Source organism: Zalophus californianus, chromosome 2 (genome assembly GCF_009762305.2).
Source record: "Zalophus californianus isolate mZalCal1 chromosome 2, mZalCal1.pri.v2, whole genome shotgun sequence".
Lineage (NCBI taxonomy): Eukaryota > Metazoa > Chordata > Mammalia > Carnivora > Otariidae > Zalophus > Zalophus californianus.
The window spans coordinates 176,797,333-176,869,421 of NC_045596.1; the positions used below are offsets into that span (position 1 = coordinate 176,797,333).

Below are 72,089 nucleotides of genomic sequence, written 5' to 3' on the forward strand. Positions count from 1 at the left end.
GTTAAGGAAAAGATTTCTTCACTGTTGTCCACGGAACAACTGAACTCCAAGGAAGCCCTATTTCCACGGAGCTCTTTGTTCTTTAGGTGTGGCCCCTACATGGTAGGGTCTGAGGATGTGCAGGTGCTGTATGAGGACAGGGTGACGGGGCCAGTCATAGCTCTCAGAATATTCACAACTGAGTCATCCGAGTCACACAAGCCGAGCCTGAAACTGGGCAGTTAGGGGAGAGCACTGTATACACAGGTCCCCCAGACACATCATCTACGTATCTGACAGCTCACACAAGAACACATGCATCATTTGCCTTAAAGGAGGGATTTTTAAGAAGACACAAGAGTTCTAGGGGATATCAGAAATAGTTTGCATTAATTATACATGGGGAAGTAGAAAGAAAATTTAATCAGAATTATGTCCCCCCTCCATGCTCAAGTATGGTTCAAAGGCTAGAAACCTAAAGAGATGCACTTAGACTGATATTAAGTCTAAATACTGAAACTGATGAAACTGATATTACACTGTATGTTAACCAATTGGAATTTTTTTTAAAAGATTTTATTTATTTTAGAGAGAGAATGCACAAGCTGGGGGAGGGGCAGAGGGAAAGGGAGAGGGAGAGAATCTCAAGCAGACTCCCCACTGAGCACGAAGCCTGAGGCAGAGCTCAATCCCTCAACCAGCCCCCACCTCCCCGAGATCATGACCAGAGCCAAAATCAAGAGTCTGACACTCAACCGACTGAGCCACCCAGGCACCTCTAACTTAGAATTTAAACAAAAACTTAAAGAAAGAGTAGACGCAAAGCCCATCTATTCCAACAAATGAGATGAAACATGGATGGCGAGGAGGCAGTAGCCAAACCTTTTCCCTCCAGAGGCTATAGCAAACTAGTCCAGAGCCTTGTAGAGATGACAGATGCACCAGGCAGATATATGACCCTATACTTGGGAGCGAGAGAGGGAAGGGCTGATTCAAGCAGGCTCAGGTGTCACCTCCTTTTTTTTTTTAAAGATTTTATTTTATTATTTATTTGAGAGAGAGAGAATGAGAGATAGAGAGCACGAGAGGGAAGAGGGTCAGAGGGAGAAGCAGACTCCCCGCAGAGCAGGGAGCCTGATGTGGGACTCGATCCCGGGACTCCAGGATCATGACCTGAGCTGAAGGCAGTTGCTTAACCAACTGAGCCACCCAGGCGCCCTCAGGTGTCACCTCCTGAAAGCATAACATTTTCCTCCAGCTTCGTTAGCAAACTTTTTATTCCAGATGTGAAGGGTAATCACGTCCAGGCTTCCTCCAAGGGCAGAAAGCCAAAGCACACTGCAGTGTGACAAATGAAGCATCCCCATAAACATAAAGAACAGGGAACCAGCAGCTTTGCCACAGATTTGGAATGTGAGTGATGAGCAGGTGACAGAAGTGTAGGCTGGGGGCTAGAGATGGGGGGATAACCACGTTTTATTTCTTCATGTATTAAATTTAAGATGCTGGTGACACTCATGAAATACCCAGCAAGCTGGTAAAGAACTTCTGGAACTCAAACGAGGGGTCAGGGCAATAGATTTTAGGAACTTTTTGCAGGGAGGTGATAAAATCTTGTGCGTCTCAGGGAGACAGTAAAACAAGGTGAGGACCAAGGACACAAACTTAGGGAAATATACATTGGCTGATGCATTCTGGTTATACAATCCCCAAGTTTTTCCTCTTCTTTGCATAGAGATTACTCCTAGCCTTGAGAAATTCCTAATGCTTATCTTATTCTCTTCCCTTCTACCTTGAGCAGTAGTAAATTTTCCCCCCAAACCTGACAGTCAAATAGAGCCTTGGAATAAATGACTTTACTCAAAAAGGCCATAAAAAATGTTGTAGTAGAGTGCCATGTTAGAATGGATTAATAACCCTTCTCAAGTATAAAGAACTATGGTATCTGTGATAGCATAAGATTCTAATTGCATTGATCTGTATAATTTGAGCAAAAAAAAAATCACTTGTAAGAATGTTTTCATTTGCAAGCTGGAACTTTACTACATCTGATTTTCAAAAGCTCCTCTCCCATTACTTCTCCCCCAACATTGACAGAACACAAGGAAGTTGCCTGTATAAGGAAGGCAGGATTTAACACAAATGTTAGGACTTAAGGTTTATTATATTTTACCTGTCTTTCCTGAATTTCTTGAATCATCACTAAGTGACTGTTTGTGGTTCCCATATTTTTCTCACTATATACACAGAATGAACAAAAGTCATGGTCCTTGTTCCCTGAGGGGCCCCTTACACATTTTAAGCAAGCTAGAAGTACAGTGTAATCGCTCAAACACTCAACAGAGAAAGTGACTGGGTTTCAGCTGTCTGCACTGAAAACTGTTTCATAACATTCTACCTAGTGTGTGTGCAGTTTCAACACAGCTCAGCACTGAATAAGCACTAGACTGAGGTGGGAAGAACGCTAACCCAGGTGTTCTTGACATTATCTGATAAAGGGAACTCAAAAGGCTTGGTGTTGGCTGGTTGATGGATAAGCTTTATGACATTAATGAGGCAGGAGCAGGTTAGTTTGTTTTACACCCCCCTGCAAAAGATTAACCCAGTTTTCTCAGTGCTCACTAAGGAAGTCCTAAATAAGAACTTTTATCAAATGCGGACTCAAAAAAGCCCACAGTATCATTGATGGAAAGATTTTACAAACACACGGTAATAAGGGTAGAACTTGTCAACCCTCTGGACCAGAGGCCTTTGTATGGGGTGTGTTTAACCCTATGAGGGGTACCCTAAAACTTTTCATGGGTTTGAGCAAGGGTAATTTAAAGGAATCTTCTTCCACATTCTCTCCTCTCATACATACCCTTCCCTCAAACTGAGCAGTCTGAAAAACAACAAACACTGTATTCACAGTATTTCCTCCATTCAGAGACACACTGCTCCCCTTCCCAACTTACACCAGGCTGTACGGCCCTAAGGCATTAAGGTCTAAGGTGCACACAGTGTTAGTCCTTGGGGCTTCCTGACTTTCCCTATTCTGTATTTCTGTCGAGGGAGATTTAGAGACAGGGCATTTGGGGAATTATTACAATGTGTTCAAAATTCAGATATGTGGTAACAAGCGGGGTACAGTGGAAGTAAGGAGGGGTACAGTGGAAGTAAGGAGGATTTTTATTTAACAAACTGGTCACAGTCTATCTTCAGATTCCTGCCAAGGAAGAAACAGATCCTCCTAGATGGAAGCCCCACCAGCAAAGCAGGAAGTACCTGTAAGAAATGCTGAATGCTACAGATTTTCACATAAGTAATTTTTCCTGCTACTTAAAATACTCTTCTTTAGAACAATCACTGACTGGAAAGTAAAGTACCTTTGAGCAGTCAAAACAAGAATAGTTTGGTGATGCTGATCGTTAATTGTAACTTGAAATATTTTTAAGGACTAGAATTTTCAAGATGCACTGAATAAAAACTGCAAAGGAAACTTTTCATGATCGTATCATGAAATATTTAGTCCAAATACAGCCAAATCTCAATTTATTTAATCTCATGAGATGATTACCATTTCCTACCACCATTAACAGAAAATAAATTAGATTCTAGCTGCCACATCAGTTAGGTTTTAGCAGCCTGTAACATTTTATAGGAAAAGTCTGATCATATCTAATAAATTTAATGTTATATTTTGATTCCTAATTCTACCAAAAGCCAAACACCTACCTTCGTTCAATATACACACAAAGCTTTATTGAAAGACTATCTTGTCTTATCACCCTACTTGCTATAAGTTACTCTGAATAACTTTTAATGTTAGCTTACAGATAACTGTGATTGTTACAAGTTAAATAATGAGAAATAGTATATTTATCTTGTTTCTTAAAAAATTATGTTAAATCTATGTGATTTTTAAGCCTTGACTACTTTTAGTAATCTCTTACAAGAAGTGTTCGGTGATGTTCTTGATGATTTTTATATTCTTCAAAATTCATTAACACAGCATTTGAGTTTTCAAGTCAGACTTTTCCTGACAGAAAGGAAGTCTGGTTTGATTATTTGATTTAATGATGAGATGGTAGATCTTTGACTTGGTTTCATATATGGTGGACATTTACCTAAACCGATTAGATCTGCAGCCCCAAGGTTTTCATTCATGAATTACATATTTAATGAAACATTTATTATGATGAAAATATATTTAAAGCACTAATTCTATCAAAAGAATATATCTGAAAGGTGTTTTTAAAGTAACAGACTGGATTTCCCAACTGGGTTAAATATATTGAATTAAATAAAGCTTTTCTAAATTAAAGAGTAACAATTACAATTAACAATTATTTGATAGTCTTGGTAAAGCCCTCAGGGTTTATATCCCCAAATTTGAGAATGAATAATTCTTAGTAACAAACTCTTCTAAATGTTAGGCAGCTACCAATTTTCTGTTTTCAACAAAAAAATGAACAATAAACTAATCATGATGTCAGCTGAAGGATGATTAAATCCACAATGTGATTTTTGGCATGGAATTTTAAAAATTGAGTAACGTTGTTTTAATAAAGCTACTTCCATTCCCATCTCTTTATTTAGGGGCTGTTTTCAGCATTTACATAGACAGAAATGAAAGACAGACACAGAATTAATGGTGAACCCTCCTTCATTCTAGCAATGCCATTTATCCAAGGATATATAAACTAATCAGAAAAATAATCTCATTAAAAGAGGACTTTCAAAAACTTCACATTTAATAAGTATCAAATTTTTAAATATATTTATATTTTGACCAATTACATAAATTAATTTAAACTCAATACAGAAGAAATTTAGCACAGTTTTAATTAAGATCATAAGAAAATAAAATTTTAAATGTACTTATTTTTGTTGCAAAGATGTATATGACAGTGTGATCGATATGACTTTCAAGCATAAAAACATACAGAAAAATTCTAAGGCAACCAAATGCAGGAATATGAAAATTTGATTTAATGGAATTGACCCCTGTCCCTCAAACCAGCCTCCTATTCCCAAACATTCTAAGCTTCTCTGGGGAAGGCACTTGCTGGTGGTGGTGGTTAGAAAGTGATCGCCAGCTTGTATAAGTTTCATTACTTTTACTTTTGTCCTGTGTGACAGTACAGACTAAAACATACACTCGCCCCCCCCTCTTTATTACTGCAATAATATGGTCTCAGATTTTCACAATTCAAGTTTTTGGAGTCCCATTTAGGTATTATGGTAGGGTTTTGCTGTGTTACATTAGGATAAAATCTTGTGAGGAAATTGCAATGAAAATACAACTTCAAGAAAAAAGAAAGATTTAAAATTTTAAATATTTATGTATTTTTCTTTGTGTATTATCTATAGTGGTTGATGGTACTGAATTTCCACAATATCTCGACTCTACTGGGTATATCTGAAAGAGTAATGAACACTTTGTTTTAAAATGTCAATATTTATACTATGCTGGAAATTATACCCCTTTGCCAATTTATTTAAACTTAGGGTCAGCTTTAAATATACAGTGTTAATATTTTCCTTTTAAAACTAGTTTTTAAAAAAGTATTAGGGAGTACTTGTGCCTAAAAGTTTGAAAAATCACTGCTCCAGACAAAGGAAAAGTAAGCAATGACCTTTTCAAAGCCAAAGATAGTTGGAGCAGATTTTTTTTTTTTTTATCAGCAGTGCATAGTCTGAACTAGGAGAGCTTAACATTTGTTTGCTTTTCCTGGCACCTAGAGGGAAAGCCAAGTATAGACAGGGATTAACCATTACTGCTACTGAGTCAAAGTCTCTAAAAATGTATTTATGGTGCATAGTAACAGGGAACAGCCCAGCCTGTATCTATAACTCTGCCCACGAGGCAACTCCTTTCTCAGAGAGTAGTCAACACTTAAGCTCTCCACCCTTTGCAATTTCAGAAAAAGGTACTGATCTTATGCAACGCATTTTACCACCATTAATTATTTTTAACTGAGCATCCCTTATGTGTTAGGTTCTGGGGATACAATATGTAAGAACCTGCACTTGAAGAATTTACAATCTCGTTGGAGGAACAGAAAAAAACATGGAGATAAATATGAATCTGTGCAATTGAGTGAATAGAGGAATTTATTGCCAAAGGTCTGGGTAGTCGGGGAAGGAGAAGGCTGGAATCAAAGTAGGTCTTAAAAAAAACCAGAAGCGAGAGCACAAGATTGATAGGCTAATTTGATGGGGCCTGAAGCAGACTGGTGTAGGTGTGATGCAGGTATGATGGTGAGTAGAATCGTAATTAGACCAGAGCAGATGGCTGCCATAAAGTTGGAAGGTAGCTGGAGACCACACTGTGGAGGGGCCTAAATGCCAATGGAGAGCTGCGTTTTACCCTAGAAGCGGGAAGGTTTCTGAAGTCAATGTGCAACATTTTAGGAAGCTTTTTTTTAATGACAGTAGTACATAGGAAGATACAGCAAGAGAAAAGAGTCAGTTAAATTTTAGCAATAGTCTGGTTAGCCCGGATGAAAGCAGACTGGGGTAAGGATACAGTGACTGGAAAATATTCAAAGGACACAATGCTAAGTGGGGAGGGGAAACCACAAGTAATCCCAAGGTTTCAAGCCTATGTGACTAGAGAATCACGGACCCACTGATGATAAATACTAAAGGAAAGCAGGTTTATGTTCGAAGGAGCAGGGTCAGGAAGCAGGAATGGACACACGGAGGGAAAGGTCCAATCTCTGACTCTTCTACCATCACTGGCTATAGAGAGAAGCATACATTCTCTCCCTATTTGTTCTCTTTTTCCTCAAAAGGAGGAAAAAGCATTCATATTCTAAATTTGTTATTGCTCATATACTATGTGACTCCACAATGATTTTTCAGTATTCACCCTAAAGAAATCCGGACAAACTTTCCTTGATTAAGACTTAGAGGTTCAGAAGCAGATTTAGCTTAAAGTCTCAGAATCATCAGCCTTTTACTCAAGTATTAATAGGATCCATAAAAACAATTACCTCTACCTCTCAGCCCCTTGCCAGCCTCATTACAGCCCTCACCTTGAGAACACAGTGAAAAAATTTTAAAATAAAACATTTAATTTCCTCCACTGACCCCATCCCCAACAAGCCTTGGAAGCTTGTTCCCTTTGAAGTTAACAGTATTTCATACATTCCATTCGAAAGGAACATCGAATTATTTCCTGACATGTAATATTTATCAGGAAATATTGAAAATGTCTAGTTTAAACTGCAGCAAGAGGACGTTCATACTATCTAGGACAAACTACCTGTTCTTAGAATAGCAAATGAGCTGAGGTCTCTAAGGGGAGGTGGCACAGCAGAGGGGTAGTTGGACTGCCTGAGTGTGAAATTCCTGCTACTTAATCTTGGCCAAGGTAAGCTCTCTGTACCCCAACATCTCCATCTATAAAATGGGAAATGATCATGCCTACCCTACAAGATTCTTATAAACAATGGATTAAAGTGCTTTCACAGTGTTCTATGGTAGGTGCAATTCTCACTGTGCCTGACCATCCAGCTCTAGGTTATCATGTTACCACAGCTGATTTCTTATTTACTGATGGAACTCATACATTTCTATAGACCAAGGAGATGGGAATAGGCAATCTTTTTCTGCAAAGGCCCAGGCAGTAATATTTCCGGCCTTCCTGGCCAGACGGCCTCTATTCTAGCTACTTGACTCTGCTATTGCAAAACCAGAACAGCCGGAAAGAATATGGAAACAGATGAGCACGGTAGCCGTGTTCCAGTAAGACTCTACAGAAACAGAAATTTAATTTCATGTTATTTCAATTACAAAATAATATTATTCTTTTGGGGTTTTTTTTCAACTATTTAAAAAAAGGTAAAAACCATACTTCGTTCATAGGCCATACAGAAACATGCGGATGCTGGATTTGGCCCACGGGTGGTAGTTTGCCAACCCCTGCTCTAGACTTAGAAGTTTATGGGCTTTGGAAGCTTTGTGGGGAGCTCTGAAATACGGGTTTGTGGTGCAGAAGAAAGAGGGAACTTCTGAGTATAATAGAAAAAAAAAAACCATTTAATGCTGCCATTCATTGACTAACACTGGACTCAACTATGTGCAGAACACTTCTGGGATCCCACACTGTTGGAATCAAAAATGTAGACGTCACAGTCCCTGCTCTCAAGGAGTTTATACTTCTCCACAGCAGCTTAGAAACCGAGAGTCTGCCTTCAAAATACAACATACCCTATCAGCGTACCCAGCAAGTAGTTTCTTTGGTGACCATGCCTGCAGCCTACACCAAACAGCAGTTATCTTTACTGCTTCCTCTCAATAATTTCAACACCCACCCTTTCCCTCTGCCCCAAATTATTGTTTTGCATGACCATTTTGTGGGTAACAGTCATGGTGATGTACTAAAAAGAGCAAGTCAACTGGTCCTATCTTTATAAAAAATGTCCACTTAACCTAGTCTTCAACGATACATCTCCCTTTTAATAGGTAATGCATTAGAGGCTCCTATGGTTTTTCATTTCAGTCCAGGTAAAACTTGTCCCCAGGAGGCAGATTAAACAGGACTATCGTTAGGCAAAAAAGACAATTCAGAAAAAATTTTTTCACAGCATATGTTTTGAAATGTTTTATCCAAAAGAACATGAAACAAATAAAACAGACAAAATACAGTGGCTCTGGCATATATCTCGGTTCTAAAGACTGTGGATTTGAAGTAATACAGCAGAAACCAGTATGGCAATATGTCATAACAAGTGAAAATCAGAAAGCAAAGAAATTAACATAGCTAATGATTAAGGAAAAAACAAAGGGTTGTTTGTAAATAATAATTAATAATAAATATTAATATTATAACATATAGTATATATTAAACCAATGTTATTAATAATATTACTAATATTACAAGAATAAACTACTACTAATATTGATTTTCTGGAATACTAAATGGCATTCGCCTCTTAAGCATTTTCCTTGCAAGAATCGGCAAAACTGAATACCTCAACAGACAACAGAACATAACAAAAATCAAACAGCCGAAAGCAGTACTCCTGATGTTTAAGATCATCTCATCAGAACAGCAACATTCGTCTCAGCAAAATTCAAACACAAAGCCCATGTGATCGAAGGAATATCAAATTGGAGAGCAGGAGGGAGACTGAACAGAGCAATTACAAATGACTACGAAGAGGGTGGTGTCTGTACGATGGGAGGGCTAGCCCAAGGCTCCATCTCCTCCACAGAAACAACAAAACGATAAAGAAACACCTACAGAATGACAAAAATTGGGAGAGCTACGGTTCCCTGAAACAGGGCAAACTCTGGACAAAGCAGCAGCAAAAACCCCGCAGAGCTAAGAAACCAAGGGAAGCTGCGCAGGACGCATTTTAGCTCCCAGTCCAGAGCGGCTGGGTGCCGGGAGGGATTCCCACGGGGATTTCACCCCACCGTTAGGCGAGGGGACCCCCAGCAAGCCTCACCGCTGTGGACGCTTGCCTCCTTGGCTACTGAGGACCCCATAGTCTTGACCAACGCAGATTCCAGCTGCCGCATCTCCTCTCCTCGGGGCTGGTGGTGTGGCCGCAGTGAGCCCAGTCCCCAGGGGCCCCAGCTGCGGCTACGCCCCACTCCGAGCTCGGGATGCCACAGCGCCCCGCCATATACAGGACCAGAACTACTACTGCTCTGTGCCCCCTCCCCGGGGGGGGGGGGGGGCAACTTTCTACCACCATTACTGGGACACCTGTTGCTGCTCCGAGCCCTGCCCTCGAAGTTGCACGTCCCGCTTGCACGGCCATCCCTGAGGCCATGCCACCACTACTCTGAGACCTGCCCCCGCCAGTCCCAGCTCACGGCTCTGCCATCACTGTAGTCACCAAGCTCCCACTCTTCTGCAACCTTCCCCCTGGGTCCAGACATGTGGCTTTAGCGGGCGCCCCCCAGGAACGTGCGGCTGCTGCTGCTATCCTGAAACTGCCCCCAGACCCACCGTCCCCAGGCTGTGCCGCAACTGCAACACTACCCCTTGGGCCCAAGCCACCCCTGCACCCTGTCATCCCAGGGCCTGTGCTGCTGCAGCTCTCTCCCCACCACCCCACCTGAGTCACTGGGAGGAGCCCGAGACTCAAACCCTGGTTTCACAGATCAGCCCTACCTGCACGCTAGACACCCGCGCCCACGGACCCAGGCACTGTGGTAGTTCCACGCGCACGTGATCCCAGGAACCCACCCCACTACTGCTCTGAGGGCCAGTATGCAAGGCCAAGTGCCAGGAGGCAGCCCTCGGCTAGAAACTTCTCCCACAGGCAAAGGAGGAGAACTGAGGGATCCCAGCAGCCTCTGCCTCTTGAGGATCCCAAAAGCCCTCGCCACCACTGCCACCCGCAGGACCTCTGCAGGAAGAACAGCGGGAGCTTGGCCCCTCCAATGATGGGGTATCTCTTAAGTGACACCAAGCCATTTACTGCAGATAACGGATGATTATCACAGATTCAAGAAAAGGTTTGGACCAAAAAATATAAAAATTACTGGAGAGGCTGTGACTACCAATGAAGAAGCTGCTGCTACAATTTTGGCAGAGTTGAGTAAGTTGATTAAAGAGAAAGGATACTCGGGGCACATGGATGGCTCAGTCAGTTAAGCATCCAACTCTTGATTTTGACTTAGGTCATGAGATTGAGCCCGCATCGGGTTCCATACTGGGTGTGGAAACTTCTTAAGATTTTCTCTCCCTCTCCCCTTCCCCCATTCCAGAAAAAGAGAAAGGATGCCGCCCAAATCAAGTTTTCAACTGCAATGAAATCAGGCTTTTCTGGAAGAAGATGCCCTATAGAATGTACCTTCTTAAAAGTGCAAGAGGGGTACCAGGGCATAAAACATAGAAGGACAGGTTAATTCTACTATGTGGCAACCCTTATGCAAGGTATATGATACACCCAGGCAGAGGGTACAGAGCAAAGAACCCATGCGCTCCCAAAACGAAAACAAAAATTATCTGCCCGTGTTCTGGCAACATAATCAAAAAGCATGGGTGAGAGCCATCTTTTTTCTGGAATGGTTCCACCAGTGCTTCATCCTGAAAGAGAAAAAATACTTGGAAGAGGAAGGAATAATAATACTATTAATAACAGTGCCAGTACCTGGCCATCCTGAATCTGTTTACAATGAAAATGAAAATGTTGAAGTTGCATTTTAACCTCCAAATACCTCATGGCTTCAGCCCCATGGCCAGGGTATCATTTGCTTTGTGAAAGCCACACACACCTGCCTCGTATTTGATTGCATTCAACCATCAATTGGTGCAGACTCTAATCTGGACATAATGCAGGGCTGGAAATCTCACTGCTGATGCAGTAACATTCATCAAAGCTGCAATGGATGAATTAAAACCAGAAACTGTATATGCCTCCTAAAACTTATCAAGTGAAGTTATGGATAATTTTAAAGACTTCCCAAGGGATTGATGGAGAAGTTATGAGAATCATTCACACAGCAACATAAGCTACTGGAGCGGAATTGCCAACATTCTTGAGGAAGTGAAGCACATATTGAAGGCCATCAAGAAGTGTTAACAAATGAGGAATTAGAAGAACTTCTGGAATCGTGTATAGAAGAGGAAGATGAAGAAGAAACTGAAGCACAATCAGCAATGTAGACATTCCCAAAATTTGCTGACATATACTGAACTACCCAAAGGACAAAATTATGGAATACAATCCTCAGATGGAACACAGCATTAAAGTCACCCATATGATCACCAAAGGATTACAGCCTCTACAGCAATACTTTGATGAGTTACAATCATTTCTGATTATAATGTTCTTCTAAAAGATTTCAGCAAAAAAAAACCCCTTCAACTATGGAGGATCCCCAACCATCGACATTGTCTGCTCCTGACATCCAACCACTGACACGGTCACGGCTCAATGATTCAGGATCACCCAAATCAGACGATCCTCCTTCTGACGTACTGTCGGAAAGCCAACAGTGGCTTAACACTACATCACAGTGCTTACGTCACTCACCTCACTTCAGCTCATCATCTAGGCATTGTATCATCTCACATCATCACAAGAAACATGAGCACAGTACAGTATTTTGAGAGAGACCCCATTCACGTAACTTTTATCATAATATACTGCTGTACTGATTCTACTTCATTATAAGTGATTTGTTAATCTCTTACTGTACCTAACTCACAAATTAAACTTCATCATAGGTAAGTGTGCATAAGAAAAAACATAGTATATACAGGGTTCAGGACTATCTGTGGTTTCAGGTATTCACTGGAGGTCTTAGAATGTATTCCCAATGGACAAAGGGGGCACTACTACACAAATGAATAAAATGAAAAATGCAACAGAGAACTTCAACAGCAGGCTCAATAAGGCAGAAGAAAAAAATCTGAGAACTTGAAGCCAGATTACCCAGAGGATAAAAAAATTAGAGTAAAAAAGAGTGGAGAGAGGACAGCACAGCTCAGCCCCGTGGAGGGATGGTGGCAGAACCTATGGGCTGGGTGGCAGGCTCAACCACAGGGAGGAAGGTAGCAAGGACCACCACCGCTGGGGAGAGAAGATGCTTGGGGTTCATGGTTTAGGCAACCTACACCTCCTCCTACAGTGGAGACGGCCCTGCCCACGGGGGACCGGCCATCTCAGCAGCCCTATACCCAGGTGGGCACCCCAGAGCACAGTGCTCTGCCACTTCCCAGACCACCATTGGCCGTATGTCCACCCTTCCAGGCCCCAGAGCTCAGGACAAGGGCCTGCTGGTCTGGGCTGCAGAACGGGGGTGGAGGGGAAGGGGCACAGAACCCTTTGGTGTACAGAAAGCTGCCTCACTGGGGGTTCTCTCGTTGGGGTCTCACTATCCCACTCCCACCTCCTTTGCCAAGAGCTGGGCACCAAGGGCTTTGGAGGACTGGGACCCTCTTCTCCGCCCTCAATCTTGGTGTGTGCAGGTCACCCTTCTCTTTGCAATCCATACCCAGCGACCACTGGATGCCCCTGCTCTGAGCCCACAGGCCTGAAGGGCTGGAACTTTCATGTTCTTATAGGGCCCTAAGACCTGGAAAAGGGGACCTGGATTTTATTCCTACCAAACAGTAGAATGTCTTTGGTTTCAGCCACTGAATTTAGCTTCACAATTCAGCAAGTAGGACTGTTAATGCCTGCTTCACCAGGTTTACATGGTGCCCCCCCACCACACCTTTTAAAAAATATCATTCATAGGGGCGCCTGGGTGGCTCAGGCGGTTAGGCAGCTGACTCTTCATTTTGGCTCAGGTCATGATCCCAGGGTCCTAGGATCAGGCCCTGCACTGGGCTCCACGCTCAGTGGGGAGTCTGCTTGAGATTCTCTCCCCGTTTCTCCCCCCAGTCGTACTTTCTCAAATAAATAAATCCTTAAAAACTATCATTCATATAAATACATTAATAAAAAAAAAAGAGTAAAGAAAGCTTACTTGAACTATGGGACATCAACTGAAACAATATTTGCTTTATGGGAGTCCCACAAAGAGAGAAAAAGAGAAAAGAGATAGAAAATTGATTTAAAGAAATAATGGCTCAAAATCTCCCAAATCTGGGGAGATATGGTCATCCAGGTACATGAAACTCAAAGATCCCCAAGTAGATTCAACCCAAAGAAATCTTTACTGAGACACATATAATAAAAAAAAAAATCTCAAAAATCAAAGAAAAAGAATTTTGAAGGCAGCAAAAGAAAAAAGTCTGATTTCTCAGCAGAAACCTTGCAGGCCAGGAGAGTATAGGATGATATATTCTAAGTGCTCAAAGAAAAAACTGTTAACTGTCAACCAAGAATACTTTACCTAGCAAAGTTGTCCTTCAGAAATGAAGGAGAGATACAGACTTTCCCAGACTAACAAAAACTGAGGGAATTTGTCACCACTAGACCTGCCTTACGAGAAATGCTAAAGAAATGCTTAACTTTTGAGTTCAGTTGTTGTCAGCTTGCTTACACAAGACTGTTGTTGTAACTACGAGATATACTATGAAAGCCTTGTGGTAATCACAAAGCAAAAGCCTATAATAGATACACAAATGATAAAATGAAAGCATACCACTACAAAAAACCATCAACGCACTAAGAAAGGAAGAAAGGAAAAAAGGAACTACAAAACAATCAAAAGCAATTAACAAAATGGAGATACTAAGTCCATATCTATCAATAATTACTCTAAAGGTAAATGGTTTAAATTCTCCAATTAAAAGAAACAGAGTGGCTAAATGGATATAAAAACAAGACCTAACTATATGCTGCCATTAAGAGACTCACTTAAGCTTTCAGGGCACTCATAAGCTCAAAGTAAAGGGATAGGAAAAGATATTCTACACAAATGGAAAACAAGAGAGAACAGAGTAGCTATACTTACGTTGGACAAAACAGACTTTACCTCAAAAGCTGCAACAATGAGGGCCACTTCATCAAGAGGATATAACAATTACTTATGTACCCAATACTGAGCACCTAAATATATTAAACAATTATTAACAGTTCTGAAGGCAAAACTAGAAAGCAATGCAATAATGGTAGAGGATTTCAATACCCCACTTTTAACAATGGACAGATCATCCAGACAGAAAATCAGTAAGGAAATAATAGACCAAATGAACCTAACAGACATATACAGTACATTTCAACCAACAGCAGCAGAATACATGTTCTTCTCAAGCACACACGTAACACTCTCCAGGATAGATATGTTAGGTCACAAAATAAGTCTCAAAAAATTTAAGAAGACTGAAATCATATCAACTATCTTTCTGACCACAATGGTATGAAACTACAAGTCAATGATAGGAGGAAAGCTGGAAAAGTTCACAAATATGTGGAAATAAAACACTTCTGAGGAACCAATGGATCAAAGAAGAAATCAAGAGAACTCAAAAAATATCTTGAAACAAATAGTACATATACAATGGATCATTATTCAGCCATAAGGAAAAAGGAAATCCTGTCATTTGCAGCAGTGTGAATGAACCTGGAGAGCTAAGTGAAATAAGGCTGATGGACAAAGACAAATACTGCATGGTATCACTTATATGAAAAATCTTAAAGAAAAAAAAAAGCTAATATCATAGAACCATAACAGAATGGTGATTGCCAAGGGCTGGGGATGGAAGACATGGGGTAATATAGGTCAAAAGGTACAAATTTTCAGTCATAAGAAGAGTAAGTTCTGAGGCTCTAAATGTACAGCAGTGCCTACTATGGTTATCATATACTTGAAAGTTGCTGAGAATAGACCTTAAGCATTCTCACCACCACAAAAAAAAAAGTTAACTATATGAAGTGATGTGATCTTGGTAATCGTTCTGTAATATACACCAAATCATCACATTTACACTTTAAATATATACACTGACATTTGTCAATTATTTCTCAATAGTTTTTAAAAAAATGAGAACAGTAAAACATCACCAAATAAAATATCTGACTGAGCCAAAAGGATACTGACAACTTGTAATGCTGAAAGCCTTAAAAAGAAATACAAGAGGAGTTTGCAGTTCTTGGGCTATTTTGCAAAAAGGAAAAATCGGCCCAGAAATTAGAAGTCTGACTTAAAAACAAACAAAACAAGAGGGAACATTTCCTTGCCCAAATCAGATTTCCCCACTGCAATTTCAGCTACTGATGAGCAATTACAGAAGCTGGCAACAGATAATTACGGTTTTGCTGTGGCATGAATTTGAATTCTAAGGTTAAGGTGACTACGTGGAAAAAGATCACCTAAAAAGTGTGCCAGTGGACCTCCTGGCATCCATATCTCAACAGTGATGTGCTGTTCTCTACTACTCTGCCCTGGCCCAACTCAGTAAGGATTTGAAGGAAATTCTCTGAAATTTTCAGCAATACTTTATGGTATATTATATGGTGCTATTTAGGATTCACAAAAATCTCAGCATATATCCATTTCACCCCCAAAGTTTACTGCATAAATGTAAAACATCTAGATTTCCTTGTTTTACTATAATCCATATCAGCTTGTCTAAGGGCATCACATTCCCTTGTGCCTTCCGTTATCTATTTGTTAGTCTTTATTCTTATTCTACAACTACCGCTCAAAGGCAAAATTCATTCTTTCTACACTGCAGAGAGAATTCTCAGACCAAGAAAAATGCCTCCTTTTATCCTATGCACCAGGGCTGGAAGCTTCTATAAAATTCATTTAGTTAATATATAAATCATTAAAATAAAGTAGCAGCACAACTACTAACAGAAAGTAAGAGAAGAAGCAAATTGTTCATGAAAGCTATAGAGGGAAATTCAATATTTTTACCTTTTAGGTAACAGTTTTGCTTTTTCAACTCCATAAACTCACTTACGTTCTTAGAATTAGTTAAGAATTAACTATTCAACATTGAGTGGTCACTATGTAAAATCAACTTGTAATAAAAACATAAGATATGTTAAAAAGCATTATTTGACTTTATTACCTACTCATAATGTTGAATACAAATGCAAAATTAAGTGGTGACCCTTATTTTTAGTCTATTTCAAAGCATGTTTCTTAGATTTAAGAATTAGGGCAGATTTATGTCACAAGAGGGAGGGGAACCAAAAAATGAAGTCCAAAAAACCCCACAGATATGTTTATGTGTTACAAAGTTTGAGCTACAGCCCTTATATTCCTTCAAATGGAATTTTCTTCTGACTTTCTATTAACCTCACCAGTAACTGAATGCTTAACAAGACCCTATAATCTACCACAAGTCTTCCAACTACAAATTGAAAAGAAATGTAGGCAGATATGTGTACCAAGTACTTTATGAAATTCACCATGCACAGCTGAACTTCACATACAGAATTCAAAAACCAAAAGGATAAGGCCTTCCAATCTTTCCTGCACTGTAAGAAATGACTTGATCTAATGATGTTAATGTAGAAACACATTATGTATTTTAATATCAATAAGATATGACATTCAAGGGGAGTGCCAATAAGCCTTTGCATTTTAAAACCAAAAGGGACATATCTTGGACACCTTAAATTATAAAAGTCAATTCTAAGCAGGAACTGTTACTGTGTAACAAATACTGCTCATATCAAAAGTGCTGGTGATAAAAAATTCAATATGCCCTCCCCACAGAATCTGTTCACACACATTTATATACAACTGTAGCTGTAGTAAGACTGTAAATGTTTAAGGTGCTTAAATTTTGCACCACAGGACTAATTCAATAAGTATTCATCTGCTACCTCTTTGTAGCAACTCCAGTTAGAGTGAATGATCCATGGGCAAAGGGCAAAAATGCTGTTATTTTCTAGAATGTGGCATTTGTGGAGCTGGAGTGCCCTCTATTGGTAACGAAGAAGACACACTCATCAGCTGTCCTGCATGCATTTTCTCATTAATTCGGAGTTCACATCCATCTTGAAGCATTCGAACTGCTATTCGGGCAATGTTCTTAGAGTCGTCAAGACCACTGTGAGGCCGCCCATCATAATCCATTCCTAGCTTTTCAAGCATTATTGTCAATTTGGTTTGGCTTCTAGGAACCTGGAAAATAAACAGCGTAGTAAATAATTCTTTAGTATTCTATAAGAAAATGAATGAACTATGAAAAATAAGAAAATGAAAATTAACGGTAATAGCTACAGTTAGGCAAAAGACAAATACTTAGTCAAATGAAGCAAATAAATAACTCAAACCTTCAGAGGTTTAAAAAAATTATCTTAAGTTACAGATGAAAATACATATAAATAGGTAGAATCCTCAAGACATCTAAAGAGTCTGCAGTTTTGTAATCTGACAAATCATTTACGAAAGGAAATGTATTGCTCTGGATGTCTAAGTTGAAGCTCTACTATTTCTTTTTTTAAGTAGGCTTCCTGCCCAGCGTGGAGCCTAACACAGGACTTGAACTCACAACCCTGAGTTCAAGACCTGAGCCAAGATCAAGAGTCGGACACTTGGGTGCCTGGGTGGCTCAGTTGGTTAAGCGACTGCCTTCGGCTCAGGTCATGATCCTGGAGTCCCGGGATCGAGTCCCGCATCAGGCTCACCGCTCGGCGGGGAGTCTGCTTCTCCCTCTGACCCGCCCCCCTCTCATGTGCTCTCTCTCTCTTTCTCGCTCTCTCAAATAAATAATAAAATCTAAAAAAAAAAAAAAACACTTAACCAACTGAGCCACCCAGGCACCCCAAAGCTCTACCATTTTAGCCCAAACATTCTTTTCCATGGTATCTTACATAATGTATTATTTTATTTGACAGACTCCTCAGACAGATACACCAAAAAAAAAAAAAGATCTAGCCTTTCTATGACTAAATTAAGATTCAGCATGAAAGAAATTATCATGTGGTATTTTTCAACCTATTTAAATACCTGCTCCAATTTAATAAATGTAAAAATCTCACTCCCCAGATTCCAATATGCCCCTCCACTTTGAGAACCACTATTCTATCTTCTGTGTATGTTAAGTTTTATATTCTGCAGTTTGTACAGCTATGTCACCTATACATCTTGGGGCCCCGCCTTCATCTGTAAAATAAGACTAATAGTTATACTCCTTACTCACTGGGTTCTCGAGAGAATCACAAAGCAAATGATATAAAAGCACCATGATAAACATCAATAATTATCCTATTAGGGCGCCTGGGTGGCTCAGTTGGTTAAGCGACTGCCTTCGGCTCAGGTCATGGTCCTGGAGTCCCGGGATCGAGTCCTGCATCAGGCTCCCTGCTCAGCAGGAGGTCTGCTTCTCCCTCTGACCCTCTTCCCTCTCGTGCTTTCTATCTCTCATTCTCTCTCTCAAATAAATAAATAAAATCTTGAAAAAAAATAATTATCCTATTGTAATATTGCAACGCATTCTGGTCCTTTCACTAAGTATCACCTAGAAAAACGTGCTTACAAAAATAACTTTTCCAACACAATGAACAACTTAGGTGAAATGGACTATTCCTAGACACACACAACCTACCAAGACTGAATCATGAAGAAAACAGAAAATATGAACAGACCTACAATAAGTAAAGAGGACTGAATTGGTAATCAAAAACCTCCCAACAAAGAGAAGGGCGGACAGGATGGCTTCAATGGTGAATTCTACAAAACACTTAAATAAGTCTTAACACCAACCCTTCTCAAACTCTTGCAAAAAACTGAAGAGGAAGGAACACTTCCTAAATCATTTCATGAGCTTAGCATTATCCTGATACCAAGGCCAAAGACACTATAAGAAAACTAGAGACCTTTATCCCTTATAAATACTGATGCAAAAATCCTCAACAATACTAGCAAACCAAATCCAGTGGCATACTAAATGGATTATATGCCACAACCAAGTGAAATTTATTCTTGGAAAGCAAGGATGGTTCAACATACAAAAAATAATCAATATAACAAACCACATTAACAGAATGAAGGGAAAAAAACACATGATCACCTCAAATGATGGAAAAAAGGCATTTGACAATAAACACCCTTTCATGATAAAAATACTGAACAAACTAGGAACAGAAGAAAACTACCTCAAAATAATAAAGTCCATATAAAAAAATTTAGAGTGAACATCATATTCAATGGTGAGAAGGCTGAAAGCTTTTCCTCTAAGATCGGGAACAAGATAGGGACGCTCACTTTCACCACTTGCATTCAAAATAATAACAGAAATTCTAACCAGAACAAGTAGGCATGAAAAAGAAATAAAAGGGATCTGAACTGGAAAGGAAGAAGTAAAGTGATCTTTGTTTGCAGGTGTCATGCAGAAAGTCCTGAAGATTCCACCAAAGAACTGCCAGAACTAATAAGCAAAGACAGCAAAGTCACAGGATACAAAATCAACACACAAAAATCAGGTGCATTTCTATACACTAACAATGAAGAATCCAAAAAGGAAATTAAGAAAACAATTCCATTTCAGTAGCAAAAAAAAAAAAAAAAAATTTAACCAGAGGTGAAAGACTTGTAACATCAAAAACTACAAAATGTTGCTGAAAGAAATTAAAGACAACATAAATGGGAAGATATCTGTGTTCATAAATTGAAAGATTTAATATTGTTCAGCTATCAATAATCATCCAACATGTGAATCACAGATCTGTACCTCTGAAACAAAAAATGCAATATATGTTAAGAAAAAAAAAAAAAAGAAGATAGCAGGAGGGGAAGAATGAAGGGGGGGAAATCGGAGGGGGAGATGAACCATGAGAGATGATGGACTCTGAAAAATAAACTGAGGGTTCTAGAGGGGAGGGGGGTGGGGGGATGTGTTAGCCTGGTGATGGGTATTAAAGAGGGACGTTCTGCATGGAGCACTGGGTATTATGCACAAACAATGAATCATGGAACACTACATTAAAAACTAATGATGTAAAAAAAAAAAAACTAATGATGTAATGTATGGTGATTAACATAAAAATAAAAAATTTTTAAAAAATAATCACCCAACATGATCTATAAATTCAAAGCAATCACTAATAAAACATTAGCTCAAAATGGATCAAAGACCTAAACCTAACAGTCAAAACTATAAAATTCTTAGAAGAAAACCTAAGGGAGAAATTTCATGACACTGGATTTGGCAATGGTTTCTTGGATACAACACCAAAAGAGACAACAAAAGAAAAACTAGATAAACTGGACTTCCTAAAAATTTAAAACTTTTGTATATCAAAGGGCACACTATCAACAGAGAAAAGCAGCCCAAAGAATGGAAGAAAATTTTGGAAATCATAGATCTGAAAAAGGGTTAATATCCAGAATATATAAAGAACTCCTGGGCGCCTGAATAGCTTGGTTGGTTAAGCGTCTGTCTTCAGCTCAGGTCATGATCCCCTGGCTCAGCAGGGAGTCTGCTTCTGCCTCTCCCTCTACACCTCCCTCCTGCTCTTGCTCTCTCCCCTTCAAATAAATAAAAGCTTTTTTTTTTAAAGACTATTTATTTATTTGACAGAGAGAGACACAGCGAGAGAGGGAACACAAGCAGGGGGAGTGGGAGAGGGAGAAGCAGGCTTCCCACAGAGCAGGGAGCCCGATGTGGGGCTCAATCCCAGAACCCTGGGATCATGACCTGAGCCGAAGGCCTAGGCTTAACGACTGAGCCACCCAGGCGCCCCAATAAATAAAACCTTAAAAAAAAAAAAAAGAATTCCTAAAACTCAACAGTAATTAAAAAAAAAAAAAGACTTGATTTCAAAATGGTCAAAGGACTTGAACAGACATATCTCCAAACACATACAACTGGCCAATAAGCACACAAAAAGGTGCTCAACATTACTAATCACTCTGGAAGTACAAATCAATAACACAATGAGATACCACTCCAAACCCATTAGATGGCCATTATTAAAAAAAAAAAAGGGCAAGAAAATGGAAAATAAGTGTTGGCAGGGACGCGGAGAAACTGGAGCCCTTGTGCATTGCTGGTGAGAATGTAAAATGGTGCCACTGCTGTGACATGAAGTTTCTCAAAAAATTAAACACAGAATTGCCATATGATCCAATTCCACTTCTGGGTATATACCCACAGAACTGAAAGCAGGGACTCAGTTATTTGCACATCCATATTCACTGGAGCAGTATTTACAACAGCCAAAAGGTGGAAGAACCCAAGTATCTACCAACAGATGAATGGATAAATGAAATTTAATATAAATATAATGAAATATTATTCCACCTTCAAAAGGAAGGAACTTCTAAAGCAATGGATTATTTAGCTTTACAAAGGAAGGAAATTCTGACACATGCTACCACATGTATGGATCTTGAAGACATCATGCTAAGTGAAATATGCCAGTAACAAAAGGACAAATCCTGTATGATTCCAGTTATATTAGATACCTAGAGTGGTACAATTCACAGGCAGAAAGCAGAATGGTGGATACCAGGGGCCGAAGGAACGGGGAATACAGAGTCACTCTTTAAAAGGTATATTTTCAGTTTTGAAAGATGAAAAAGCTCTGGAAATGAATGGTGGTGATGGTTCCACGACAGTATGAATGTTCTTACTGACAATAAACTGTGTACTTAATGGTTAAAATGGTAAAATTTGTTATGCATATTTTGCAAATGAATCAGAGATAACATGAAAAGTCCTGGATAGTGCCAGAAAAATGATTAACTATGTTAAACAAAGGCCAATTCACTCAATCATGTCTGAAACTTAATAGCTGTGTGAAAACCTGGATAAAGAACACATAAACCTCACACTTCCTCTGGCCTGGCAAGGAAAAGTTCTCAGCAAGATGACTGACTTGAAAAGTGAATGGTAGGAAAACAGTAGGCCAAAATTTGCTGAGTGGTTTGAAGAAGAGCTACAAAAACTAGCCTAGACATTTCATTACAAAAACCGATTGAAGAAATCTCTGTAAGACCCTGTAGAAAACATTTAATTTCCAGGGACAAGATTCTTGGATTTTGAAGAAAATTGAGTCTTTGGAAAAATCATATTGCAAAAAAAATCTTAAATGTTCACACTTTTGCTTGGGCTTGACAGTGAGAAAAGTTATTTGCAAGTCTCAAGACCTACTGAAAGCCATCTGGAAAAAAATGTAGAAAATTAGTATTTTTCTTCCCTTTGAACACAGAGTATGACCAGGTTAAAAAAAAAAACCAAAAAACCCTTTCTCAGAATCTTTGCTCAGCCACAGAACCTTACTCTGAAAAGAGCTCTGTAATGTACAGTCTGATCACACTCTAGGGATGAGATTTACTGATCTGCCTTTAGAATAGCTGCAGATTTCTGCAAAAGAGGGTCCAGTCATTCATAGAAAAGCAATGAACATTTTGCCATAGATTTCAACCTTATATATGCGTAAGTAAGCCTCTTCTTATTTAACAAGATGAAGAGCAAGGGCAGAAGTTGTCTATTTTCAGTGGAAAACAAAATCCATGAGAACTTATCTCAAATCCAACCCAGAACTGAGTATTTGTACAGGAAAAAAAAAAAAAGACAAAAACAAACATAGCTTTTGCCTTCCCAAAGTATATTTCATTCTCCACTTTTACTTCAAAAATGACATTTTAATGCATATACAGAATTACTAAAGAAATAAACATGTTTGTATAATTTTATAAATGCTGAACCTACATTGGAGTATGATCATACCATACATAAATGTTTATTTTCTAAAATCTAGTATAAAATTGTGTCTGTAACCTGTATTTTTATTCATATTGTTTCAGCCTACTTACAGAAAAATCAAACCCACTTTAAATTTAAGCCAGCTATTAAACAGAAAAGTATTATGCTTGCCCTATAAGTTTCTTAAACTTATGAAAAGGAAAGAGATAATTTCAAATTTAATGATCTATCTCCACTCCCAAAAAAGGTTGGGTAAAAAGTCATTTTTAGTTTTAAAAAGGAGAAAAGAATACTTTGTACATGCCAAAGACTATACATTGTTAGCATCCTATATAGTAAAAATTTGTGTCAAGATTTTTAGGCCTACTTGAATAAGGAAAACAAAACAAAAGAAGGAAACATTTTAAAAAGAAAAATGTTACATTTCCTCAACTTCCATTAATTGGCATCAGAGTTGATTAACTATCAGGAGCAGGGGAAAACCATATAGAAAAGAACAGCCTATCCTTTCTCAACAGGGAACCTGCTTCTCCCTCTGCCTGCCGCTCCCCCCTGCTTGTGTGCACGCTCTCTCTCTGGCGAATAAATAAATATAATCTCTAAAAAAGAAAAAAGAAAAGAGCAGCCTAATAAATTGGTCAACATGAACAGATCCACAAAAAAATACTATTCTCTACTTAAAAGAGCACTGGCAATGTTATTGCCTTATTATATCTACAACTTTCTGAACACTCTAATGTATTGTGAGCTGTGGATGTTTTGATGCAGACTTGAAAATTATTTTATGGCTTTATTAATTATTAATAATTATCCTTAGAATAAATAGAGTTAAAGGTTTGAGAAAGACGCCCTAATGTAAGAATGCATTGTCACCTGGGAGGTATAGCAAAAAAAAAAAGCAAACCTAAAGATGACTGAGCCCCTACAAATTTACATGAAACACAGAGGCTAGAGGCACATTTGAATTAATATCACAGGACATAATTAGCAAAATCCAGACAGTGGGAAAATGGAAAAATGGCTCCATTTCTTTCTTTCTTCCCTTTTTTTTTAAAGATTTTATTTATTTGTCAGAGAGAAAGAGCACAAGCAGGGGGTGTGGCAGGCAGAGGGAGAAGCAGGCGCCCCCTCAGCAAGGACCCCTTTGCAGGACTCGATCCCAGGACCTTGGGATCACGACCTAAGCTGAAGGCAGACGCCTAACCGACTGAGCCACCCAGGCATCCCAAAATGGTTCCATTTCTTAAAATAATAACAATAAATCGCTAGAGGAAAAAAAAGGACGTGGAAAAGGAATTTCGAGATTAAAAAACTTAAGAGACATGTCAACCAACTTTAAATGTGTGGACCTTATTCTGATCCTGATTCAAATCACAAAAGGTTAAAGGAAAAAAAAAGAGGTAAAGGGGATAAAGAGGTATAAACTCCCAGTTATAAAAAAAAGTCACAGGGATGAAAAGTACAGCACAGGGATACAGTCAATAACACTGTAATAACACTGTATGCTAGCAGATGGTTAACACATATCATGGTGAGCATGGCATAATGTACAGAACTGTCCAATCACTATGTTGTATGCCTGAAACTAGTAAATGTCAACTACACTTCAATTTTAGAAATTAACTAATTAAATTAAATTTAAAAAGAAAACTATGACCATTTGATGATATTAAGGGATTACTGTTGATTTTTTTCTAAGTGTGATGATGGTATGATAGTTATGTTTTTTAAAACAGTTCCTTATTTTTTGGAACCATATAATGACATGTTTACAGATCAAATAACATTTGAGATCTGCTTTAAAAGAGTAAGGAAAGGGGAAAGTGGGTTAGAGATACAGATGAAACAAGGTTGGCCATGAGCTTATACCTATTAAAACTGGGTCATGAGGGTTCATTATACCTGTCAACTTTTGTATATGTTTGTAATTTTCCATTAACAGAAATTTTTTTGAAAAATCACAAAATGAGTGAGAAGATAAATTCACAAAAAAGGAAAAAAATTTACCAAATATAATCAAAGGACTCGTATCCAAGATAAATATCTATCAACAATCACAAATTATAATCTACAATTACAAAAGGACAGACCACCCAATTTTTACAAATGGGAAGATTTAAACAGGGACTTCACAAAATAAATTCAAACGGAAAACAAGCTCAAGCTCCACCTCATGAGTAATTAGGCAAATGCAAATTAGAACCTTAATGAGATGGCAACCCACATCCACCAGATTTATAAACATTTAAAATGTCTGGCAATACCAGATGCTGGCAAAGACGGGGAGCAATTATAAATTCACCCACTCTTCTGGGGAGAGTGCAAATTGGTATACCGCCCTCAGAAAACTACTTTTGCATTACCTAATGTCAATGATGCACATAGCCTGTGAACCAGCAATTGTACTCGTAGGTTTATACCCTGGAGCGATGCGTGCACAAAGGCACCAGAAGACATGTGCAAGAATGTTTACAGCACCACCGCTCCTAAAAGCCCCCAAAATGGCCAGCCAAAATGGCCAGGACAGATACACTCCTATACATTCACACAATGAAATTCTCCACAGCAATAAAATAAACTAACTACAGCTACATAATACACAACCTCAATGAATCTCAAACATAATCTTAAGGAAAAAAACAAAATGAACAATACAGCCAGTACGATGCTAATTATACCATGTTCAAAAAGAGGCAAAAGTAAACTATATGGTATAAGGATACACACACAAATATTAAAGCTATAAGGAAAAACAAGAAAATGATTTCCATGAAAGTATGAACTTTGAGGGGGGCCCCTCTGGGAGAAAGGAAAGGAGCTAAGTGAGTGGAAGTTACAAGGGATTTCATTTAAAACAATCAAACTCCACTTTTCTGTATGTACATTTCTCAGCTTTAAAAAATGTTAAAAATACAAAAATGTTCTTTAAGGGAAAGCACCTTTTCTCACAGAACTACTTTAGGATTTGCTTCACCAAAATGAGGCTGTAAAGGAAGAAAGATGATGACACAAAGTCTAACACATGATAGAGAAGCAAGAAAAGAATCTCCTGGGATGATTTTAGAAGAAGCCTGACAAACAAATAGTTCAGATTAGAACAGGATTAAAGGCTATAGGAAGGTAGCCTCCAAGGAAAAAGGAAAAAGGAAAAGAAAGGAAAAGAAATGGAAAGAAAGAAAGAAAACGGACCACTGAGTGTTCTGAATACAGAGAATGATTTACAGTTTGAACAGAAAGTAACAGAATAAGAAAACAACTGAAGGCACTTGTAAAAATCTGGGGAGAAGTTGTGAACACTCTCCACTGCTACAAGAACGGAAGCACTGAATAATGATTTGATTATAAAGATAATGTAACTAATTAAGAAGACATGCAGAGGGGAAGGACATGCAGGTATGGTGGCTTTCTCATAGAGTTAAATCTTCATCTTCCACTACAGGAACTCCATACATATCTCATACTGAAAACTCAAGAAATAGGATAAACATGTCATTTAGAAGTATAATGGTAAATATTGGAAGAAACAGCTACAAAAAGTTGAAAGTGTTTGCCTCAGGAGAGTAAGGAGAATAAGAACCAGTACTGGTGAGGGCCACCGTGGATGAATGCCATTTTTCATAAGCCTTGTAGTACTACTCAAAAATTTACACTACACATATGTATTAACTTTGATAAAATTAAAATTCAGTGGGGGGTGCCTGGGTGGCTCAGTTGGTTGGGCAACTGCCTTCGGCTCAGGTCATGATCCTGGAGTCCCAGGATCGAGTCCCGCATCGGGCTCCCTGCTCAGCGGGGAGTCTGCTTCTTCCTCTGATCCTCCTCCCTCTCATGCTCTCTATCTCATTCTCTCTCTCAAATAAATAAATAAAATCTTTTAAAAAAATGAATAAAATTCAGCGGGGAACATTTGTTCCACAAACAATTCACATACTGAATACCTCCCCCAGTTTCAAACCTCTCCTGAAGATCATGTATTTACAGTTAATCTATTCAAATAATGGTAACAGATTGAAAGAAAAATAGCTCAACTTCCTACACTCATATGATTATCCTCATGTTTGGATTATAAAACCTTACAACTAAAGTATATGGTCTTTTCCTATGAAAAGCACCTAGTATATCACAACATACATGCAAAATGTAATAAATTTATCATTAAGAGCAGTATAATCAATATAATAGAGAAATTTTACCTTGTAAAAGTTTCCATATGACTTTCGAATATTGATCCACTTTTTAGCAAAAGAAGGATATTTGAGCCTGCTTAGCCGGCACTGAATGTTCAGGAACTTACTCATATCCCACGAACTTGTAAAATCAAAAAGAGGGGTGGAAAAATGATAAAATAAATGCTCTACTGTTCTTACTAGTATTTTAAGTCATTCTAATTTGTTTATTTACATGTCACCTTTTTTTCTGATATTCACACATATCAAGCTTAGAAAATTAACTTACTTCCAAAATACTAATCCCAAAATAAACAACAAAGAAAAGTAGGAGTCAGGTATATCAAATTTTTTTCATAAACAAATCTTACTAGGCTAATCATGATCACTTTCATAGTTCTGATTACTTGGGCAGACCTCTATCTTGTTAATTATTTTTTCATAATCCTAAAATAACTCTGCTAAGCTTACTTTTAATGCTAGGTTTACTGTATTAGGAAGTTCTTTGAGGGTATGCTTAGAAACAAAAAAAACAAATGAACAAAATATTTGAAAGACGAAAGTCGTTGGTAGTAAGTGGTGAATTCAAATACAATTTGTACTGTTACAGCATATGTTTCTACAACACTAATCAACTTATGTAGTTAAGTAGGAAAATACTGATTGTATAATATGGAAATCATGTTGGTTCATACACGGTTTTTCCTAGGGAAGGGAGTGATACAACAGCCATACAAATTATAACCTTCAGCAGTTAAGAAAAAAAGCTCTCAATTCAGCTGTAGTGCCAGTAGGAGTACTTTCAGGTATATTTTTAAAAAAATTAAAAACAAGTGCCTGTCCCCAGAATCCTACTGCCTCTGAGGCAACGTCCACTAACTCTGAGCTGCCTGCCTGAGCTGTCCAAACTCTCTGGAGGTATGAGCTATGTCCCAGAATATGAGGTTTTTACAGAATCACACATACTGTGTTATGACAGAAACACCTATATACTTGAGCAGGAACATTGCTCATTCATGTTTAAAATCAACAGATTCCTAAAGAGGTCCACCAACATTTTCCCAAATTTCTATTTTTAAACACAATTATAATGTGACTACACTCAATGCTTTTTTCCTGTGTAAGGGTCACTAACCCCTTTATGTAAGTGACATCTCAGTTTTAGGGTACAATCTGTTCACAGTTTGAAAGAGATGTTGATTAGGAGACTTCCTTCTTCAATCTTAATAGCATTAGGGTATAGGAGCTGCCTTGGCACAAGGCCTATAATCCTTGTTTCAATCCTTCTGATCTTCCCTCTAAGCTTTCCATTTAACGAATGCTTTTGAGCACACATTCTGAGTTCAGACTACAGGAAGCATTAGGGAAGACGATCAAGTAGCAGAAGTCCTTACTTTGAAAGGATTTTTAATCTCCCTGCAAACAAATCTTACATAAAGTTTAGATATCAGAATAGTCAGATGGCAGCACAAATGGTACATATATAAAGACCCTAAGATGTCAAAAAAAAAAAAAAATCAGTGTGAGTTGTAGTATGTGGAGTAAAACAAAAGAAGGCTTTGAATAATAATAATGAAGTAGTAAAGGAAGAGAGCCTTCCAGTAGAGAGGAGAGCATGACTACGTGCACAGAGAAAGGACACACCATGTGATTCATGGCCAGCACGCACAGAGTGGACAAGAATGGCAGGTGCATCAGGCTACACAGGTGGGGTGGGTTAGATAAGAGAACCTTGAAAGCCAGACTGAAGAGTTTGGATTTCTTTGAGCAAGAAAGTATCACGATAAAAACTGACTTTAGTAAAGTCATTTTAGTTTTACATATTAATATTTATTTTTCCCTAGTTCTCTAGTTCTAGATTAAAGCATTATCATTCTTTCCCTCCTCATTTTTTGATCCTTAAGATGCAAAGCTTAAGTAGAAAAAAACAAGTAGAAATAAGAATGTGAAAGGAAAAATATGGTCTCTTATAGGAGACCCCAGAACTATCAGAAAATATTTTTTTGTGGTTGTTCTAAAAGTTAAATGGATATGAACATCTTTCATCTTAAAAAAGTAGATAAAAAAGGTAATTTTCCTAAATACTCACCCATCTGTCAATATGCAATATTTATACTTTGTTCCTAATTCCTTCAATTTCATCCAGTCGATTACTTTTTTTAGTACCTGAGGGAAGGTATCAGCTCTGTCTACCTGATCCTGAGGATATAAAAGTAAAATTTATAAAAATAAGAGCAGCTACATGTAGTCCTGCAAATACCCAGACACAAAAGTCGAAAGGAAATGAACAGTAAGAGAAAGTCTCATCTATGATATTTTAAACTCCACATGATTTCCTTAGCTGAGATCCACCTAACATTTCATTTTTAAGATAATTAAAAATTGTTCATAACCAGGCATTACAGACACTTTCAACTGAAGTATATAATCCTCCCAAAATTAAGATTTATGATCATCCCCGGTGTTTTGTTTTTTTAAGACCTCAACCCAGTGGCTTACTATTTATCCAGAGGGGAGAAGAGGGAACTCTCCTCTCAGCTGCAAGCCATGGCCCTCTAACGTGGTCTCCCTATCTCAAAGCTCAGATCTTTCCACAACATACGACACATCACTGCCAGACTGATCTTCCTAAATTGATCCATCACAACATTTCCACACTTAAAATCCTCCAAACATTCCCCAAGGCTTTCAGGATAAGACACACAGACTCTTCATGATATGGCCTCCCTCCACCTACCACTTTAGCTTTATTTTCAACCACTTTCTTACCAGCCCATCACACTTGAACTGTCCCAAAGTACTTACAGTTCTGCTGTGCACACCTGAAATGCCCATTCTTTCCTTCCTATTGACCTATCATGATTCAGCCCAAGTTCACTAACTTGAAGAAGTCTGACCCTGGCCAGCTCTCCATTCTCTCTGTCGTAAGATGCCCGTAATACCCAGATAAAACAATGACTTGCCCGTCTTCCTAACCATACTGTCACTACTGGTTTAGTCTGTCTGTCCTGATTATAAATTGAGTGAGCTGAGGAGATTGACTTGACCATCTCTGTATTCCCAGTACCCTGGGAAATACCATAGCAGGCACTCAAATACTCCCTGAATGAATGAGTAAATGAATAAAGGAACCAAATTAATGAACAAAGAGCAATTAGAATACAATAAAAAATCAGAGACCTAAAAAAACATTAAGCTATGTATCAAGTCAGGTTATAAACAGATACATTTCAATCTTCCTCCCCAAGTCCACCATGGTAACACTTACTTTACTAATGATCTAAACAAATTAAACCTTTGGTTTCATCATTACAAGTCCTTAAGAGGAAAGGCTGAGAAAGATCTTACCAGGTATAAAATTTGCTTTGCTACTTTTTTAATATTATAATATGAAAAATCTTTACCAAGTAAGGAAAGTACATTAATTTGTTTACAATAATAATTTTTTAAACTATGAAATAAAACCCAATTTCAGAACCTCTTTCAAACTCCAGAAAAAGGAATATAGATTTAGAACCTGAGTAATTCCAGTTAGGTTGATGCAGAAATCAGAAAGTTGTGTGTTAATCTCTGGTCTCACATACTGCTGGAACGTATCTTCCTACAAGGGAAGGAGAGCAAGTTAAAGTATTTTCTGTGACTTCAGATATAGGACACAAAATACATAAAACGTCAAGCCACAGAAGACTATAATTTTACAGGTGCTCATGATATAGTCCTTTCTAGAATTTTTACAATTTAAAGATAATTCTCCACTCCCAAAGCACTCTAATTTTAATTATGTTTCATGGTTTAAAAATTTTAAAGAGTGGCACCTGGCTGGCTCAGTCAGTTAAGCATCCAACTCTTGGTTTCAGCTCAGGTTGTTATCTTATGGGTCATGAGATCCAGCCCCAAGTGGGCTCCCCGCTCAGTGGGGAGCTGGCTTGAGATTCTCTCCCTCTATGCTTCCCCTGACTCATGCTCTCTAAATAAATATATCTTCAAAAAAAAAAAAAAATTTAAGATGGGGTACCTGGGTGGCTCAGTTGTTAAGCGACTGACTCATGATCTTGGCTCAGGTCACGATCTCATGGGTCGTGGGACTGAGCCCCCATTGGGCTCCGCATTGAGCATGGAGCCTGTTGGAGATTCTCTCCCTTTGCCCGCCCCCCCCACCCCGCCCCGCCACTTGCGTGTGCACACAGCCATGCACTCTCTCTCTCTAAAATAAGTAAATAAATCTCAAAAAAATTTTTTTAAGATAAAGCAAGTATCTGAAAGCAAGTTTTCAAACCAAGGGTTATTTTCTTGAGGAGCAAAATGTTGATAATTTTGTTTGTAATATTTGAAACCACAAAGCTTAATAATGCAACCTCAACTTCAAGTTACTAACAGCTTTTTAAATAATAATAAATTCTTTGAAGAAATGCCAATCTTTGGTTTTAATAAATTAGCTCTAGATTACTACTCTCTCATTTACTCTTGACTAGTCCTTATTTTTATATTGATTCCAGTAAACTGAATTCTGAATAGTCAAAACTGAACTACATAAACTATATGTCGTAGTTTAAAGGGTGATAATACTATATTTTGGTAGCAATTTTAACCTCTTCAAGAAGCTTTCACACTTGCCTTCTCATAATCACAACAACTGTTATCATCAAACCTCAGATCTCAAAGTGCTTTTTCCTTTATCCTAATAATGCCTCCCTAAAGTAGAACATGCTAAGTCACTTGTTAAAACTTAAGGACAATTTCAAAGCCTAAAGTCAGCAATCATTAATACCAGGTAGATACAGAGAAAAAGACAAAGAATATTTTTTGTGACAGAAGATTCAAAAATTAAGAAAGGTAAATGTTTCATTTCCTAAGAATAAATTCTTTCTTCACACTAGTGTATGAAGCCAATGAGTTATAAAGGTTACTATTGTAAAAGAGCAAAATTAAAGAACAGCAAAGAATGTTTGAACTTCAAAAGTTACATGCTCTTTACTTACCAGACACACTGAAGAAGGAAAAATTCCACTTAACTGAATTTCACAGATAAATGAAGGCTTTATCCTTTTAAGTATCAATGTTTTTATAATTTTCAATGAAAATCTTTTTTTTTTTTAAGATTTTATTTATTTGACAGAGAGAGAGAGAGACAGTGAGAGCAGGAACAGAAGCAGGGGGAGTGGGAGAGGGAGAAGCAGGTTTCCCGGCAAGAAGGGAGCCTGATGAGGGGCTCAATCCCAGGACCCTGAGATCATGACCTGAGCCAAAGGCAGACGCTTAACAACTGAGCCACCCAGGCACCCCGAAAATCTTTCAAAAATAAGCTGCAAATTCCCTTACCAATACAGGCAGGTAATATCAAACATACTATTAATAAAACTTTATTCACTATTTAACACATTTATCAGAATGATGCTATAGAGAAGAACTGTGCACTTGTTGACCAAATATTTAGGAATCACTTAAGTAAATTACATAGTAAGCTAACAGGTGATAAGGGTTAGTAAACATTTAAGTAGACCAGGTAAGTGGGATCAGAAAAATGGGGGGGGGGGGTCAGCTACAATAGTAAATAGGTCATCACCTTTATGCAGAAGATGAGAACTAAGGAAGGCCTGGAAAGAAGAGAGGGAGAGAGGAATTAGCAGCAAGACCTCTGGAGGAAAGGAATTAGAACTAAAGCCCTGGAAGGTGAAGGGGTAGAACATGCCTGGCATTTCTAAGAAATAGCAAGCAGGTCAATAGGGCATAATCAGAGGTAATAAGAGGCTAGCTCATGTTAAGGAATTTTACTGAGTTAAATGGGGAGCCACTAAAGGGTTTTAAGCAGAGAAGTAAAATGATTTGACTTATATTTTATAAGGCTCACTCTGGCCACTATGTTGAGAATTGGCTGTAGGAGACAAGGAAGGAAACAGAGACCGGTTTGATGGTGAATGCAGTAAATCCAGACAAGAAATATGGGGGCTCAGACTAGAGTCGTAGCACTGCAGCTAAGTGGCTGGGTTCTGGATGTATTCTGAAGGCAGAGCAAATGGGAGTTGCTGTTGGTCTGGATATATGATGGGAGAGAAATGGGAGTCAAGGATGACTCCAAGGTTTTGAACTGAGTAATTAGAAAGACAGAGTTGCCATCACTCAAGCTAGGGAAGACTGAACATACAATGGGTTGAGGATAAATATCCAAGTAGAGACGTTAAATAAGCAGACTGGAGGGGCACCTGGGTGGCTCAGTTGGTTAAGCGACTGCCTTCGGCTCAGGTCATGATCCCAGAGTCCAGGGATCGAGCCCCACATCGGGCTCCCTGCTCAGCAGGGAGTCTGCTTCTCCCTCTGACCCCCCCCCCCCATCATGTGCTCTCTCTCCGTCTCTCATTGTTGCTCTCTCAAATAAATAAATAAATAATCTAAAAAAAAAAGCAGACTGGATTTGGGATAGAGGTCCAGGTTGGAAATATAGATTTGGAAGTCATTAGCATACAGTTTCTAAAAGCTATGGAAGTAGATGAGATTAAGAGATCTATATAGAGAGGAGGACCTAGGACTGAATCCTGGGGCATCCAGTATTAAGAGTTGTGAAGAAAAGGAACCAGCAAAGGAAATTATAAAGGGGAACCCAATGATGATGGAGACAAATCGAGAGAATGAGGTGTACTGATAGTCACTTGCAAAAAAAAAGTTTCAAGAAGAGAGTGGTCTATTATACCAGGATTTAGGTAAAGGTCCAAGATGACACTAATGAGTGATTTTAGTGGAGTGATGGGATTGTAGACAGTGTGAATTTAACAGAGAATTCGAGGAAAGAGACAGCAGTATGTACCTTTTTCAAAGAACAAACAAATAGGGTAGCTGGCAGGGAAGCGGGACAGAGCGAAAGCTTTTTGTGGTGTGAAAAGTTAACATGTCTGTATGTGATGGGAACAATACAGTGAAACCAATAAATCATTACTGTCTCAACGAGGGAAAAGAACTGCTAGAGCAATGTCCTTGAGTAAGAAAGAGAAAGTAGAATCTAGTGAGTTATGCAAGATTATTACCTTCATAGCTGTCATTTTTCCTTTTAATTTACTAACTTTAATCTTCTTTGGACAAGGAAATTATATAAATATTGTGATTATAACTAAGAGGCTCTGAACAACACTAAGAAAAAAATCGATGCATTTTAATACACAAGCCTTTTTATACTTGCTCCCAATGTGTTGGCAGCAACTGAGGATAGCACAGAAGTAACTTCCGGATAGATGAGATGTTGATAGACCCTTGCTCAGATTTTGCAAGGCAAACAGTACTATTTGGAGAATTCCTGCTGAGCTCCTGAACTAATAATGCAGTGACAGCAACTATCTAAAGCATATACATTATAGTTCTCGAAGCCAAGGTTAGGAGTGTCATTTCCACACTAAACTTTTCACCAGAAAGATGGCCAGTTCTAAGTTGAAAGGCGATTTCTGTAATTTGCCATTTTTAAAGATCACAACATACAGTAGTCTACAGCAGTGGTTCTCAACCCCAACTGCATACCAACTGAGAAGCTTTAAAAACATGCTGATGTCAGGGGCTCCACCACAGAACAACTAAATCAGAATCTCTGGGATGTGGGCCAGACATTTTTCTACCCTCCCTACGAGATTCTGATGTCCAGCCAAATATATGTTCCAAGCAAACAGAAAAAAAAACAAAAACAAAAAACAAAACCCTATAATTTTAGCTATTGGAAAAGGAGAGAAGTAGCCTCTGAAATTATTTCATTACAGCTTTTCTATTAATCAAGCTGATACAAAGTACACAAGAGAAAACAGCCCACTTTAGAGTTCTCATTCTAGCTTTAAAACAGCAAATGAGATCCCTGGTCTACTAAGAACACCAGAATAGCAGCTGCTAAAAATAAAATTGAAATACAACAATTCACTTACTATTTCTAAGGTATGGGTATTCAGTAAAACCACAGGAAATTCAATTATCTCATGTATAAATTCAGGTGGGTTACCCTCTTCACAAGTGGCTTCGAAATCAATGATACAAATGTAGTCGTAGTAACTGTCAGCACAACCACCCTCTTTCAACATGAGCTTCTGCTTCTTGTAATAGTTTTTCAGCCTTTTCTTTAGCACATCCTTTACTCCTCTAAGGAAAGAAGAAGAAAATGAAACTCTGAGGTGAATTTTACAATCAAGAATCTGAAGTCTTACCTGCTGGCACTGGGTTGAACACTGGCAGTCGCAGTATAATTTAGCAAATATTAGCTAAAATAAATGTAAAGAAAGCAAGACTTAAAGCTAAGTTAGCAAAGAATTAAAATCAAATGAAACACAGCATCAATATTTTCCTTCCCAATGGGGCGCCTGGGTGGCTCAGTGGTTAAGCGTCTGCCTTCAGCTCAGGTCATGATCCCAGGGTTCTGGGATCGAGCCCCACGTCAGGCTCCCTGCTCGGCGGGAAGCCTGCTTCTCCCTCTCCCACTCCCCCTGCTTGTGTTCCCTCTCCCGCTATGTCTCTGTCAAATAAATAAATAAAATCTTTAAAAAAAATATTTTCCTTCCCAAGTACATAAGAGCATTTCTCCTATACTAGTATTTCAAACCGTGAGCCTTGTTAGCATGTACCACCTACAGCCATACTGCCTTATATACCAAGATGATATATGTAATACAAACACTGAAATTAATGTTGAACTCTTCTACAGGCCAAACACAAATTTCAGAGTAAGAAAATTCAGATAAATGGAACATTTATGCTCTTTCCTTTCTTTTGGTTTTTATAGGTTAAACAACTATTCATATGAATACAAAAGTGCTAGCATGTAAAGTCGAATGTCTGTTAGCTACTTAACTAGGAAAACTCATTTAGAAGATATCCTAGTGTAAACCATGTCCAGAAGAACACTGTCATACTCAGTAGGTTCTGGAAGTTTTATTAATTGGAAGTAGGTTTCTTCATTTACCATAGGTAGAATTTAATTAAGGAGATTATAGCTATTTTCAAAATATATGTTCTACAAATGGTGGGTGGAGAAAGGGTTGTTCTAAAATAGATAACAATGGTTGGTAATGGTGGTCACATTCCTCAAACTGCATAAAATTCTAAAAATTAAAAGTCATGACCAGTGGTGACTTCCTTCAGTGTTACTTGTTTGAATCCTATTAACAGTTTATAAATACAAAATGAGAGGATTCTAAATTGTAGTTAGTGTGTAGTAACAACTCAGGCATTTTTGTCAGTGACTATTAAAAAAAATTTTTAACCTTTTATTTTCCTTTCTAAACTACCAATGAAAAGAAATCCTTTCATGAGAATATTAAAACCAGTGGTTTTAAGACAAAATGTTTTAATACGTTTATTTGCTCGAGATTTTCTAAATTACCAAAATCTAGGAAGGAAATCCCTTAACCCCCTTCATATTAAGGTACTGTGAGTGACCTCTGTGTCATGGGACAGCTCTGATTCCTTCGTCTTAATGTCTCTTTCTTTCTTGGAGAAGCTACGGTTACTTAAAGGGGTCCCTGCAAACCAGTGGCAACACGAACAATAACCAGGTGCTCCAGAGAGACTTGTCTTTAACATCCTTTGCCATCCACATCCAAATAATCACATTTGCCAATTCTAACTCAGAAACAGATTCAGAATCTGGTTCTCCTGAACTGTCTCTGGTATGGCTCCCATGAGCTCCTTGGACTGACTCTGGCAAATGCCTCTAATGCCACAACCCTCCTTTTCATCCTTTACCACACTTGAGAACTACGCACTAATGCCAATTTACTGCTAAAATACCTGCAGTGACTCCCTTATGCTTATACATTAAACAGATTTCAGCACACAGTTCTTTCACAATTTGGCTAGGACCTATCATTTCAGTATCATCTCCAGATGCTCCCACTCCCCATACTACATCGAACACTGCAGGGAAAACATGTATGAGCCACTGCCTAATATGTGATACGCTTTCTTATTTTGTAACTTTGGTTGTACAACAGCTGATGAGAAAGCAAGATTATTTAACAGAAAACATACCTACAGAAATTAGTTTTGAGTTCTTTCTGTCTCAATTACTCTCCGTCCCTCTTCTGTTTGGCTTATCAATTCAATCAGCACTCCTGAATCCCTAAGCCAGACTCTCTTCTTATTTGCATGCTGTGCTCGGCCAGACCTCCAACACAGCACTGGCCACACTGCATTGTGATTGTATATATTCCCAAAAGACTGTCTGCTTTCCAAAGTGGGGAATATACGTATCTATCTTACTTTTATAACTTTAATGCTCAGTGTAGTGCTTAGAAATCAGTAAGTGCTTACTGAATAAATGTGCAAACATATAATTAGATCTCTAACTGCCATGCAAGTCACAAGTAAGCAACTGATCTTCACTCCTAGGAAGGACAAAAATTTTGCTCAGAAAATCTTCACCGGGGGCACCTGGGTGGCTCAGTCGTTAAGCGTCTGCCTTCGGCTCAGGTCATTGGGATCGAGCCCCGCATCAGGCTCCCTGCTCAGCGGGAAACCTGCTTCTCCCTCTCCCACTCCCCCTGCTTGTGTTCCTGCTCTCACTGTGTCTCTGTCAAATAAATAAAATAAAATCTTTAAAAAAAAAGAAAATCTTCACAGGTTGTATCTTCATAATAGAGTCAGGAGGAAATGAGGTAAAATTTTTTGTCACAAGTTATCATGCAGACAATCTAAAAGGGAAAAAAGTACATGTGTGCTCTTTTGAAAGCAGTGAAGCTCTATTTTAAAGCAAAGAGGAGGAATTTTGCCTAAAGAGAAAAAGGATACAGGGGGACCCAGAAACAATAACAGTTTTCATCTATTGCATGCAGTCAATTTTTTTCTTAATGCCTGGCAATTGAACTGTCTATCAAAAATACGCATGCTTTTCAGGATTCCAAAGGTCATTCTTACCCCATGTCCCAAGTCGAAATAAAGTGATTTGTTTTGCAAAAAATTACTAAAAACTGAGTATGTATACATCTCATCGAAGACAGACAGACAGACAGACACACACACACACACACACACACACAGAGTTGGCTAAGCTGCACTGTTTTCTCATTCAATATACAGTTAATATACATAATACATACTATAATTCTGCATACTTTTAGAAACTAAAACAGAAAAAATATTTCCTGATAGGTGATTTTTTTAAATTACCTGGTTTCAAAGAAACCCTCTTTATAAAAATAACACAGACAAAATAATATTCATGAGATTGGATATATATATAAGATATAATTAAGCATCAACTAAATGAGCAACTAAAAAAATTTAAAACATATTTAGTATAAGATAGCTGCTCCTATACATTGGTGGTAGATTGTCAAAATATTCAGACTTAAACTCAGCAATCATAGTCTATCATTTAAGAGACTCTCAGAAATATCAGAGTTGCACATATTCACTTCAAGAATGTAAATTATGCTTTTATCTGAGTATATGGTAGGATTACAGACGACTGTTAATTTTTCAGTGTTTTCAAGACTTTCTGGGACGAACATGTACTACTTTTAAATTTTTAAAAAGTTATTTTTATTTACCTGGTTTCAAGCTTGAATTCTGAAAGTTTAGCTCTGAGTTCTTCCTTACTCATTCTATTAATGCATCCGTTTGTAACAGCAATCTCTTTGTAAACTGGGTCACTGAAATCACTTGCACTGGAAGTAATGAACTTAGATCCTTTTGTTTCTTGGCCATCGAATCTACATCGTTGCTTTTTCTACCAAAAAAAGATATAGCTTATAATTAATACAAACATCTTAAAGATTCAAACTCCTGAGGCCTACTCATGCTACATGTTCAATGAAAAGTACATAGAAAGAAGAAAGGCGTGTTTCCAATACAATTTACCCTGCTGTTCTGAGTCATGAAACTTCTTAAAGGAAATGAAGCTAAGTAAAAATTGTACTGGTGTTGGGAGCACTTCAAAACAGAGCCCCCGCTGACCATTTACTAGCAGCATGACCTTGGATAGTTACTTATTAGCCTCTGATCTTCAGTTTCCTTATCTATAAAATAAAGAATAATAACTGTTCCAAGTGGCATTTAGTATTTGGTAATGGTAAATAGTATTTAAACAAGGTTATTATAGGGGTGCCTGCGTGGCTCCGACGGCTAAGCATCTGGCTTCAGCTCAGGTCATGATCTCAGGGTCCTGGGATGCAGCCCTGTGTCCTGCTCCCTGCTCAGCAGGGAGTCTGCTTCTCCCTCTCCCTCTGCCCCACCCCCGCCCACTCAAGCTTCTCTTTCTCTCTAATAAATAAAATCTTAAAAAGTTTTTTTAAATAAACAGTTTATTTTAAGGATTAAATGAGATTACGTATATCAGCTCCCAACACCATACCCACTGTGGCAATTAATGGGATCTTTATTACCATCATAGACTATAGAACAGACCTTTTCACAAATGACATTCTAAAATTTACAAACTAACTTTTAAATGAACTTTTACAACATTATGCATGTAAAAGTGACTTCCTGAGAACTTTTTTTTAAAAGATTTTATTTATTTGAGAGAGAGAGAGATCGCAAGCATGTGTGAGAAGGATAAGGGTAGAAGGAGAGAATCTCAGGCAAAGTTCCCGCTGAGCACAGAGCCTGACTCGGGGCTTGATCCCACGACCATGAGATCACGAACTGAGCCAAAATCAAGAGTCGGACACTTAACCGACTGAGCCACATAGGTCCCCTGAGAATTTTTTAACCTGACTTCATTTCACGAAGTTAACAGAAATTGCCCAATATAAAAACAAAATGGACTAGATAGAAATCTAGTTCAAAACTTCCTAGAACCCAAAGCAAAGGAAATGTATTCAGTTTCAAAACACATAATTTCTAAAACTCACATTTGTACCAATTATTCAGAAGAACTACACTTACTGTATTATAAATCTTTCCTCTTAAATCAAAATCTGTGTTGAGAAAAAACATGACTCAACTGTAATCACTCCACAGGTAGGCCAAAATTATTAATATGCTAAATATCAGAGTTCCATTTATAAGTTAATTATTTTTCAAATGCATGTCACAAACATTAGGTTATGTTCCAGAATTTTTTTTTTTTAAGATTGACTGATTTATTTATTTGACAGAGAGAGACACAGCAAGAGAGGGAACACAAGCATGGGGAGTGGGAGAGGGAGAAGCAGGCTTCCTGCTGAGCAGGGAGCCCAATGCGGGGCCCAATCCCAGGACCCTGCGATCATGACCTGAGCCAAAGTGCAGGCGCTTAACGACTGAGCCACCCAGGCGCCCCATTCCAGAATTTTCAAAAAGACTTTGGAACTTACCATCAATCCACATTAAAACTTGTTAACTTAGTCATAATTTACCACACTGTCCCATGTGAACTTTAATGACAGATTAAGAAGGGATAACCATGGACAGGCCAAAGACCCTGACTTAGCACTAATCTTAATGGTTCAGGAACTGTTTCTCACTCAAAGCTCAATTTAATACAACATACATTTACGAGAAATGCAATGCTAGGTATTGTGCTAGAGTACTCAAGAATTACTCCTATCTCCTCAGAGGAAGAGATCAGCAATCCCAATGTGTGAATTGTCTATAAACTGAAGAGTAACTGTATTAAAGCTCCTTGTTGACAAACGTTTAAAAAACTTTATTACGCTGATCTTTGACTAAAGTAAGGAAATAACCAGCTTTCAATAATATTTTAAATTTATATGCCTAGCTACTTTATCACTAGAATTTAATCAGGATAATTTATCTCGTGTCTTTAAACTTACATTGAATTTTAAACTTCGTCTTCAGTCAGGTTAAAATTTAGGTCAACAATGAGGAACAGTTTGTCTACCGAAACAGAACGGTCAATTTAAGCAAATTTACTCTTTGGCTAAGTCCTCTCTGATTCATTTGCTTAATTCTTATCTAAAACTGTAGCTACAAAAATTACCCACAAATAACACTAAGGCCTCTTTTAAATCTGCTATAAATCAGATTTTTGTAAAGGAAGATCTGCTTCGTCTCCCAGATTCAACTCTAGCTCTTTCAGTGAAGCTCAGGGCAGTCAAGGTCCAGTTCTCAGTGATCAGTGTCTTCTCCCAAATTTAATGTCTACACCAATGGTTTCCGAAGGCTGCTCAAGTCAATCCACTAAGGAGCAGTAAGAAAATATTAAAAACCTCACATGTACTATTAATCTACTAAAACGCATAGTTTACTTAGTAATACATAGATTGACAGTGGCATCTTCCCCAATGTCTATGTGCCCCTGTCACACCTCACATAAAGTTCTGGACATATAATGAGGAAAGGGTGGACAGATTCCATAGTATGGGGAAGAATATTAACTTTCACAGTTTTGTGACATTCTGCAATTTTCCTGTGTTCAAGTAAATGACTGTGTAATTTATATTATCCCGAATAAGAATACGTTTACCTTATGGGAAATGATCACAAAAATCTTTTATACCAAAAAGAGGCTTACTATCTTGCCTTAAGTACTTAAAAATGTTTTTGAACTTCAAGTTACATATTTTCATTTACAAGACAGGTACTCCAAAATTGCTGTCATTTTCTGTGATGAGAAAGGGATTAATAGCTTGAAATTTAGAAGATTTCTTTTAAAAAACACAATTTGTTATTTCAACATGAAAGAAAATATGTTTTAACAATAAGATAAAAAGGTAACTTTATCAAAAACTTTTCTCTGTGTCAATAACATTTTAAACATAGTTATTTTGGAAATGTTTTCATTATTTTATTGCCCAAAAAACTGCATTACCTACAAAACAAAAAACTTTTGCAACTACATACTAAAAATAAAAACCTTAGAAGTATAATTTAGCTCGATTAAAATTCTTCCAAAAGAAAAGTTTTGATGAAATTGGAACCTATTTGCTTAAAAATATAAAAATGCAACACCTATTAGTTTGCAAAAACAACTGACATTAGAGATAATGAAAATGGATTTAGCTGAGTTCCAACAAAATACCTTGCTTGAGGTTGAAATAAAATTGTATCACCATTTATTAATGGTATCGACAATAAGTTTTTAACAAATATGAGTCACTAAAACCAATTTGGAACATAGATCCAAGTCTCAAGTCGCTATATCTCAAAGTTTAAAGACTTTCAAATATAATGAAGTATATTCCATTATTTTTAAACCAACTTACATGATGATCTCAGATTAAAGAGGCAGGTGGGTGGAAAAGTGGTTCTTTAGAGAAAAGGGGCACGGAAGGCCTCTTTACTATCTTAAAGAAAATGCAATAACTATGCAAAGACCCAAAAGAAGAGCATGCAGGGCAAAGGGAGCAAACAAAGATCCTTAAAAAGAAAAACTGTCCACCATAAAAAAATAATGAAGCCAGGGGCTCTGAGAGCAAAAGGGAAGAATAGTGTGAGGTGAATTCAGCAATAGAGGCAGGAGCTAGGTCCTGCAGGACCGCAAACTGAAGACTAGGAAGGGGAGAAACCCAGTCTGATTTATGTTATTAAGATTATTCTAGCTGCTAAGTGGGGACCTAACTGTAGATGCAAGAACAAGAGCAAGGAAGCCTCCTGCGAGTACCCATTCTATGAAGTGCTCAGAATACGTTACTGAAATGAAATGACCAATTTTACTATTATTTACAATCTGCAGCGCTAGTCAACAATAATTTCTATCTGTCAAATAAGATGAATAAATAAGTTTTAAGACCGTCTTCACTAATTTTGCTCTGTAACTCGGATCTACCAATAGGTGTCAAAATCATTACGGAAAATAAGTCATAAGATAGGTCTGTATGAAATAGTAGCAAATGGGCAAAAAGCTCCAACTAACAGGCACCCACCTTCTGTTAAGGCTGGGAGGTAATCGGCTTCAGATCTTAAGAAATGACATACCTAGAGCACAAGGGTGCGCTTTTTAAAAACATAACCTACCAATTACCTATAAGGGCTAGACAGAATGACTAGAGCAACAGTGTGCACAGAATATTTAGAGCACAATTCCCACCAGAACTTGTAAAACCACAGTTCACACACTTCTCTTCTTGACTATTTCCTCACATCCAGAGGGTAATTAGGGCGAGAGGCGGCTCTGTGACAATCAAGGCACCGGAGCTGGGGACAGGGGAAGCGGCCGGGGCTGGGGTCGAAGGGCACGCAGGCTGAGGTTTGTGCGGAACACCCTGAGAGACAGGTCTGGAAGGGCCGGGCACCGACGGCCGGGCGCGGACTGACTCACCTCGGGAGTCGGATGCTGCGGCTCCTCCCCACACTCGGACCTGGGAGACTCCAGCCGTGCGCCAGCCACGGCCTCGCTGCCAGGCTGTTTGCTCCGCTCATGCTCCATGCCGGTTGTCACGTAAGAGAGTTGCTGGAGCCCAACACTCGCTCACTCTCACTCGGCCAAGACCGAAAGCCTCGCCTTTCTCCGTTGAAAAATTACCGGGCTCGCGTTCCCGCGGCGGCGGCCACACAAACTCGAGTGGACACCTCCCACTTCCGGGAGCGTGTGGCGTCCACACGCCGCGCAGGCGCAGTGAGCGGGCGCGCGCGGAACGCTAGGGCATCTGGCGACCGGGGAGGGAGGAAGGAGGTGAGGGAGGCGCGCGCGGGAGAATACGGGTGTTGGCGTCTCCGCGTGGTGAGCGCGCGAGTGTCCTGTTGCCGTTACGCAAGAGTCTAGACTAGTCCCTGGAAGAGCCCACCAGAGCACACGATCTCATCACCGTATCCTCTAAGGAGAAAAACGAGGCGTACCGTGGAGAGGGGTGAACTTTAGCCGCGGCAAATAACATCTGTAAAACAGTTTACATTTTCCGTGAGGAGTTTAACGTCTGCTTCTGGGGGAAAGAAAATGGGACTGGACTTACTAAAAACTAAGCAAAATATATGAAGACAGCTGTTCTCAGATATTGGGCGACAGGCAATTCTGGACTGTGGGGCCTGAAAGAAAAGAAGCAAACAAGATGAGCCTTATATGGCTTTCTGCCCAAAGTCACTTTCCAGTTTGAGGTGCAGGGAAGGGGAACTCCGAAAGAGACCTGGAGTTTCACCAGGAGGGCAGAGATCTTATGGAGTTGAAGAGACATGGATTGGAGTTTAGGGAATTTGGGGAGGCCAGGCTGGTTGGAATTTATGCGTTGGAGTTCATGGAGAAAGAGCTTCAGGATCTACGTGGGAATACCCTTGAATCTTTAGCTGAATAAAAATCCGTGGATAGGTCATGTGAAATTCCACAAGGCCCAGAAGGAGCAATTATGAGGAGTAAGCCAAGTTCCCTACAGCCAGAGTGCAGAAACTGTTGAACATGTGGCATATGCTATAGAGACCCCAGAAGTGTGATGCCTTAGTTGTGAGGTAAACTAGCCTTAGATTCTGGAGTCTAGAGTAAAAGCTGTTGTAGACCCTTCAAGACCTTAAAGCCCCCAAAGGATCGAACTGTTCAGTAACTCACCTGACTGCCTACTAGAACAAAGGCTCATTCTAAGAGACAACAACAAAACTCAACAACATTAAGTTGAAAATACCAGGCATCCACCAGTTAAAAATTAATAGACGTGCCAAGTAAGTAGGAAAAATATCAAAATAGATCAGAGAGGCAACAGAAATATATTCAGAAATGACACAAATGGTGGCATTAACAGGCAAAGACTTTAAGCATCTACTATAAATGTACTCAATATGGTCAATGATTTTTTTTTTAAGATTTTATTTATTTATTTGAGAGACAGAATGAGGGAGAGAGAGAGAGAGCATGAGAGGGAAGAGGGTCAGAGGGAGAAGCAGACTCCCTGCTGAGCAGGAAGCCCGATGCGGGACTCGATCCCAGGACTCCAGGATCATGACCTGAGCCAAAGGCAGTCGCTTAACCAACTGAGCCACCCAGGCGCCCTATGCTCAATGATTTAAAGGGGGAAAATGATGGGAGAGGAAAGAGATGTTTTCTTTAAAACAAATAGAATTTCTGGAGATGAAAATTATAATATCTGAAATTTTTTAAAAAATCTCTATAAAGGGGACGGATAGCACATTTAGCACTGTAAAAAAAAAAAGAGTAATGAATTTGGAGACATAGCAGTAGAAGCAATCCGAAATAACGCAGAGAAAATGGTTGGAAAAAATTTAACGGAGCTTCTGTGACCTATGGGACAATATAAAAAAAAATAAAAATTTTTGGAAGAGGACTTCAGCTGCCTCCATTTTGACCTCAAACATTCTAATTAAGTTCTTCTTTCCTGCTTATCTCTTAATTTAGGCAGAAAAGCCTGAGGGCAAATTATTCCCTGATGGGAACTGAAACTACCCCCTCAAGCAATAAGGACTGCCTTGAGCCAGCAAGACCCCACCCATGATTGGCCGGAGACTATGGTTGACTTGACTTTCATTGCGCACCTGTATGTACCCACCCACCTTTGTCCCACATTTTCCCTATATAAACCTAGAAGTATTTTCAGCACTCTGAAGCATCTTTGAGATGCTAGTCCACTGCCTTCCCAGTGTTGGCCTCACTGAAATAAATTTCCTCCTGGTTTTACCACCACTAGTTTCTCTGCCTTTGGATTTTGTCAGTGGTGAGTGGCCTGACCTGGTCTCTTTGGGACTACCCCCTAGACCCAGATGCTGATAAATATAAAGAATACACCGGGCCACATCATAATCACACTGGTAAAAACAGTAATAAAGAGAAAAATCTTAAAAGCAGCTAAAGGAAAAAAGGCAAAGAGCATAATAAGAATTTTTATAAACTTCTCATTAGAAACTGCAAACCAAAAGTAATGAAATGGTAACTTTAAAGTGCAAAAAACAAAACCAACTGTCAGCTTGGAATTCTACACTCAGCAGGGTGAAACAAAAACTTTTTCTGACAAGCCCAGGAAAGCCACATCCTGAAGTAGAGTCATCCCAGCTGACTTGCAGACCTGTGAGGAAGAAAAATAAATGCTTTTTGTAAGCCACTGGGGTGGTTGGTTATTCAGCATTATTATGAAAATAGTTAAAGTACAGGATCATTTCAAGTCACATGGCCTTGGGTGAAGACAAAATTCCCTAACAGAGAAAGGGACACAATTGGAAGTCTACCACAAATGTTTTACTTCTGATATCACCGGCTTCCTCCTTAGTGGACTCTATGTTTTCCCTCATAACTACAGATTTACCTTTGTGTTTACAAGCTAAGGTTTATAGACTCAGAAACTATAAAGATTTCTAAGATACAACTGAACCAATACTCTCTTTTTGCCAGATTTAGTCATTTTCTCTTTAGATTATGACTTTGAGTCCTGACACACAACTGCAGAAATTGATGAAAATTACTAATCTCATCTCTCTGTCACCTAGAAAATGCTTTTTCTCTCAAAGGAGAAGAAAATGACCCAGTAAACACTGTCAGGATCCACATTACATTAACATTAATAAGCACTAGTTAACTGTTCCACTTGAACTTTTTGGTATATCAATGTCAACTGTTAAGTAAAGAAGATTCACCATCAAGGAGTAATAATTTATCTACATTGCAAATTAGGTGCTTATACCTTAAAAAAATTGCCTGTATGTATGGGAATAAGATACAATAACCATTCATTTATTCAACAAATATTTATTGAGCACCTTTTATGTGCCAGGAATGAGCATTGAACAAAATAACAAAAACTCTTTGCCCTAGTGGAGTTTACATTCAAGAAGTGGAATTAGACAATAAACAAAAGAAATGAGTGCAATGTTTACACTATGGAGAAAAATTAAGCAGGTAAGTGGAATGGGGGGGTGTCCTTGGGGTGGGGGGGCAGGAGGTGGTTGCAATTTTAAATAGAGTGGTTATGGGAGGTTTCTCTGATGATGTACTATTTGAGCAAAGACCTGAAGAAGGTGAGGAGTGAAGGAGTGAACTGTGAGGTTATCAGGTAAGAGAATTTCAGGCAGAACAAGTAACAAGGGGCCTGAGCTGAGAATGTGCCTGGAATGATCAAGAAATATCACAGTGTCCCATACTTTTCTTTGATTGTATGATATCCACATGTAGGAGACACAGATGTTTTTACTTTTTTTTAAAAGATTTTATTTATTCATGAGAGACGGAGAGAGAGGCAGAGGGAGAAGCAGGCTCCCCGTGGAGCAGGGAGCCCGATGTGGGACTCGATTCCAGGACCCTGGGACCATGACCTGAGCCAAAGGCAGATGCTTAACCAACTGAGCCACCCAGGCATCCCCACACAGATGTTTTTAAATGTTGACTTTGCTGTTACTTTCCACATAACACTGAAGGAGAAATGTCAATGATCCTAGTGCCTTCTGCCTAAGAAGATATGTGCCCTAGTTAGCTAAGGAAAAAAGCCTCCCTGAATGTTTGAGGTATGACACAAGCCTGAAAGAGAGGTTTAGAGTTGGTTATTCTCTTATTAACCCCAGTAAAAAATGTACCTGCTCCTGGATTAACCCACTGTCAGTGATAGATCTGTGTGTAGGTATTGTTAGATAGTGGAGTTTGTAAATTGTTCTAGGCTGAACTAAATATGTGAGCTTTGCAGAATTAAATTTGTTTCTAAGTCATTTACCCATTGCTGCCTGGTGCTACAAGTTGTGTTTTTTTGTTCTATATTTAGTTTTATATCTGAGCACGCTTCTGTTCTATTGGTCTGTGGTGTCTGTTCTTATATCTTTCCCATGTTGTTTTTATTGCTTGGCTCTGCAGTGTCTTAATATCTTCTTTAAAAATTCCTCCTTTTTACTCTTCTTTTTCAAGACAGACTTAGCTATTTATGGAGTTTTGATGTTTCACATACATCTTAGGACAAGTTTATTGCTCCTCAAAAATTCATCAAAAATTTTTATTAAAATTGAATACACTAATTTGAGGAGAACTGACATATTAAGTCACCCTATTCAAGAGTGTAACTACTTAGGGCGCCTGGGTGGCTCAGGTGGTTAAGCGACTGCCTTCGGCTCAGATCATGATCCTGGAGTCCCGGGATCGAGTCCCGCATCGGGCTCCCTGCTCAGCGGGGAGTCTGCTTCTCCCTCTGACCCTCTTCCCTCTCGTGCTCTCTGTTTCTCTCTCTCTCTCTCAAATAAATAAATAAAATCTTTAAAAAAAAAAAAAGTGTAACTATTTATTCAGGTAATTTTATATGTCTTTAAAATTTTATGTCCATAAAAGTCTTGTACATTCTTGGTTAAATTAATTCCTAGATACATTATGATTTTTGTTGCTATTATGAATGGCGTTTTCTTTTTACTTTAGGTTGGTTACTTGTGGTGAAAAAAATACTACTGATTTTTTTATAATTCCTAAACTTTCTTATGAATTTTAATAGTTTTTTAAAATTCTGTTGGTTTTTTCTAAGTTGGATGACTATTTCTGCAAATAATGTTTTAGCTTTACTTGTCCTACACTTGGACCACTTTTATCTTTTTCTTTCTTATGGCATTGGCCAGGAGCCTTGATAATTTGTTAACCGTAATTGTACTAGTGCTAGTCTCATGGGAATTGCATATAAATAAATCTTCTCTATTTAGTATAATGTTTTCTGCAGGTTTCAAGGTCTTTTCCTTCAATATTTTAAATATAATACTTTATTTTCTTCTTGTATCTAATGTTGCCTTGGAAATCTGTTATCAACATGATTCTTGCTCTTTTTTAAATGATCTGTTCTTTCTGGAAACTTCCATATTTTATTTTTGTCATTGACGTTCTTAAATTTCTCCACAACGGGGGCCCTTGGGTGGCTCAGTCGGTTAAGCTTCCAATTCTTGATTTTGGCTCAGGTCATGAGATCGAACCCCCCTCACCCCCGGGTTGGGCTCCATGCTGGGTATAGAGCCTGCCTTTTCTCTCTCCAGCTTCCCCTACCCCTTGCCACCCACCACTCACTGGAGCTCTCTTTAAAAAAAAAAAAAAAAAAAAATCCCCACAATGAATCTAGGTAAGGATTTTCTTTTTTTGTCTGTTTCGTTTTCTGGAGGCCTTTCATTTTTCTTTAATTCAGAAAAACTAGCCTCCATTATTTCTTTAAATGTATCTTCTTATCCAGTTTTTTTCTCCTTTCTGGGACTCATAATATCTGCATGTTGGCATTCTGCTTCTACCTTCCATGCCCTCCATATCTCATCTTTCTTTTTACATTTTCCGTATTTATATTTTTGCTCTGCCTTCTGGGAAAGCTCCTCAATCTGATTTTACAAATCTCCAACTTATTTTCCAGCTGCATCCACCCTGCCATTTTTCCTATTTTTGTTTTTTCCCTCCTACTATTCTAGTCAATGATTAACGCAGGGACCTTCAGTTAATTTGCTTCAGGAATTTAGTTCTATGAGGAAGGCAGTCATTAGACTATTATTAAGAAACAAAGACAAAAACTGAACTTAAAAGACTGGAGAAAGGGAAACGGCCACAGACATTCTGGAAACAGTGATTGGTACACACATTTCGAGGTATATGGTTAGCCAGGAGGTTGAATAAGACAATAGAGGGAGATCAAAGAGAACAATTTTAGTGGCTTGTGGATTTTTAGAAGACCTTGAGAATTTTAGTTGGGAGCCTGTGTACCAAGCTGTCATGCCTGCCAGTGTCTTTGCAGCAGCACCCCCAGCTTGTCAAGGCCAGGTCTGTACCATCTCCCTCTTCAGAATGTTTCCTTTTTCATAACTCATATTTCCACTTTTAAATGATTTCTTATTCTTATTCATATTGCTAATATCTTCCTTCACCTCCTTAAGTATATTCATCATGCATATTTTAAATTTTTGGTTCATCGGTTCTAATAATTCTGATTCAGTTGGTATGTGTGATTCAATTTGTTATCTTCATTTTATGGTCTCTTTGCTCCTCCACAGGTGCCAAGTTATTTTGGCTTGTGAGCTCATGTGCCCATGGGAACTTCTGGTAATGTGAAATTGGGGAAAAGGCATGTGTGACCCTCCAGGTGAATTTAAGAAGTCACTGAGCTCCAATCACCATAAAATTAGTGCTAATCACTTCCACTTATTGCTGTCCACCAGGCAACTACTCTTTGAGAGTTTCACCTTTAATCCATTGGGAAGAAATATCTTTGAGACACTAACTCCCCAGTTCATAATCCATCAACTCTGGAACTTGGGGTGCAAGGGTGAAGAAGTCAATGTCTCAAGTGAGCTGGACAGTGTGTTTTATTTTCATCAAGTCTTCTCCCCTGCCAGGTGCCCTAATGCTTCTACCCTGATGTAAGACATGGGCAGGATTAGGATGTTGCTACTGGTGTCCTCCAAGCTTCCATGGCTGCTCCCAGTTGCCTGCTACCCCAGGCTGAGTCCACCCCACTCCCCCAATAAACATGCATACCTCCCACACCATTTCAAAACTACCTTCGGACTCCCAACGAGTGTCTCCTTTTGTTGTGGTTGTGATTGTTCATTTCTCAGATCCATGCAATTTTCTTAATTCTAGAATTTTTCTAGGGTTCGTGGGAAAGGAAGGAAGCTAATGAGTTATGAAACTACTTCCTTATTTCTATAATATTAAGATGTACAGTGTATTAGTTTCCTAGGGCTACCATAGCAGAGTATCCCAGACTGGGTGTCTTAAACAACAGCAATTTATTTTCTTACTATTCTGAAGGCTAGAAGTCCAAGATCAAGGTGTGTGCCAAGTTTGGTTTCTTCTGAGGCCTCTCTTCTTGCTTGTAGATGCCATCTTCTCTTCTCCCTATGTTTTCACTGGTCTTTCCTCTGTAACTGTCTATGTCCACATTTCCTCTTCTTGTAAGCACACCAAATATATTGGATTAGGGCCTACTTTAATGACCTTCTTTTAACTTAATTACCTCTTTAAAGACCCCTGTCTTCTAAAACAGTTACATTTTGAAATATAACAGTTAGGACTTCAGTATATGAATTTTGGGGATACACAATTCAGCCCATATAGCATTCACATTCTATTTTGGAGCTATAATTTCACATTTGATTTAGCTCATTTCTCATGTTTTGACTTTCTCCCTTACCACCTAAGATTTTATGGTCCATTATCATAATTAAAACTCTTTGCAACATCTTAAATTCATTTCCCTAAAAAAAAAAAAAAAACCCATGATGACAAATCTGTCTACCTTCTGCATACTTGCTCTGAGTTCTGAGAGATGCCTTAGAGATCACACAACAGGTCACCATATCATCTGGGTGTTAATACTCCCTGGCAACCCTAGCATGTTTCTCACCTCATTTTGCCTTTCCTCTTGCCAACTCCTACTGTAAACCTCTGCTCTCACCTCCAACCTCCAATCTCCTTCCTGCTTATGCTTACCTCCTGCTTCACAAAGTAAGGCAGAAAGAAACTATTTTAGCTTTCCAACTCCAAATCTTCACCTACCCATATCTGATCTTGTCTTTATTTAAAACTTGGATATTTTGTTCATCATTTTTTTGCATTAATTTTTATTTATTACACTGGAATAATGTTTATCTTAATTGCTGAGTTTTGGGTGCTTAAATTTTGCAAGTGAGTGTCTCATTTGCTTTACCCCCAGCCCTAATCCATCCATCCATTCTTCCCTTCTTCAATTTCTGAGTGAATACCACTACATGTTCTCTGAATTCCCCTCCTCTCCTACATTCTTAGGAAGTTTGAATTTTGTATAATCCATTCTCTCTTCTGTAATTTCCATCTTTTCCTGGCAAGTGGACCTTTCCCTTCTGTATTTAAATGGGCTCAACTCAAAATTTTCCAACTTAAAAAGACAAACCAAACAAAACACTTTCCTCAACCTCAGAAGCCCTACAGCTGCTGCCCTGTCTCTCTTTTCCTCTTTGGAGCTAAACCTCTTGAAAGAAGTGTCTCTCTTTCCATACCATCCACTCACTATATAATATTCCAGAGTTTGGATTCCACCCTATAGTCCAGGGCCTTTGCTTCTCCATTGAGGTCACCAGTCATCTCCCTGTGGTTAAATTAAACCCAGTAGGCTCTTCTCAGAGCTCATCCTATATGAGCTTTCAACAGCATCCAACATTGTTGGCCACTATTTATTTACTGAAACACTTTCTTACTTTGTTTCTGTGACAACACACTTGCCTGGCTTCCTTCCTTTCTCTCCATCCATTCCTTCTCAATCTCCCTGGTCAGTCTCCTGTCTTGTATTCAGTTGTTTAAAGCAGAAATCCTGGGGCACCTGGGTGGCTCAGTCGTTAAGCGTCTGCCTTCGGCTCAGGTCCTGATCCCAGGGTCCTGAGATGGAGCCCCGCATAGGGCTCCCTGCTTTGCGGGAAGCCCACTTCTCCCTCTCCCACTCCCCCTGCTGGTGTTCCCTCTCTCGCTGTGTGTCTCTCTGTCAAATAAATAAATAAAATCTTTAAAAATAAGAATAATAAAATAAACTAAAAGCAGAAATCCCGGGGCGCTTGGGTGGCTCAGTTGGGTAAGTGCCTTCAGCTCAGGTTTTGATCCCAGAGTCCTGGGATCAAGCCCTATGTAAGGCTCCCTGCTCAACGGAAAGTCTGCTTCTCTCTCTCCCTCTGCCTCTCCCCCTGTTCCTTCTCTCTCTCTCTCTCTCAAATAAGTAAAATCTTTAAAAAATAAAGCAGGAATTCTGTCAGGGCTGGATCTTAGGCCCTCTTCTTTTCTCTTACATTCCTTTCTCAGTACAGATTCTCACCCTACGTGTTCTTAGCATTCCTCTAGCTTTATTTACTATCCACTTGCCAATAATTCTCAAACTTACACTTCCACACAAGTTCTTACTTCTGAGATCCAGATCCACATAACTAATTACCTACTCACAAACACCTCAAACTTAGCATTTCAAAAAGTGAATTCATCATCTTCCAACCAAAACCTGCCACTTCTCTGTCATTTCTTTTCTCAATAAATGGTTCAACAATCCACAAAGTTGTTCAGACCAGAAATATGGGATTCACTTTTGACTTTTCATCTTCTTCACCTTCCTTAATCAAGATGGCTACAAAGCTCAGAATGACCTGGTTATCTCTCCAGGTTTAGCATGAAATACTTTCTCTGTCCTTCCATACTTAACTTCTTTCAGTACCTCAGCATTCTATGCTAGTTCCCATCGCAGGGATTTTCCAGCCAATTTCTCTCATGCTTTAGGTTAGAGATTAAATTTCACTTCTCCAGAATGTTTCTCACAAGTTCCCAGGTTTTGTTAAGATTCTACCCTTGATGAGCTCTGCTTCCTTCCTTGGCATGTTTGTTAGAATAAAGATTTGACTGTGTAAGGAAAAGACCTTAAATAGCAGTAACTAAAATGACATAGAATTTCATTTCTCTCAGAACTTCAAAGGGGCGCCTGGGTGGCTCAGTCAGAAGAGCGCCTGCCTTTGGCCCAGGTCATGATCCTGGGGTCATGGGATTGAGCCCCACAGCAGGCTCCCTGCTCACGGTGAGTCTGCTTCTTCCTCTGCCACTGCCCTTCTCCCCCCCGCCCCACTCATGCTCTCTCGCTTTCTTGCTCTCTCGAATAAATAAATAAAATCTTAAAAAAAAAAAGATGATGTTCAAGCTTGGCTCTGTAATGCAAAGATGTCAAGGCCCCAGAGTCCCTCTATCTTGTTACTCCATCATTCATAGTATGTTGACCTCATACTCATGTTCCAGGCAGCTTGGCATTCTGTGTGCATTCCAGCCAGTGGAAAAGGAGAAATTGAAAGGGAGAATGTGCATTTCCTTTTAAAGTCACACCCAGAAGTCATGCATATTGTTTATGCTTCGATCCCATCTGGTGAAACTTAGTCACATAACCATACACTAGTCACAGAAGAGGCTAGCAAAAATATTGTCTTGGTTCTGTGGACAGTTAAGTATGAATAGTTGAAAGTCTATTGTTGAAAAGGGAGAGATCAAATATTTGGTCAGTTGATAGTCTCTGCCACAATCCTGGTGAACACACATACCCATGTACACACTTCTTTGCACATAAAGCACACTCATCTTTTTTTCAGTGGTGACAACCCCCAGCTCCTACTCAACTAATGCATCTGGCTCAAAGGTTACAGTCTCTGGGTGATGTGCAGTCTTTTCCATCAGGCCCAGATGGGGCACTTCTTGGTTCAACCACTTAAAAACCAAAAGAAGAGTTATCTGCCCTGGCCATTCCCAATATAAAACAGTAGGAGCAAGACCAGGATAACTGGAATAAGAATGCTTATTTGGAAAAATAAGAAGAATAGAAAACATACAAAGTCACTGGGCCATAAAAATGACCAATTCTGACTGAGCAGGAACCGAAAGAACTGGATCCAAGTTGATTAAACTCGTGGCAAATGTTTCTGCTCTTAGGGGACTGGGGATGGGGGAGTTGTCTCTCTCATCTTTATCTTCTGTGACTCCCATCTGATAATATCCATTTTCCTTATATTTGCTTGACAGAACTCCTGTGCTATGTAAAACACTGAAAAGTTTGAATAATTTTATTCAGCTTCAATATATATGTATGCATATATATAGTATATTATATATAAATTATATTTTACCTATAAATCATTTATAGGTAATATATATAATTGCATAGTTATGTAATTTCTTAGACAAATTATTATTTTTTTAAGATTTTATTTTTAAGTAATCTCTACACCCAACGTGGGGCTTGAACTCACAAACCTTAGATCGAGAGTTGCATGCTCTACCAACTGAGCCAGCCAGGTGCCCCAAATTATAATTACTTTATATATCATGTAAACAACATATAATTTTATACATCCGTATATTTTATATTTATATATGAATGCACATATATATAATTTATAGTTTAATTCCTTGTTCTAATTCCTTGTTCCTTTTTCTTCTTGCACAGTCACAGGTAATTGCTTAGAAATATTTGTGTGACCTGGTATAAATCATGTCCTGTCTCATCTTGAGGACAAAACAAATAGGGTCTTCTGCTCTACCCACAGAATGGGGATGTGTAGCCTTGCTGACAAGCACGGACCTGCATGGCAACTCAGTGACGGGGGAGGTATGTACATATTTTGGTGCCACTTTTGTTAAACAGATCATCCAAGAAAGTTTATTATGCACATTTCGTATGTCTCTGTTTATTTTTTTAAAGATTTTATTTATTTATTTGTTTATTTGAGGAGAGAAAGCATAGAGAGGGGAAAAGGGAGAGGGGGAAGGAGTCTCCAGCAGACTCTGTGCAGAGCCCAACGTGGGGCTAGATCTCAAGACCCTGAGACAACAACCTGACCCAAAATCAAGAGTTGGGCACTCAACTGACTGAGTGACCCATGTGCCCCTATATGTCTTTGTTTAAATAAATAAATAAACATGCCTAAACATAGATGTTAAAGATTTCAGATTTGTTTTGAAATTGAGCAGAAGGAAATCAATTTGGGTGTTTGGTATATAAAATAAAGTAGATTTTCTATTACAAAGTACTTCAAATATTTATTTACCATTTGAATTATAAATAATTCATTTGAGGGTTATCAAAATTCAGCAGAGTCAGATTGAGAAATAAGAAAAATATACTAAACATTAGAAAGAGATTATATTCTAAAAACACATATAATTTATATTTGTACTTTTGTTAACTTCCTGATAACCTTATATTGTATCAGAAACTCATCATATTATTTTGAAACTTACAGCTTTTCTCTGATTACAAAAGTCATGTATGTTCAGTTGGGAAAATTAAGAATATAGAGTCATGCATCCCTTTGAGATGTTAATAGCAATAGTACCAAACATCCTCCCTTTCTTTTTCTTTCTTTTTTTTTTTTTTAATTTTATTTTCTTTCTTGATCATGACCCACAGGCTGTACAAGAAGTTAATTTCTTGAAATGCCACCAGAGGGCGATCAATCCAAAAATTACTCTATCCTGTATAAACAGGCTTCTATGCTTTGGAGATGCTAATGGGTTTTCAGTTTTAGTTTGGGAAGACAACAAAAAAGAGGAATTGGAATGTGTTTGGTAGAAAATGTATCTGAATAAGTGTTTAATTTTTTTAAAGAGTTTCATCACTACCCTTTCTGGAATCTAATTATACATTCCTGAATATAGCAAACATTTATTGAGTGCTTACTGTTGTGATAGGGAGCAGTTAAAAAACAGGTTCCTAACATTTTACAATTTAGACTTTCTCTGGGGAAAGAGGCATACATAAACAAATGGATTAGGATCCAATTTGTTTTGTACCACACAAAATATTTGAATGCAGTGAAGGACAGGATTAATTCTGCTAAAGGCAAATAAGTGAGAAGAATGTTTCACAGAAGAACTGAACCTTAGAAAATGAGTAGGCACATTGAATTTCCAGGTTAAAGTGGTGGATTGAACATGTGAATTTAATTTTCTTCCCTCTTGAGCAAACATTAAAAATAGGAAGTGTTTTAAGACCTAAACCCACAAGGATTAAGCAAGTAGGAGACGAAACAATAGCAACAAATTTTGGAAGCTGAAGAACTGACAGATCACTGTAAGTGACTTAACAGACCTGAGAAAACAAAATCCCAAGCTGTCAATGGGAAAGCTGAGAAACCAACTATATTTACACAGTGAAATCTGCAAAGGGCACAATTCCTAGGCCCTTTAAGTTATGACGGCAGGGCGCCTGGGTGGCTCAGTTGGTTAAGCGACTGCCTTCAGCTCAGGTCATGATCCTGGAGTCCCGGTATCGGGTCCCGCATCGGGCTCCCTGCTCGGCGGGGAGTCTGCTTCTCCCTCTGACCCTCTCCCCTCTCATGCTCTCTATCTCATTCTCTCTCTAAAATAAATAAATAAAATCTTTAAAAAAAAAAGTTATGATGGCAAATCTAGGACTGGAGGTAAAAGGGAGAGAAGACCTAATATCAGGAGGACCAAGATGAAAGCTGTTTGAGAAGAAATTAGAGCCCTAGACCCTCCTTCACCCTGGCTGAAGTCTGGATGTTTATTTTCATTGATGGGGATTAAGAGATCTCTTCTCAACTTGGTCCCCAGAAGGCAGCAGTTAGACCTTTACCCTGTAGGGGGGGGTTAGTAGACTCTTTCCTAGAGGAATCTGGCCATCCAAAAAGAAAATATTTAAAGATACTGACATCAAGATTTCCCCAGTAGCCTCCCCACCAACATCTCCCTATAGTGAAACTCATAAGCTCACTCTTACTTTTGACTAGACCACCAAAGATTACCAGACATCTGACAAAAGTCTGTTATATAAAAGATAGAGATCAAAACAAATAAGCTCAAGCAGAAGAAGCATCTTTGAAGAAACAAATTATTCAAGATTTAAAAGCAACAGTTATAATCAAATCCTCAGAGAGATAAGAAGGGATATTGCATCCATTGAACAAGAATCAAGGCTATGGAAATGGACAATTTAGGAAAACAAAAAACTAAAAAGAGCTCTTGGAAATTAAAAACACGACAGCAGAAGACAAATACTTATGCTGTCCAATGTGGTAACTAGTAGCCACTAGATTAAAATTCAAATTACTTTAATAAAATTAAAAATTCAACTCCTCATTTGTAATAGTTGCATTTCAGATGCTCAAAAGCCATATGTGGCTAGTTGCTAAATATTGGACATTTCCGATATAGAACATTTCCCATCAGGGCAGAAAGTTCTGTTGATACCACTTGAGAAGGTAAGTTTGAGGACTTCTCTCAAAAAGTGGAAGAAGATGACAAAGAAAAGATGAAAAAAAATCACAGGACATCCAGGAGATCAAAAAAAATTGAATAATAGAAGTACCGGAAGGAAAGAAGAAAGAAACTCAAGGGAAGAAAATAATCAAAGAAAATTTTCAAGAAAATTTCTTGGGACTGAATGATATAAATTGCCAGATTAAAAGAGCCCAATAAGTTTAGCTCAAAAGATATACTCTGAGGCATTTTCTTGTGAAATATTAGAATACTGGGCATTAAAAAGAAGATATTACACATTTCCAGACAGGAAAAGTTAGTATCATCAGAAGCAGAAGGGCTTCTGACTTCCGAAGACCAACAGTGGAAGCAAGAAAACAATGTAACATCTCTCAAAATATGAAAGAAATTTATTTGCAATTTAGAATTCTAAATTCTAAATCAACTATTTATAGAGCATGAGAGTAGGACATAGCTGTATTCAGACATACAAGGTCTCAAAATCTTATCTTCTGTGCATCCTTTCTCTACTGAGGATATGCTCCACAAAATGTGAGCATAAGCCAAGAAAGAAGGCAGAGGATTCAGAAAACCGAAGATCTAACACAGGACTAGGCAAAGGGAATCCCCAGGATGATGGAGAAAGAAGATCCGAGGATAGCAGTATGAGTAAAGATGAAGAAGACTGAGGTATCTGGCATGTACGCACCAGACTTAGAGTCAGAGATGCAGTGGGAGGAAATCCTATACTGAAGAATTCTTAGTATTATAGTATATTAGCATTATATATTCTTATTAGTACAACAGGCAAGACCAATGGCACATCATTTTAAATTAAAATAATAAAAGATTATAGAAACATATAATAAAATAATAAAAGATATAGAAAAGATTATAGAAAAATACTAGAGCTCTAAAAACAGAACAAAGGGCGCCTGGGTGGCTCAGTTGGTTAAGCAACTGCCTTCGGCTCAGGTCATGATCCTGAAGTCCCGGGATCGAGTCCCGCATCGGGCTCCCTGCTCAGCGGGGAGTCTGCTTCTCCCTCTGACCCTCTTCCCTCTCGTGCTCTCTATCTCTCATTCTCTCTCTCTCAAATAAATAATAAAATAAAATCTTTAAAAAAAATATATAAGTACATAAATAAATAAATAAAAACAGAACAAAAATTAGACCATCCTCAGTTTTCTCTGAAATATTAAATTCCAGAACTCAGTTGAAATATCTATAGCACTTTGAGAGGAAAATTTATGCCCCAAGAATTTTTCATTCAATCAAGTGTCCTGTCATGTGTGATGCAAGCTACGCGAGGGCCCATAAAAAAATACTTGAATAAGTATTCCAAACAAATGAAAAATAATTAGATTTAAAATGAGCATTTCATGATATAATTTTGTCTGTCTTGAAGGCATTTCTTTAGTCATCATTAAAATTACTAAACTTGGGCACCTGGGTGGCTCAGTTGGTTAAGCGACTGCCTTCGGCTCAGGTCATGATCCTGGAGTCCCTGGATCGAGCCCCACATCGGGCTCCCTGCTCAGCAGGGAGTCTGCTTCTCCCTCTGACCCTCTTCCCTCTCGTGCTCTCTATCTCTCATTCTCTCTCTCTCAAATAAATAAATAAAATCTTTAAAAAAAATAAAATAAAATTACTAAACTCAACACCATGGAAATCATGTAACAGAGCTCTTAAATCTTCGTGTGCATAAGATAACCCAAGGAACTTGAGAATAATGTAGATTTCTGGTCCTTATTTCAATTTTTTTACTTCATCAATCTGGGCAGCCTCAGAGTCTTCATTTTTACCTAACACTTCAAAGATCCTGAGTAGGTATTAACACTGACCATACATTGTAATGGAAATAAGACAAGATAAACTACTCATTTTCGGACTTGGTTACAAAACAACTAGTATTAAGATAAGGAATAGAAATTTAAATGATATTTAAACTCTGTAATCAGAGGAGTACTGTGGTTCTAGAACACTTAAGAGATTAGATAGATGCTAAAATTATTTTTTAAATAATTCCAAATGTATACAAAAGTTGCAAAAATAGTTTAAAGAATTCCCATATCCACTTCATCTGGATTCCCCAGTTTCACCTCCTATGCTCTCACTTTCTTCACTCCCCCCTTTATTTTTTTAAAGATTTATTTATTTATAAGAGAGAGAACACATGAGCACATAAGCAGGGAGAGGGGCAGGAGAGAGAGAAGCAGACTCCCTGCTAAGCAGAGAGTCCAACTTGGGGCTCAATCCAGGACCCCTGGATCATGACCTGACCTGAAGGCAGACACTTAACCGACTGAGCCACCCAGGCACCCCCACCACCCCCTTTAATCTTTAGTCTGTGTTTGAGCCAGTGAGTACAAGCTTCAGATGAGCTGCTCCAGCACTTCTACATGCATAAATGTGTACCCAAACAAGGATACGCTCAGATCTCGCCTTAAAATAGTGATTTCTTTTCTTTTGGACATATACCCAGAAATGGGATTGCTTGGTGATATGGTAATCCTATTTTTAATTTCTTGAGGAATACCCATACCCTGTTACTATTTTCCATGACTGTACCAAACCAATGTATTTGTTTGTTTACATCAGGCTTCCTATTTTATTCAAGGAGTTGTAATCCATTCCTATCAATTTTTTTTTTTTAAAGATTTCATTCATTTATTTGACAGAGAGAGAGAGAGACAGAGAGAGAGAGGGAACATAAGCAGGGGGAGTGGGAGAGGGAGAAGCAGGCTTCCCGCAGAGCAGGGAGCCTGATGCAGGGCTCGATCCCAGCACCCCGGGATCATGACCTGAGTCGAAGGCAGCCGCTTAACGACTGAGCCACCCAGGTGCCCCCATTCCTATCAATTTCTTAACGTCCAAATCGACCCACATTTGCCCAAAAGATTCTCTTTAAGCCAGTTTTGGGTCCTTTTTAGCATGTTTCCAACTGTTTTTCCCAACTTTCTGTGCAACAAAATGTTGCAAGTGCTCCATGTATTTCCCTGCCCTGGCCCTGGAATCAGCCATTTCTCTAAGGAGTCCTGGTTCATTTTAATGAAGAATAATATGAAGAATAATATTTGGAAACCGTGTACTCATTTCTACTGGGATTCCATTGCATATGAGCCCTGTCATGAACAGAGCTAGAAGATATACACATAATCTATATAACTATTTCTGTATTTACCTATCTCCATTTATATAAACTATGAGTTCACATCAATACCACCAGTTTCAACCCAGCACCTCAGATTTCACCTCCCCCTCTCATGTATGTTATCTCTTACTCCCACAGTAAAAATCCTGTTCCCATTATTCTCGGTATAGTTGTTTGCTTATTCCTGTATCCCTACCATGCTGTCTCAATTTCCGTGAGCCCTACCTACTGTCTCCTCACTCAGCTATCTTATTTAAGTTTATATCTATGCGGGATCTATCACTTGTATTTACTGAGAAGAAACAAGCTTCTCAAAATAATCCATGGGATACTTAACTTTTAAAACCTTAGTTCTCATTCAATCTCCTGGAAATATGATTTTCAGTCACAAAATAAGTGATGACCACACTGTTATAAAAACATTGAATTAATTTTTTGTTCTGTCGATTATATCGATTGAAGAAACTGGAATTTGCTTACTAAGGCAAATGAACTCACCAGGCACATGTTAACTGACTGATTATATTCTTATGTAGGTTCTTCTGTTAATTAGAAAACTCCAGGCTCTCTGGGGCTTTGCTTTCTATTTCAGCATATTCAATATAAAATGTATCTTTAGCAGATCTCAATCCAAACACAACAGGAAAACTGGTTCCTTTGATGTACTTATGAAATACTTCCATTAATGATGAAACAGTACTGTTGGTATTTTTATACATATGCCAATCAAATCCTTTAAAACAGCTCTGTGAGTTAGGGCAGGTCTGCGGTCCCACTTGATGGAGTAGGAAAGTAAGTGCCAAGAGATTCAGAGAGCATTCATTCAGGCTTTTATAGCTAGGAGTTGACTGGTTCAATTAGAACTACATTTCCTACTCCAAATCCAATAAACTTTTCATTATTCTTTGGAAAAGAAAATACAAAAAAGAAACTGCAGTTATATAACACACACAAAAAAATCATGTCTTTCCTAATCTATGAAAATATTTCCATTTTAAAAAGCAGTAAGCCTTGGGGCGCCTGGGTGGCTCAGTTGGTTAAGCGACTGCCTTCGGCTCAGTTCATGATCTCAGGGTCCTGGGATCGAGCCCCACATCGGGCTCTCTCCTCAGCGGGAAGCCTGCTTCTCTCTTTCCCACTCCCCCTGCTTGTGTTCCCTCTCTCGCTGTCTCTTTCTCTGTCAAATAAATAAATAAAATTCTTAAAAAAAAAAAAAAGCAGTAGGCCTTTTTCCCTAGAAAAGTCAACCATGAGGGAATCATTCCAAGAGTGTGGAGAGCACCATCCAATTTCCTTCCTATACTTGCTGAAGTAATAATCACTGTATTGCCAAAGGAGTTAGATGCCAGTCTTTCCACAACCTTCATTGCATGACATACCATAGCCCTATACACTTGCTTAGCCCATACTGGCCACAGTTTCTGCCACACACACCTTTGCTTAGTGTGGTTCAGTTTCAAAGCATCACTGACTAGAAGTAAAAGGTCACAAGTCCATTGTTCTGCTTAAGTTAAACTGTAGTTAATTCATTCCAGATAGAAAAAATTTTCTTCTACTCTGAAAATAAACTGGAAAAAATACTCCACAACATCAAATTGATTATGCAAGGCTATTTGTTAGAGAAAGACAATATGATTAATTATTTTATTTTGGTTCTACTTACTTATTTTAAACTACCCACATGTCTTGTTTTTCATCCAGGATAGTAGTAATAGCTAATATTTATTAAGCATGGTTATAAATGCTCATTGTGTACACATAAAGGATATAAAAATGGGTTTCTTCCTTTCCTGGTTTTGGCTAAGGCATGAAGACCATAGATATTAAATATCAAAGTGAGTTGTAAGGCAGACCACCCCAGAAGGCTTTCAAAACAGGATTCAGTTGAAAACTAGTTATACAACTCTTGACTACTTTAGCCAAGTCAAATATATAAAAAAGTTGAGATTGAGAGAAAAATTTTGAAGAAAATATATTTGGAGAGAAGTACTTTCTGGATCCTTTCCCTTATGCACCAAAGGAGTATGGTGGGGATGCTTCCTTCTTCATCTCAAGTCAAGAAGGGTTTCCCCTGGGAACACCCAAAGCTTCATATGTGTTCCATACAATGAGGAGGCACAGTGGATGGTTGTCTGACTGGTATCTGGAGCATCTAGAGGGTAAGAGAAAAGGGTAGATTAGAAGCATGATTAACAGAACAGAGTTGCTGCTGTATTAAAATCAGCTTGCTCTCCCAGAATGTCAGGACAAAGAGTCCATGAGTGGACCAGGAGGGATGGAAGGCTGGCTTAGAGTCTTCCTGAATTCTGGCTAAGGGAGTGCTTGCAGGAATAATTGGTCTCCAGCAGAGATTCTGTGTGGAGTGAACAACTGAAAAGACACACACACACACACACACACACACACACACACACACACACACACACGTGCATGGCCGAGCGGGGAGCAACCAGAAGATACATTTCCCTCAACATGGGAAGTGCAGTTGAATTGTCATGGTGGGGCACTCTGAAACACCAGGAAAAAAATTACCTTTAACATTTCCCAAGCCCAGAAAGTGGAAAATCATCTTCCAAAAATACCAGTTAAATAAGAACTTTTCTGCCCACCCCCTGGTTATCAAACTGGGAGAGCAAGATTGGAGGGGTAAGGTGAAGAAGTAGAGGAGACTTGTGCCCCGTATCTGGTTTCTCAGTAGAGGACCCCAGCTAGGGGGAACTTGGAGGAAACCGGAACCATGTTAGTATATGGAGCATGACTTCCTAAGCATCAAAACAGGATTGTGTTTTGCAACTTAATGGGGTTATAGAACTTTTTATTATCCAAGGATAGTCAGAAACATTAGGGAACTGCCTGATTTTTCATTCAAGAAAGACCTCCCACCAAATAAATTTTAATGGACATTAAATTTAAATAAATTTAAATAAATTTATGGACACTGAGAAACAAAATAAAGGTTATTTCTGATTACATCACATGAATCTTAATTACCCAACATCTTTTTTTTTTTTTAAGATTTTATTTATTTGACAGAGAGAGACACAGCGAGAGAGGGAACACAAGCAGGGGGAGTGGGAGAGGGAGAAGCAGGCTTCCCGCTGAGCAGGGAGCCCGACATGGGGCTCGATCCCAGGACCCTGGGATCATGACCTGAGCAGAAGGCAGACGCTTAATGACTGAGCCACCCAGGCGCCTCTTAATTCTCCAACATCTTGGTCACACATGAATCATTACATTGAGTTCTCACAGCAACCCAGTGAGATAAATCTGTTGTTCTCATTTTACAGATGTGGAAATAAGGCACAGAGAAGTAACTTGCCTAAGGCCATACCCCAATATAGGGTGGAGCTGGGATTTGACTATAAAGATTAACCCCTCCTTTTCTTTTGAAGATTTATTTATTTATTAGAGAGAGAGCATGAGCCAGAGGGCAAACAGAGATGGAGAGAGAATTTCAAGCAGACTCTGAGCTAAGCACAGAGCCTGACATGGGGCTCAGTCTCACCACCCTGAGATCATGACCCTGAGATCATGACCTGAACCAAAACCAGGAGTCAGACGCCTAATCGACTGCGCCACCCAGGCTTCCATCTGGGGGGCCCTTCAAGAAGCAGGGTGGTGGTAAAAACATCTATAGGTGGATGGTGGCTGCTGAGGGAGCAAGATCAAGTTCCTGGTGGTAGTAATGCCTCAGCAGTGTGCACCGTCTTGTGCCTGCATCAGTACTGGGCGACGGGCGACAGTAGCAGTGGTGTCCTCATTGTACTGGCTTTCACAGATAGCCCTCCAGTAAGGTGTCTCCTTCCTAAATTATTGAGGTTCCATTCTGTCGCTTGCAAACAAGATCCTTGCTGATGCAAGTGAGGGAAATGAAGGGGATTAGAGGCACTCTGATCTAGTTCTCAGGAGGGAAGACATTCCTCTTTTTTACCCCTTAGATTTGCCTTGTCACATCAAGCTGCTCAGGAGGCGGCAACTTGGACTGGGCTTAGAGGAAAGGGGGTCCAAGAGGCTGTTCGTCCCACTGTTAGGGGCAGCCCCTGGAACTTGTCTCTGGCCCAGGCCAAAGGAATCCTTCACATCATTTAGCCCAGCTCACAGCTTGAGAGACAGAGTAAAAGCCTCTCTCCGTCACCTCCCCTCTCCCTCCCTCCTTTTCCCTTTCTTCTCTGCTGCCCACAAATCCCTCTATCTGTCTATCATCCAACTATATATCTCCTTCTCTCTCTCTCTCTCTCTCTTCCTGGTAGTAAGAAAGGACAGAAGTGATTAGGAGCCTGACTCTCCCACCCTGTTCTTTCCATCTCAATACCACAGATCATCTTATCCACTTACACCAACCCAGTAAACTATGCATTATACATGAAGGTCCTAGTCTATGTTGTAGAGCCCTTAGGGCCAGAAAAGTGCTGGCAATGCACATCTGGGATTGGCATTTATAGAGCATAAATGGACAGAAATGAGAGGTTCAAGGCTGAGAAAGCCAAAGAAGACGGGGAACAGATTCATTTATGGACACTGAAAATCTATTAAATCCTCCTCCATCTATGTTCAAAGGAAATGATTTAAAGATTTTTTTTTGCTTACATCTTGGAATGTCCACTTCTTCATGGAGGCAAATATGTTGTATATGAATCTTCAATCTAATATATTTGATTCCATTAAATAACAAGATGATGATGAAATAGCAGTTATTTATTGAGCACTCTCTATTATGGTACTGTATTATTCATACATATTATCTTATTTAAGCCTCATACTTGCATCAGGCAGGTGCCAATAACCTTCTGTGACAGAGGACATTGAGTCTTAGAGAAATTAACCAACCCAAGGTCATACCACTAGATAATATTTCAGGATGCATACTACATGGCCCAAATCTCCTTTGTAGAAGCATCCATATGTATTTAATTACTAGGTAAAAACTCCAGACTGGCAAAAGAGACAAATGTTCACGCTTTTGTTTCCAGTTGCCAGATTTGTATTCTCCACCATGACTGCACATTAGAATTACCTGATGAGTTTGTAAAATTGATGCTGTGGTCCTACCTCCAGCCATTGAAGTCAGAACGCTGTGGGTAAATATTCACAGTAGAACAAGTTAAGCTAACCACATGGATTCAGATGGAAAAAACAAAGGAGACCACCACTGCATTGAAAATCTCATGGTAAATTTAAATTCATGGTTAGAAGAATGTGAACTAGAGAGGGGGTGCCTGGGTGGCTCAGTTGGCTGAGCATCTGCCTTCGGCTCGGGGTCATGATCCCAGCGTCCTGGGATCGAGCCCTGTATTGGGCTCCCTGCTCAGTGGGGAGTGTGCTTCTCCCTCTCACTCTCCTTCTGTGTGCTCTCTCTCTCAAATAAATAAAATCTGAAGAAAAAAAAAGAAGAAGAATGTAAACTAGACAGAGAAGGGGATAGAACTACACAGTTTTTAGCTTCAGTGAGTGAGAGGTTAAGTGGATGGGGTAGCAGATAAGGAAACAAATGTAGAGTCTCTGGTTTTCAATTTTTTTTTAATTTTTAAATTTAGATTTTATTAAGTAATCTCTATACCCAACATGGGGTTCAAACTTACAACCCCAAGATCAACAGTTGCATGCTCCACCGACTGAGCCAGCCAGGCACCCCTGGTTTTTGATTTTATAACAAAATGTGTTATAAGTATTCTAAGCCATGAATTCAGAAGGAGAAAACTGTTGCAACAATAGTAATTCTCAGAAATAATCTCATTGGGGATAAACAGTATACAAAATAAAGACATAAGACCAATAACATTTGCTAGCATTTATTGAAAAAGAGACCCACAATGATGAGTACCCAAATCTCTTCCCAGGGGATCCCAGTGTGCAGCCAGAATTGAAAATGATTGCCTTGCCTCCTTCCTCTCAATCACTCTTCCTACCCTGCACATCCTCACTTGCTATATGGTATATGGCATATAGGACCTGCCTGTGATTTATGTTATTTCCAGATAAGCAAAAGGGACTTAGCCCTGTAGAAGGGATGCTGCGCTCAAGGCAGCTTGACCTGGTTTCTACAGAAGGCAGCTGTTTGGAGATGGAAAGACTGAGAATAGTGCATCTCATTCCCCCCATTTCATTCAGCTCATCCCTGGTCACGTATTTGCTACAGCGTTATTCCCCATGACTGAGCTTCAAAGGCATCACCTGGCCGTGGGGCCAGCTGCATTTATAAAATGCTTAGAAAAGCTTTTGGAGAGACCTAGCTTTTTTTGTTTATGAATAAGCTATTCATTTCAGTCCCCACCAGAAGTGGCAAGCTTCTTTCACTGTGATCAATTTACCACGTGTGATTTTAAAACAGTCTGGTTTTCAGCAACTTTGCCTTCCATTCTTTGACTCACATCTCAAGTCAATGAATAAAATACACTCTGTTCCTGTTGGAGTCAGACGCTTGTCTTTTAGAACAGTAGTTTAAAAGGTAAGAGTGTTTTGAAGTTACCCTCGGGGATGTTTTGGAAATCCATGTGGGAGGGAGGATTACTTACCACATTATTTGGGTAGCATTGCTGGCATGGGACAATTCTGTCAACTTTTGAATATCCCATCAGATATTTGTCTAAGAGAATCCAACAACCCAACACCCTATATTTATGATTATCTGAGCCCAGAACCCAACTCCATTTTACATATAAATACAACATATCTTTTGTGTGGTTTTAATACACACCGAATTCCATGAATGCAACTACAATGTAAAAAGAGGGAAGATCATACTCACTTTGTTTGCTTTACTAAGAGTTGCTTGCCATTTCGGAAAATCCTGTCACTGACTTGGGATCTTTTCCTTGCCAATATGAAACCCCTGCATTAGCCTTCATTTATAGCTGTCACTTTCATGTGGGACTTTATGTCTACTTCATTATGTCTTCCCCTTTTGTGCCTTTGTATTATGTTATTATTACTTTCCTTTTATTTCTCCTTTATATTTTAGGGTATTGTGTTCATTTTTTTAAAAATATGTGATAGGTAGTTGATATTAACTATGAATGCATTTTAAAATACTTAGGTGTTACAAAATATTTGTTATGAAAAGTGAGTATGGGGTCTAATAGGGTTGAGAACTCTTCCTTTAGAAAGCAATGAAGCCTTGCTTTTTAGGGGCTGGATTCAGAGGAACCTTGAACTTCAACTCTGTATTTAATATAAGAACTTAAGATAAACTTCAAGGTATAAAATGTGCAAGTTGTTTTCCAAACACTATTTGCTGGGAAGTACCAAGTTTCAGAAAGTTTCAAAATAAATATAATTACATCATATACTGCATGTTAAATATAACCATATATGTAATATATAGTATGCATTGGACACGCATAATGTGTATGTATGTTTGTATGTAAAATATCAAGAATAATGCATGCAATTGTATGAATATGAGCTAAGGTGTAACACTTTCCCTTCGTGTAACTGTTTGAAATAAGCATTAACTCTGAATTCCAATAGTTCTAACTCAAAAGCATAGGACATAATTTTAAAATTTTCAGCCGAATTAATACAGTACAGGACTTCATCATGAAAACATCTTGGCATACTGGCTTTTCTTCAGTGCCTGCTCACCAGGCCTTAAAAGAGAGATCCACACCCATGACTGCAGCGCCTGGCTTTCTTGGGAGGTTTCCTTTCCCGATTCTGGTGGAAGTCTGATCTTGTTTTGTTGCAGTTGCTATAGGAGCAAGCCCTGTTGCAGGGGTGACTCCATACTAAAACAAATACATGCAAAAAGCTGAAAAGCAGATTTCAGCCTTCAAGACTTCAAACACGGAGGAATGAAAACAATCTGTGCAATTTAAATAGAATAAATCCCAATGCCCCCAAGGGAAGTGGGTGTTTATTTTTAGGCTGTAAGCACCACCAGCCAGGCTTTACTAATGACAGACTGAACGTCCAGAACGGTGTGTAAGTGCGTGTGTTGTACTGCAGGTTTATGGCCCCGAGCTGGGTGGGAGGAGGGGAAAAACAAACCGGCACTGCACAGGGCTTCCTTCCCAGCTTTCCAACCCACCATGCTCACAGAGCATCCGTGCTGCCTGCTCTCTTGTTAGTCACGACAGCCCTTGGCAGAGAGGCACTGTGCAGAGAGGCTAGCTCAGCGTCCTGGCCATCGTGGGTGCCTGGGAGTGGTTCCTGACTGGTAGGCTACTCACAGGGCTGGGCGGGCAGGTGCACCCGGTGCTGTGGGTGCGACAGCGTGGCCACAGAGGTCACCAACTGGGTAGAAGCTACCCGTGATGCCCCGCACCCTGGTGAGACCCAGAGGGATTCTGGTGGTTAGGGCGCACAAGGCGAGCACTTGCCAAGGCCATGCAGGCAGAGGAGGGTGCAATATGCCTGCGCCAGCACAGCGCAAGGGTGAACCCGTCCCAAAACGGCTGTGCAAAGTAGATGGGGAAGAGAAGCATTCCCGCGCCTTCCCTTGTAAAACGTGGCTCAGAGCAGCATAGTCCTGCCTTGGTTTCGAAATGCTACTTTTTAATTGCGTTATTACTGGCCTTTTATTATTACATATTGGAAGACAGAATTAAATTATTAAAATTAAGTTCTTAAAAATTGTAGCTATGGTTTTACAGAAAAAATGAGCAGAAAGCACAAAGAATTCCAATGTGCTCCCTCTTCCCTCCCAACAGTTTCCCGATTATGAACATCTTGCATTAGGGTAGTACATTTGTTACAACTGACCAAGCAATATAGATACATTATTATTAACTGGAGTTCATAGTTTACATTAGGGTTCACTCTTTGTACTGCACTGTTCTATGGGTTTTTACAACTGCATATCCTGTGTCGATTATAGTATCATACAGAATAGTTCCACTGCCCTAAAAATCCCCTGTGCTCCACCTATTCATCACTCCCTCTTTCTCCTCTCCCCCAACCCCTAGCAACCATTGATCTTTTTACTGTGGGCCTAGTTTTGCCTTTCCTGGAATGTCACATAGTTGGAATTACATAGTATATAGCCTTTTCAGATGGGCTTCTTTCATTTAGCAATATGCAAAGTCTCCTCCATGCCTTTTCATGGTTCGATAGATTGTTTTTTTAATCACCGAATAATATTGGGGCCCCCGAGTGTCTCAGTTGGTTAAGCATCTCCTTTTGGCTCAGGTCATATGATCCCAGGGTCCTGGGATAGAGCCCCCGAGTTGGGCTTCCTGCTCAGGGGAGAGTCGGCTTCTCCCTCTCCCTCTGCCTTTCCTCCCCCACCCCCACCCTCCCCCATCCCCACACTCTCTCTGTCTCTCAAATAAATAAATAAAATCTTAAAAAAAAAAAAAAAGATTTGGGGCACCTGGGCGGTTCAGTCGGTTAAGCCACTGCCTTCAGCTCAGGTCATGATCCCAGGGTCCTGGGATGGGATCGAGCCCTGTGTCAGGCTCCCTGCTCAGCAGGGAATCTGCTTCTCCCTCTCCCTCTGCCCCTCCACCCCACTCATTCTCTCTCTCTCTCTCTCTCTCTCTCTCACACACACATAAATAAGTAAATAAATAAATAAATAAATAGATTTATCAATGAATAATATTCTTTTGTATGGATATTGTGCAGTTTATTTATCCATTCATCTATTGAAGGACATCATGATTGCTTCCAATTTTTGACAGTTACTGGCTTTTTTAATGTAACTGTAATTAAGAGATTACAAATCAAAAGTAATCTTGATACCAGTATTTATTAACTGAACATGATTATTAATGACTTTCTGTATCCAAACACATCTGGGCACTCTGAAGTTGTTCACACATTGGTCTAATGCCTTGTGCAGATCAGGTACACAGTGATATATTTTAAGTTTAATTATTATAAAAATGACACCCACTTCAGGTGAACATTTTCCAAACATGAAATATAGAAAGTGAGAAGTAAAACCCCACTTTCACACCAGTCCCAGTCCCATTCCCACTGCTCAGAGGCAACCACTTTTTTTTTTAATTTTTTTACTAACATATAACGTATTATTTGTTTCAGCGGCACAGGTCTGTGATTCATCAGTCTTACACAATTCACAGCGCTCACCATAGCACATACCCTCCCCAATGTCCATCACCCAGCCACCCCATCCCTCCCACCCCCCTCCACTCCAGCAACCCTCAGTTTGTTTCCTGAGATTAAGAGGCCCTTATGGTTTGTCTCCCTCTCTGGTTTCATCTTGTTTCATTTTTCCCTCCCTTCCCCTATGATCCTCTGCCTTGTTTGTCAAATTCCACATATCAGTGAAGAGGCAACCACTCTTAACATTTTTATATGTATCCTACTAGCCATTTACTCTTCATATATAAGCATAGGTGTATATTATCTTTTTTGGGGGGGTAACAAAATACGCCTTTTGGAATATATGTGTGAAAATAATTTCTAAAGAAGGTGTCCTGCTTTTGCTTTAACAAAGTGCATTTGAAAATGAAGTCAAATGGAGCACTTATTTTAAATCCACTTCTTGGCATCTTCAACAAGAGAGAGACTTTTGGTTCCTTTTCTCCAAAATGTTACCCAGTTCCCTGGTCCCTAGAGCTACACCAAATGTGCAAGACATTGTATCACTCCTGAGCAGTACAAGAGTTTTGAAAATGCCTTCCTCTGTCTAACCTCCAAATGAAAATTCTTAGATCAGCCATTATTTGTATTCTCTTATTCTCACTAGATTCTTGGTGATGACACTGCTACCCCAGGAAATGGCTTGTCACTTCCCTGGTAACCGAAGTTCCACTCAGCATTTCTCATATAGTTCTAGCAGAATAAACTCCTGAGGTGGGGAGGGTTCCCCTTTAATTTTCCCAAGTATTCAAACACAAAGGTGTTTTGTAAAAAGCATAACTCTTCCCCTCAGATATCTGCCAAGCTCTTCCCTCAGTGTTCTGCCAAGCACATCAGAAATTCTTTGGAAAGTGAAAATAGGAAATAATACAGGTTCCTAAAACTCTGTTAGGGGAAATAATAACCACAGTAGAGGTTCAAAAGTTAACCAAATACTCATCATTTCCATATCAAAGTCCTGTTCACAAAAACCACTCCCTCTTGCCCTTGCCTTCGCAATTGGAAAATCTTTTTATAGAATAAAATATTAGTGATTTTGCATTGGATCTTTTAGCCTCTAGGAGGATTTTTTTTTTCTTTTAGAAGTGTCTCGAGGGGTGCCTTTAGAAGTGTCTCAGTTGGTTAAGTGGATGCCTTCAGCTCGGGTCATGATCCCAAGGTCCTGGATCAAGCCCCATGTTGGGCTTCCTGCTCAGCAGGGAGTCTGATTTTCCTTCTCCTTCTGCTCCCTGCCCCCCCCCCCCATGCCCTCTC

General features: G+C 39.0%; 1 protein-coding gene across 1 annotated transcript; it reads right to left on the reverse strand.

Moving 5' to 3' along the window:
- Nucleotides 1-16,725: 16,725 nt before the first annotated feature.
- ERI1 (exoribonuclease 1) lies at nt 16,726-43,602 on the reverse strand. The gene is made up of 7 exons (XM_027599570.1): nt 43,328-43,602; nt 38,673-38,851; nt 35,058-35,268; nt 30,683-30,766; nt 29,255-29,364; nt 27,193-27,307; nt 16,726-17,469 (listed from the first exon to the last, which is right to left on the reverse strand). Exons 1-7 carry the CDS (start codon nt 43,433-43,435, stop codon nt 17,227-17,229), a joined length of 1,050 nt encoding a protein of 349 aa, XP_027455371.1. The 5' UTR covers nt 43,436-43,602; the 3' UTR covers nt 16,726-17,226.
- Nucleotides 43,603-72,089: the final 28,487 nt, after the last annotated feature.

Excerpts from the sequence above, each read along its gene's own strand:
- ERI1 (XM_027599570.1), bottom strand. The coding sequence starts at position 43,435 with ATGGAGCATGAGCGGAGCAAACAGCCTGGCAGCGAGGCCGTGGCTGGC. Across the intron at positions 38,852-43,327 it reads CGCAGCATCCGACTCCCGAG|AAAAAGCAACGATGTAGATT; the intron begins GTGAGTCAGTCC and ends TTTTTTTGGTAG. Across the intron at positions 35,269-38,672 it reads GAATTCAAGCTTGAAACCAG|AGGAGTAAAGGATGTGCTAA; the intron begins GTAAATAAAAAT and ends TTCTTTCCTTAG.